The 50,471-nt window shown below is 39.0% G+C and overlaps 1 protein-coding gene across 1 annotated transcript; it reads left to right on the top strand.

Moving 5' to 3' along the window:
* The first annotated feature begins 4,262 nt into the window (after positions 1-4,262).
* LOC139711102 (nuclear protein MDM1-like) lies at positions 4,263-46,736 on the top strand. Its single transcript, XM_071623018.1, has 15 exons — positions 4,263-4,436; positions 11,486-11,600; positions 12,271-12,508; positions 13,204-13,423; positions 14,092-14,226; positions 15,113-15,292; positions 16,828-16,970; positions 17,557-17,734; positions 19,694-19,875; positions 22,288-22,434; positions 27,068-27,228; positions 31,242-31,376; positions 33,905-34,038; positions 35,051-35,264; positions 43,524-46,736. Exons 1-15 carry the CDS (start codon positions 4,419-4,421, stop codon positions 43,841-43,843), a joined length of 2,520 nt encoding a protein of 839 aa, XP_071479119.1. The 5' UTR covers positions 4,263-4,418; the 3' UTR covers positions 43,844-46,736.
* Positions 46,737-50,471: the final 3,735 nt, after the last annotated feature.

The raw sequence follows: 50,471 nt of genomic DNA, 5'->3' as shown, positions 1-50,471 counted from the left end.
GAATGGAATGAAAAGAAAAAAATGAGTTGCAGAACCCCCCTGTTTGGAAAAAAAAAATAAAGGGGCATGTAGTGGCACTTTTTGGTCCACTTTCATGAATTGCATGAAATAATACAGATATACAAATTTGCATGAGTTAACATATGAATGGTGAGCAAGGGTCGTTCCCAACCATCTAGGGAGGGAGAGATTTAGAGCGTCTCTCCCACCTCCGTGCATGGACCTTGGTCCTCTCTTCACGAGACTGTAACCATGGTTTCCAATTTTATCATTATAGTTAACTTGGGAAAACGTGGCCGTGTCATCTCGCACCTCGCGAAGTGTAAAACTATATCTGGTATAGGTCGTATGGTATTGTAACAAAAACCGTCATTCTTGGGGAGATGAAAGGAATCAAATGAATCCGCGTCGGGGGGGGGGGGGGGGATTCCACCTCTCTGGTCACGTATAGATAAAAGTATCCTGAAAATTCTTGCAGTAATTCACACAATGTTCGAGTTGTCTACTCGCTGATATGAGTAAAACTCAAACAAACAGAAATGTAAGGTGTACCCGGTAATCATTAAAACCAGACGTAAACCAAGTTTAAGGTAAGAACATTATGGCATATCCCAAATTCACATGCTTTCAGTGGCGGGTCCAGGAGGGGCGCACATAATATATTTGAATTTTCAAACTTGAAATTCCCAAATCTCGTGCACCCTTGTGGTGAAATATTAGATTTTTGTTTCTTCCAAAAGAGCAAGAAAATATAGACTATATCAGGAAAATACGAGAGGGGAGGGTGTGGGTATCGCTGACACACGAGGGAGATTTTTACATTTTCAGACCGGAAATTCAGGAATCTATTGCACCTTTTTAGTGAAGTATTCGATTTTTGTTTCCATGACATGCAAATATAGTAGGGAATAGTGGGGAGGATTGTGTGGGCACATGAATACGACGGGAAATTTTTTCACTTTCAGACTTAAAATTCAGAGATCTCGTGCATCCCTTTGCTGGATTGATATTCGACTTTTCAAAATCTAAAATGTAAGAAGGACTATAAAGGGAAATATGGGGTAGTGTGGGAGGGGGGAATTTAAACCCCTCCCGATGCACACGAGACGTATTGGAGACCTGAAATTCAAGGAGATGGTGAACACTTCATGTGAAATATTAAATTTTTGTTTCTTTCAATAAAAAGGTTAGAAATACATTTATGGATATGTGCTGGGGAATTAAGAGTGTTGGGAGAGGGAGGGGCAGCCCCTTCCCACAAGAGGGAGATTTTGCATTTTCAGAAATGAAAATCAGAGAAATTGTGCACTCTTTGATTACATATTAGATATTTGTTTATCTAAAAAAAAAAAAAGGCATGAAAATATACATTAGTATTCAATGAAGATGTGCGGGGGAGGGCGTGTGTTATCCCCTTCCTCAAGAAAGAGATTTTTGCATTTTCAGACTGGATATTGAGAGGTCTGGTGCACGTCCACGCACCTTCAGAGAAATGAGAGAAAGTGTGCGTGGAAGGGGGACGAGAAAGATTTTGCATTTTAGACCTGAAATTCCGGGATATGGACAATTGCATACTGTTGGTAAAATATTCGAGTTTCGTTTCTATAAAAAGAGAAAATGTCTATTCCAAGAAATGTGCACTGTTTTTATGAAATGTTACCCTATTAAGCCCATTGCACATTGTGCTCCCTATTATGATGTATATCACCGTCATATTATTTTGGCACATGGGTATAGATCAACTCATTGGCCCGAATTCACGAAGGTGGTGAAACCATGGTTTAAACCATTGACAAAAACCATAGAGCGCCAAGTGTCGCATGGAATATTTCGTTACGAAATCAGTCATTTCGTTGATGAAATTATTATTTTGTAACGAAATGACAAAATTTTGAAACCAAATGAACATTTCGTCCACGAAACGGTCATTTTGTCGACGAAATGACCAAATTCGTATAACGAAATATTCCGTGCGACACTTGGCGCTCCATGGTTTTTGTCCATGGTTTAAACCATGGTTTCATTTGTACCACTTTCGTGAATTCGGGCCATATACTCTATACATGACCCTACATTTGAAATTTCTCAAGGTCACCCATTGAGGCGGTATTTACCAAAATATAAAGAAATATACAGAAAATATGCTAAAATCATGTTTTTCTTCTCCGCAATATATATATATGAAGAGTTTGTTTGCAAAACCCGATAAGTCCATATTTGCCAAATGGAGATATTTGCGATTAAAGGTCAAGAAAAATAAGGAGAATAATAAGAAAAATGTTGCTTCTTTTGACCATAACTTCAAAAATGTACCTTTATTATACGTAGTGACCAATATATCATTTAAAAGGTATTATTTTGTACTTTATGACAGAGACCGTATACTTCAAAATCTTAAAAAATGGACTTATCGGTTTTTGCGAACAAACTCTTATATGTTTTTATTTTACATCAATCATTTTCATATTTTGCTACAAAGGAATAGGAAGGCAACCGTGACTATATTGTTATGGTTGAAGTTTCTCAAGGTCAGCAAGTGATGGGGGCACTATTCATTACAATATAAAGAAATATATGAGACCTTTTGCTTGGGATAGGTACATATTATTGGTATCACAATTAATATTTCCGTAGTATTGAAATTTTGAGTTTGCAGATTGATAATATGATAAATGAATGATATTACAGCAATGCTTGTGTGAAAATGACACAAAATAAAAGGATAGTCTTTGGAAAATGCTGTATTTTCGATCATTTCTATTCACTATGTCTATTGTTCAATGCCTATGTCATATAGAAAAAAAAAGAAACATTAAGAAGACCATTTCACGGTAATTCATGACCATTATTCAACATGGTCCTTCAGTAAATTAGAGCCAAGAAAACCCCAATTTCGTCCATTATTTTATTGTTACCGGAAATTGGAGCAGAAAAAATGCAAAATCTGACAGGCGTGGTTGTCAGTTTAAGGTTGCCATGGCAAACCAGCAATATTGGACATGGCTAAATTACATATCAAAATTTTTTCAATAAAATTTTAGGAAAAGTCAGCAAATTTGGTTGAAATCGGGAAGGACGGTGTATAGGAGTGGCAATTAATAGGGACACAATGTGCCCCCGGTCTACATAGGCCTAAAGGATAAAAGATTTGTTAATGCCAAATGGGGGGGGGGGGGGGTCAATTTCTGGCGTCGTCGTCGTTGTTGTTGTTGTTGTTGTTGTTGTTGTTGTTGTTGTTGTTGTTGTTGTTGTTTTGTTGTTGTTGTTGTTGTTGTTGTTGTGTTAGTGCGTAGGACCTCAATTTGTAGATCATGCAAATGCATGGCATATTTTACATTTTCAACATCTGAACCATGCCTTGAGTCGATATTTCTATTTTCGAGTGAGTGAAGCGAGTGACCGGGCTTGAGAAAATGAATACATATCCTTAAAGATAGCATATCTCTGTCACTGGCGGGAGTGCGAACGTCATGTAATATGCCGATCACATTTCTTCTTCTTCTTCCTCATCCATCTTTTTTTTCTATATGTTTCGCTTGTACAGGGCACTCCTCCTCCAAGAACTGGAGGATGCATCCTCCCCCCCCCCCCCCGGATTTACACCCATGATAAGGTCTACGAGGTTGGATTGTTGGAATAACTCCTGTCCTATCACTTTTATTAGTTATTTCACATTTCTGTATAAAGATACATAGATACATTTTGTATGTTATACAAGACTAAATTTGAAACCACATGGCATAACCAGGGCCTGGATTAACACACGATTTGAATTGGCCCTTTTTTTTTTCTTTTTTTTTTTTTGGTTTAATTTGGGACTTATCTGTCCTGTATGGTATCTGCGTCATATTCCTGCACACTAATGATCTATACTAGTAGTCCTACTACTATTAAGCTTGGACATGAGAATTTCTAATACACCCTCTTCCACTCTTCTTTCATTCGCAACAGAGGGCCTCTTCTCCTCGACAGAATGTGATAGCTCCTCTAAAAATTCTCATCTTTAATTGTTTTATTCGATATAATACTGGTAGCCGCTTCTTCTGTCCATACGTTGGTATACAATCGTAGCTCCCCCACCCCCTTTCCCAGCGATCCTGACCGACCCTAAACACACCCCTAATATTTTCTAGGGTCCTGTTTGGATTAGGATCGTGTAAACCGTTGATTACGCATGCGCAATGATCTAGGACGCCAAACACAAACCGTAAATGCCCGATGCAGAGAGGGGTCGAGGTGCTGCGATCTCGTTTTTTCGTAGATCAACTTGTTGCCTGGATCGGCTCCGCTTGCATGCGCTAAATGCCTAACCTGTGTGTGTCGGCTGATCGATTGTATGCTTTGTCTACCAAACACTTTTTGAAGTCTGCAACTGCTCCAGCTCCCGTAATATGGGTTTCTAGAAAGCAGCTGTAACGATGCCTGTCAGAGCCAAGGTAAGAAGCTGTACAATGATGAAAATTTTCCTGGTTGGCTTAAATTAAAGAGACAAAACTCGCAGAAGAGGGTATTCGTAGTTTGACGTGCGGATGGATGGAATGCGTGTGTGATTGCAATGCAGTGACCAATATACTGGTATTTAAATGTGAAGCTAGTGACTACAGACTACACTCAGTAGGCGTTTTCACATCAGCCCGATAAAAATCCAAGCTCGAGATATTTGTTAATTCCCCCTTTCAGAAAATAGCGCGCTATTTCGAAACATCGGGCTGATGTGAAAACGCCTAGATCCTGTGTACTAAGTAACGTCAGATATTCGAGTTCCCCTTTAGCGAAGAGCTTTAAATTTTTGAATGCGACTCGCAAGGAAGCAGCGTGGACAACATGTTACGAGGATCTAGAACTGCTAAGTGTAGAAGGCCTAACTGTTGAGAGCCCTACCCTAGTAACATTACAGTATAGCTTATTGATCTGTTAAACGTGTTCTGTGACAATGTGCTCGTGTCTTTTATTTTGCAGATTCGGATCCATGTCAGGAGATCAGGGTCACGACACATAACGGTTAACGTTAGATTTCTATCGTAGTATGAAGGCACCCCTGATGAGTCAGTTTTATAGTCAAATTTCAAATTAGCCTGCAAATGTGCCGAATGTTTAAACACTTTTAGTTTGCCTAGGGAGGTCCTACCCAACAGTCATCGACCACTTTTGTAGAATCTAACATTACCTTGTAATTTTATCCTAGAAAATATCCCTCTAACTGTTAACTCAGTTTCACCATAATTTCATTTCACTCAAGGCAGAATACAGTACCGGTATATCGCAGATTCATATCCTGGGCCCTGTCTAACTCTTATAAAACTTGTGATAGAAACCAATCACAAATCTCTTGAAAGCTGCCATCAATCGCAACCTGTGATTGATTGATTGCAGTTCTCCGTCTTAATTTCAATCATAACTTTTTTATAAGATGGATTTGCATTCAATCGTAAAGTTGTGATTGATTTAAATCAATCACAAGTCTTTATAAGATGGGACCCTGAGCTCTGAAGTTTGATTGTTGACTAGTAGTAGTAGAACCGTATGCGCGGAATTCTTTGCGACAATTCTCGGATTACATTTTTTACTGTGCGCCGGTGCAAACTCATTCAGAGCTACCAAGTCTCACGCATTCTGCGTGAGACTCAAGCATTTAGGGGCCGTCTCACGATCTCACGCATGGCACCCATTTTTCACACGCATCGGGTGAAGTCTGCAACTTTGGCCTATAATAATGAGCATAGCTCCAAAGATTAAAGTGATAGTTGCAATTGAAGGTTGTCTTTCAAAATAAGTAAAAAATGGTCACTCAAGTATGCACCTGATGGCTAAAAATTGAAAAAGCTCCCTACCGTGGAAGGCCAAAGGGGGGAAAAACCCCTCCCACACCCTCGCTCGCTGGCACATTCGCGCGCCGAGATGCCGAGCGATGCCGAGTCATGAAAATCTCACTCATAAAAATTTTTTGAACTTGGCATCCCTGCTCATTTTAATCAACCGCCTGCAAGTAAAAAGCCCAAGTGAATGGCAAAGACATGTGTAGTCATGTTTACATCAATCATGTGCATACTAACTATCACATGGAGACTTTCTTCAATTCCGTTTCCTCAGGTTATTTACCTAATTATTAGTATTACTAGATTAGGCTACACCTCACATCCAACTGGACCCCATGGAAGACCAGCTTAACGTAGCTGAATATGGGCTATCCAGCCTTCTTCTCGGATGGAAATGAACAAACAAACAAACAAACCTGTTTCCTCCTGATCCTGGACCTCACAGACACATTTTTCTAACTTCTGCCCAGTGACAGGGCTATGTTAGGAAATGTATGTATGTACACTATACTTACTTTTAATCCAGAGCGATGGTGTACATGTATTTCAGTCAGAGACTGTTCATCGATCAGCATTGTTTGCATCCTCAGCTGCTCTTGATCTAAATATATAGCGTAGGCTAATCTCATCCAGAAATGTATCTTAGACTTTAAAGTTATATTCTAAAAATCCATGGGACGTACACACGTGGCAGGGAGGGATGAAAACTGCTTGAGACCAAGGACTTAATGTAGTAGTACACAGATTTTCTTCTAATGCTCGTCCAACTTATTCTTATTCACAGAGCACGCTGAGACCTCATCTTCTGGAAGAGTATAACAATGTCAATACACCCGACGGTGGCCTGTGCTTATTGAAGAAGAATGAGAATAATTCCACATATCGACCACTCTGTTGGCAAAGAATAAGATAAAAAGTGATACATTGTAATAATGAATACTTTTTTTTTACCATCATACTCAAGATAACTGAATAGCCCTGTATCTGTATAGCTGTGGCATATTATAAATGATCTAGGTTGAGTACTGACTACTGGTACAGAAGTAGAGGTACAAGTATCTAGAGCACTTGGTTGACAAGATAGTAGTCCTGGCTAACAGTACAGTCCAGGAAACCTGCTCATGAGGGAGGCTCCTGCTCTCAAGGATCCCTCCTCATGATCATCCGGGGACATGCTCATGAGGCCCTCTGGGCGAGATGCTCTTGAGGGCCCTTGTTCACTTCTCATCCATCCGACATCCTGACATAAAAATTGTCAGAAGTTCACACAGTGATTTTTTGTTACACGCATGTCCACTCTCCATGTTGGAAAGAAGAAAAAATTTTGTCTACGCTTTTTGACAAAAATCGAGTTTTAATCAACCGATGTGCAGTGACGCACCGAAACATGGGCACTAGCTGGTTCGCTCAATGCAGGGCTGCCGCACATATTGACCTGATCCGACTCGAAATTTTTGGTGCTTTTTTCTGTGGCTCTCACCTCTCCACACATAAATCAAATCAGCCCCATGAAACTGAAGTCTGACATCATTTTACAAATGCACGTAAAGAGAAAAATAAAATCAGAGCTGACCTCATCTTGTGTGTACATGTATATTCCAAATTACTGATATTCCACACTGTCAGAGTAGGAGGGTACTCAAATTTGTCAGCAAACTATTTAAATCACTTTGTAGGTATTGCAGGTTCTATTTCTTTATGAATTCTTCTGCCATCCACCAGCCTTTGGGCGCCTTTTGTGCAAGCGTCCCGTGGCATCCAGCGCATTCCACATAATGCATGATAAATGCTCAACTAGTGAACTACATTTTGTAGCTTTTTAGAAGTCCTGAGTTCAAATGTCATCTTGTACATCAAATGTCAACACTTACAATTGTAATCAAAACTTAGTTTGTGTAGCAGTGATGTAAAAATGCATAGCAAATTAGGATGCGATACCTGGAGATGCATTCTCAAGATTTGCTTATGAAGTGTGGATATGAAAATCTCGCTAAACATGTGATCAGCATTACTCTACAATCCAAGAAATTTAGTGATTATTTCAGAATTATTATGATAATTTGAGAAAGTGTAAATAATTCGCCCAGCGGGGTATACAATGTAAACTCTGGCGCAAAAAATCTCAAGATTTTTTGTCCTGTCATTCAAAACATGCTTGATTGAACAGCGCGCGAACACAAGGGCAAGGGTCACCATTTTAGGTAAATTTCGGGCATGTGCACTGTGGTCAATAAATCATCACAAACGACAATTAGCGGGATATTTCTGTCCATCTGAATTGGTGCCAAGAATCTCGAGATTTGGATTGTGATCATTATCCCATTGTTCTGTCTGTCTTTGGTGTGAATGCAACTAATGAGACTGACTTTAACCAATGTTGAATGTCATGTCTGACCTTGTCCTGTCATCAGAGCATGAGTGAATTTGTCAACATGCAGTTCATAGTGAGCAAAAACAGCAGAGATTCTTCAGATATTGGCTTCTTTTTTTTTTCTGCCAAAATACTTTACTTCTGTCTCTGTAGTTTCAAAGAAAGAGTGAGTAGTGATGTACTGTACAGTGAACATAATAGGCATTATGCAGTTTACATGATATGAGATAGTATTTTGGGAATATGAAACTGCATTAGCACCAGGATTTCTTTGAAGTCTATCACCCAACAAGGTTATTCTACTTTGTAGATACAGGATCTATTGACCTTGATTTAGCCATGACTTATGATATAAACTAAGCAGGTTTGTTTTTCAGTGTGCAAATTTATCTTGCCAGTAATCATGTTGGTACTGCAGATGTACAAGCGTACATGTTCCCAATCCATTTTAAAGGAAACTAAGGCCCAAAAAAATGAGTGTGGATTGAGTGAAAGCATCAATATTAGTAGAACACATCAGTGAAAGTTTGAGGAAAATCGGACAAACCATTCAAAAGTTATGCATTTTAAAGATTTGATGCTGTTACTGCTGGATAAGGAGACAACTACACTTTATGATGTAATTATGGACAACAATCCTTAAGGATACATGTACGGAGGATTCCACAAAACATAATTTTTTGTTGAAAGAACACATTTCATTAACTTGTTACTGACCTAGATGTTAAGGATGATATTTCCCCCCTGCTTTCACATGGGGTAAGTCATGTGCTCTTTCATAGTTGTCTCCCTATCCAGCGATGACAGCACTGAAACATTTAAATAAAAATTCATAACTTTTGAATGGATTATCTGATTTTCCTCAAACTTTCACTGATGTGTTCTATTATTGTTGCTTTTCTATCGCCATCTATATTTGGCCTTTGGTTTTCTTTAGATAGTTATGGACTATCCAGCCTTTGAAGTATTTTGTTGAGCACTGTTAAACTGTAAACAGCATTTGAAATCCACTAAAACATTGAAGTATGCAACTGGGTGCTAGTCAGTGGTGGCTATGCCAAGGTCTCTGTACAATGCAGAATGACATTTGCTGTAGGTGCTGATGTACTAGTTGAATAGCAATTCTTCAGAAGAACCCTGATTTTTTTTTCTCTAGGCCTAGGCGTTGCTCTCAAATGCTCACAGATCCAACTGTTTATACAGTGTATGTCACATACTTTGTAGTTTTGCACTTTGGGACATGTAAGACAATTTAGGGAGTGGTTGAATCACAAAGGAATTACAACGATGGACAATATACACTTGTAAGTAAGACATGTACTTGCAGTATGTATCATCCATTTCTTTGAGAAAACTTAAATTGTTTTCCCACTTTGGAAACAATGCATGTACATTGCATTGTATTAATTACAGAAAGCAAGATTTTCAGGAATTTTTGATTTCACGAACACCAGCTGATCAAACTAAATTTGCCAAAATGAATTTAACACTTTGAATTATGCCGTGAGTATGATATTGACACTTTTGTTCACTTCAAAGCAACTTTCTTTAAGACAAGGAATGGTGCTGAAACCACCTTTAGAATTGTATGCGTTTATCAACAGAGTGTCAGTTGTAACTGAAAAGAATAACAATACGTCAGCAAATCTGTGCCAAAAATAGTCCCACTGGCAGGATCTCTATGATCAGTGGATCTTTATAGGCAATTATGTGTGTGAGAGAACATGAGCAAATAGAATTGATGTGTACTGAGGTAAAAGTCTGTTGTAGCTTATCTTTTAGCCCGACATTATTACTAGTACTCTTCCGTAAATCTAACACTTGAAGTCTCAGGGGAGCTCTTATGGCATGTTTGTTGTATCAACATACAATCTAGATGATGCTGAGTATGTTAGTCTTATGTTCTGGCATTTTACAATCATTCATGCTTATCTGAATGGCTGGGAAGCATGTACATTGTACAATGTACAATGTACACATATCTGTAAATACCACACATTATAGATATTGAACATAGTTTGCATGTATCCCTCATACTACCAACCCCACCCCAAATTATGACATACAAGTGTACAAATGTACATGATACCCTTTCCTTATCTTTCTGTATGGTATTTGTGTGCTGTAATATTCCATGCAAAATTGTACAGGAACTTGCAGATTATGCAATCAATGTGTGTCCTTCACAGCACATACATTGTATATTCACCCAGATAATGTAATTGTAGCACAAGATACTGGAAAATCATTCATATTTTACAGTATATATGAAAGTGCTTTAGCTTTGTGATATTTACAGTAGTTGAAGTACACTGGAATTCCCCAGAACCATTACGAAAGTGTTATAATGTTTTATAGATCAGTGCCCATAGTTTATGGCTGTACAAGACAAAAGAGTATCAAATTTCAAGTTGGCTTGCCATCATCATCAATGGCCTCATATTCACATACATGGGTGCGATGTGCATTCTTGATATCCTCGTATCGTGAATCTAACTTTTGATATAATGACAGTACAACTGTATATTTCAGATTACAGGGGGAGTTGAAGTCGCGAGTGTCATTTTTAGATAATGTCTGTGAATTTGTTCCTTTCATAAATATAATAGTTGAAATGTGCAATATCCCGGCATTATAAAAGGAGGAAAATCAATATGTATAAATATATGTACCATGTCCCCTGCTGTGAACATGAGATAAAGGAATAAGAGTACAAACTTGTATCTTATTCTTATTGTAGTATTAAAAGTGCACTGACAGTGAGCATTCTACAAGTTAAAGGAAACTTCTGAATGATTTTCAGACTTTTATATTTGAATAACTATAAATTGGTTTTATATACTGAGTACAAAATGTCAAAATTTGTAGTGATTGGGATGAGGAATAGGAGTGTGTTCAAACTTTATGACAAATCACAGTGAACAAGGATGATGACTTGGCAGCTTTCCCGTACCCTAAGAATGCATGAATGGGGACTCAAAAAGCTGAACAAAAGATGAAAGCATGCATAAATTCTACACAGGCAAACTTGTTAAGCAAGTGGTATCATAATGGATTACATTGCTGCATTTCTGAAGTATTTGAGCCTCCTATATCACCGTTCTTGTTCAGTGTGATTTATTTGGGATTTTCCAGAGTGTTGGTTTGTCTGCTCAAGGACCACAATAAATTCCGCAAATCTATACAAGGAGAGCTCTGTTGATTTTAATATGTATTAGATGATGTGAAATTATAAAATTTGTAAGGACTTCCCTTACTTCATGTACATTGCCATCACATTGATTTGTATTGTCTACAGCATTCTTCAGAGTATCATAAAAAGTTTCGGTGGAATGACTCCGTCAAGTCCTCATCATTCACTCCAACCAAGGAGCAGCAGGCCCTTAAAGCTGGGCTCTCGTCCGTGGACTTTGGTAAGTATTTCCATCAATCACATGAGCTTGAAGCCAATTAAAGATAGTTTCTATAATTAACTGATGGACCAGTTTGCCCACTACACCAATCAACATCAACCAGAAAATCTGTGTCACTTTCATACACTACATGACTGTGCTGAACATGTTATCATTCTTTAGACCTGGATTTTACCTACAATGCTATACACATGTACATGTATGTACAGTGTTTCCTTGCCTTACATTTCACCCCTCTTTGTCATGCCTGTGTCACCTATTCCTCCTGATCACTGAAAGTCTACTGACCCTGTTGGCCCATTCAAAGCCAATTATTTCATGCAACCCCAATGCAAGGAAGCATTGTATGACTCGGTCGGGACTCGTCTGAACCTTCACACCATTTATACACATCAAAACAAAATATTGTCTTCAGTGTTACAGTTGACCCAAAGCTTTGCTCATTCAGTAATCTTTTACCTTGTCTGAAGTGGCACACTTATACTGTACATGATGTGTAATATGCTATATCTGTTTATAGGATTGTGAAGGAAAAAGAAACTTTGACAAACATATTTTGACATGATTTGCCAGAGTTTGACTTCAGTTTTGACAGGAGATGAGCAGAGTCCTCTGACGCTTGTCTTTCATTGCCTTCTTTCTATTAACAAAAAAAAAAATGTCTTTTCAGCGGAGACCTATGCTATAACCAGGGAGCCAGCCCTGCAGAGACGCAGAAAGCCCATCCCCGTGGACAACAAGATGACCTATACGACAAAGCAGTATATGGCAGCCATAGAATCTGATGCATCTCTCGAGAGCGATGATATTGGGAAGCCAAGCAGAAAGCCAGGGACGTCCCTCGCCAAAACATATGTGCGGAGAGACAGCAGCGTCTTGAAACGAGATAGCGGCGCTACAAAAAGCAGGTTAGAATAAGCCACACATGAATAATATTGATCATTCAAAATCACAAAAATAGAATTTCAGGATTATTTTGTTCTTTTTCTGTCCACTGCTTCTATATAGTGTGAATTGAGGTGTTTCCCTCTAATAGAAACTGTGGTGTGTAAATAGTATGGTTGAGTGCTCAAGGTAATTTCTATCCCAGCTCTATTGCCTGCATAGTCTGATACCAAGGAAGAACATATCCACTGATTTTACTACAGCATTAGTTGAAATTGTCTCAAAGAAATAGCGGTAGGTTCTGTTAGAGAAAGGAGGGGAAGGAGACAAAATTAAGCGGAGAAAATAAAATATACCCAAGCAAGTGGGTTATACGCGTTAGCAGGTGTTTGTACAACACATGTAACATTTCTTTGTGTGTGTTTGTGTGTGTCAGAACAAAATAGAAAGTAATAAGGTACAGTTTACACCTTGTGCATGTTAGATTAAGTTGGTAGCTTTTCTGCTAATGTTTGTCTATTTGATATTAAAAGGTTGACTTCTTTAAGGCTCAATGAACATGTACACCATATTGTAGTTGAATGTAATGCAGTCATGAATTGGCAGCTGAAGTCCTTTCGATATCATATGAGTACTACAGCATGTGGAGTTCAACAGATTTTCTTTCATTTGAGATATTTTGTTGTTTTCATGTTTCATTTTTGTCACGACCACTCAGAGAGGCCACAGAGAAGGAAGTAAAGACCCAGAAGAATAATGCCATAGCAGCAAAAACTCGCGTCATCACTAATGCCAGGGCACCGCCCCCTCCAGCCACAAAGAGAAAGGACCCGCCCACGCCTGTGAAAACAGCCAAAGGCCCTGTGACTACAAAGACTGAGAGGCCTAGCAGGGCAGGTGGCGATACTCATAAAGCCAATGGCAAGGCACCACCAGAGGTGAATAAGATTTTTTTTTCCATTTTTTTTTGAATGGCAAACACCATTTTTTCATGCTGCTGGATTTCAATTTCAATTGCTGCACATCAATAGATGATATGTGGGCACATGTCTTTCAGGACAATCTTATTCCATGTTCGTTTGCAATAGGATGCCACATTAGATTTATTGATAAAGTTATTTCATTGGATTGATATCTATATGTCATGAACTTATGAAGTTTTGTTTTGTTTTGTTTCATTTGTTTGTTTGTTTGTTTGTTGATTGGTTTTTGTTACCCACAATAGCTTGTTCGCTGGGTAATTTTGTGTCAAAGCATAAGAAGCATTCAAGAACAACATAGTACTAGCTGACATCAGGCAGTAAGTCAAGCATATGCTCTAGCAGCATGAAGAAAAGTGTTACATGCCTTTAGAACCATTTATGGATAATTTCAACTTGTGAAAGTGTTCACACATTTCATGGTCTTTGATATGAATGCAATGAGATTGCGAAAGGACTGCCACAGACAGACAGACAATCGTAAAGCAATTCTTTGGGTGCCTTTCAGGGCAGAGGCATAAAAATGAACACATGTTAATGTTTTGTTTTCACTTGGTCATGAAAAGTCTGTGATTAACAGTAACATTTACCAAATTTTTGCCTGTCTCCTCGTAATGTGACTGAAGACCGATGAGGCCCTTCAGTACAGGGCTGGTATAAGGGCCCGACCAGGGGGACCAAGATACTCGTCTGAGTACCAGAGGCAGTTTGCATGGAAGCAGCCATCGGCCAAAGAATCCCCGCTCATGGCTGCAGAACAGGTTAGTCCCTGGCCAAGGAGCAAATGCCCGTGTTCTTCATTAAGTGGCAAAATAACTGATGACCAACAGTATTCCACTTAACCCATTATTTCAAGTGTCAGTAGACAGACAACTTCATGTGTTCAAGAAAAACAATAGCAGCTCAAAACAATAGGACTACTATATCACAACTTCACTGGTTAAAGGAGATCTAGACAGACCTTGATGCATGAATTTTCCGATCACTGGGAAAAAAAAAATAAGCAGAACCATAAGTTATAGGGATTGTATAGTTTTGGTTGAGACCTAATTTCAGGTTTCTAAAATTTTTTGGTGAGATAATGAGAAACCTCTATGAAATATGAAAGAGCATGTAATTCCATGAGGAATTCAACATTTATTTGATGAAAATTGGTTTTGAAATGACTGAGATATCCAAAACAGAGTGATTCTAATAAAGTGTGGGACCCACATTTTATTACGATCGCTTTGTTTTACTTTAATCTTGGATGTTTCAGTCATTCCAAACCCGATTTTCATCAAATAAACTTTGAATTCCTCTTAAAATGGTATGTTCTGTACTATTTCATAGGTTTTTCCTTGGTATCTCGCAAAAAGTTAAAAGCCCAATTCTCATCTCCACCAATACTGTACCATACTTTTAAGTACCTAGTAAAGCTTAGCTTTTAGAGCATTTGAAGGCTCGATGTGTACTGAGAAGAGATTGAATGTGGTTGGAATGGGTACCGACACCTTCTGTGTTACCATGCCTAAACCTGCATGTGTTCTAAATTCTTTTATGCATACAATTAAACAGATGCCTGTGGGATTATGCACTTCTTCAGTAGTCAAATTATGCTTAAAACTGGCATCAGTGATAACAAATTTGTTGTTTTCATTGTGGCAGATGGTTCATAACTCCAATGCCAACTTAGCTCCCTATGTCCCCGACAAGATCCCACGGCACAGCGAGTACCAGCGACAGTTCAAGCAGCAGCAGCAGCAGCCGGGGCATTCATCTGCCCAAGACCAGCTTATGCAAAATGCCCAGCAGGAAATCAAGGCCAAATACAGAGTCAAAACAAAGGTGTGTGTGATGTACGACTCACTAACAGCCCGTGATATATCAAACTTCAGAGCTGTCAATCCTTTAGTGTCTTTGCACTCAAGTCTGCCCAAAGCTGTATGTTTGGAGTTTGTCAGTCAGTTGATCTGTCTGCGGTCTCTATACTGATTTATCCAGAATGTCTCTTTTTTCCCCCCAAATATGCAGGAGTAATGCGCAGAACAGTCAGTCAGATTTTAAAGGTCCTGTTTACCTTTGGGAGCAGTGATTTAAAAAATTTTCAAGATATCACATTTGATGTATATGTGTAGGCCTGTTGTATCACAAAACATCCTACCATATAAAATTTTCGCAATAAAGCCTAAAATATACAGAGATATCAGTATTTCTCTCAATAAACCATAACTGTAGACGGTTTAGTCTGGAAACATTTTTATTATAACTATTGTTCACATTTTGTGTATTTGACAATACTTGACATCGATAATACGGCTTCAAATTTTTACAGTGGTTTCTATTCCTAACTCACATTTTATAACTATTTTAAAGCACCAATGCTTGGTTGTTGTTTCATCTGCAATTGGTAAATTAAGCCTTTTAAGAAACCTGAATTCAGGGTAACATAAGATGGAGTAACCCTTTTATAAGTAAACATCAAAGATCAACAGCTCATTCAGAAATTAAGTTTTTGTGCAAAGCTTTTGTGCAGAAATTCTTGATTTAGCCCAGATTATTATGTTCATAGATTCAGAATGCATCTTGGTTGTAATCAATGGAAACATTGATTACAGTCAAACTTTTTGATTAGTTGAATTGCATGTAGATAAAAGGCACAACATTATTGAAATATTAGATTGGATACTGAATGAATGAAGAAATATCAATATCAGAGGGTGCAATTTGAGGGATGCATTGTGACTGTTCATTCATGAGCATGATGTTATCCATTTTTGTGAAATATCACAGGACAATTGACCTTAATGGTCAGAAATTTGGCAGTAAATCTGATAAAATCATTTATAGTCATAGACAGCTGGCCACATAAAAGTGACGTATTAGATATACTTCAAATACTGTAAAACATGATATATTCGTGGCACGAAATTTTCGCGAATTGCAGCCGACGGCCCTTTTTGTGACGAGAAATTTTCGCGAATTGCCCTTGCGTTCAATGCATATAGTGTAGAGAAGAAATTTCGCAAATCTTAGCCCTTTCTTGTTTGTATTCAAATGTACCAGCAGTGATTTCAGAGAAGTAATGTCTTGATCATTCATGACATTTAATTATTTACCCTTACCACATTTTTGATACATTTAGATATATAACAGTGACCTAGAGTATGATTTATGTTGAGGCATAATAGCATGCTGTCATTATCAAAATAGATAATTGAATTGATCAAGACCTTGCGGTTACTCTCGAATTCATGTATTTGTATGTAATGACAAAAGGTAGGCAAGATTGGTGACTACTTTTGATTTGTAGTACAAAAGTTGAGCATATGGTCATTAATATGTTTGTTTGTTTCTTTGTTTGTTATTGTTATATATTGCAGAATAAGAAAAGTAAGAGAGTAGGAATAGCCCCAGACAGAATGCCCCCAGCTGGTGTGGTGTCCGTCATATCCCATGATGACCCAAGGCTCCTGAAACAGTCCCAGAATCCTCAAAGACCGTTCTTTCCACATGCAGCCACCAGGTCAGTAGCACTCTCTGAATGTCATACCAGCACCATTTCCTTACATCTCAGTATTGTGTCTCTGGCAGGATTAGTCGAGAGGTAAAGGGTTCCAAAAATGGTGTGAAAAATTAATTTTAAGAAAAAAAAATATATCACAAATCATTCTTACAAGTGTTTAGTGCACTGTTTCTCAAAATGATTAATATTGATTCAAATCAACTTCCATGGAACTACTCTGGTTCCATTGGTAACCACTCTGTTACCATGGTGATATACCAGATAAAGATGTGAATATTGAGGTGCATACTTCAGATTCTGCCATGTACGTCTACCAGTACATCACATGCACATTATTGCTGTATTTTCATGGGATGCCATAGCTGTATTAAAGATGTCATATGTCATCATTACATTGTTGACGTTCCAGTCATTTTGATACTTGCACCACCAGGACCAATAGTGCGATATTTGTACTGTGTACAACTGTACAAGAACCTCGAAAAAGTGGCGAACTTGCTCTGAATAAATCCTGTGTGTATTTATTAGAATATTGATGAATTGGCAAACTGTTTACGGGTTCTGGCTGTGTTTCAAATATGTGCAGGAAGTGGAGGACTGAATACAAGTCAAACTTCAAGACTCCACAGCTGTTCAGCTACGAGAATGGGGTATGGAAAGGAGCGGACCCCCCACACGTCCAGCCCAGGGATGACGCGTCGGATGCGGGCAAGCCACTACAGAGGTCAAAGTCTGTTGGAGACATACCATCATGGTTTGCAGAGGTGAGGAACAGTCATGGTATTTTCATTCCTGTACTTCTTAGCTCTATGTGTATATTCTTTTGGCAACACCTGATCAAACTGTGTCAGTGGTGATCTGCACATGATATCAAGTTGTAGAACTTTGAAGTGAGGGCCTTTTGAGATCAGCAAATGTGAATCATTATTCAGAAACCTGGAATAAGCTTTAGATAGCACACCACTTCTGCCGAATAATTCATTTAGTCAGGTAAACCAATGAAATTGCTAGTAAGATTTGCCCAGTTACATCTGCCATCAATGCAGAAACTATTATACATTTAAGCCTCTTCAAATGGAGCTCTGTTGATTGTTGGGTGGTAGAAGGCTTAACAGTGCACCACGTATTCTTTCTAGGGTATGTGTGTGGCCCTGAAAAGGGCTTACCCAAACCCGACGTTTCCGCAAGCATGTTCTCGCCATTCTCAAGGGAATGGACTTGTCTTTTCAGGCCACACACATACCCTAGAAAGAATACGTGGTTCACCATTAAGCCTTCTACCACCCAACGTTCTACCGCCACGGAACCCTTCAGAGATTTCCTCTGTTGATTGGTTGTGATTTTCACCACCAAACGCTTGTAGTGAAATCCAGTAATTCAGATGTGTAAGTCAAAAACTCAAACAGGTCTCCAGTGGTCCTTGGGCTTACTTCTCTTTGGTGGTTTGACTTGTCTATTAAACATGACATCCCTTGCTCACTTTCCTTCCAATTACTACAGTGAGAGGGCCTTTGACAAAGACTAAAATCCACTACATTCAGAACAATACTCATCCAAGTACTAGAATATAACCGTGTGCATCATAGTCATAGTAATTTGACTCAGATTTATGTGACTGGGTCTTGACTCATATTAATCCAGGAGTTTTTTCTCGATTGAGACGATATATTTCTTTACCAGTTACTTTTGAAATGTAGTCCTTTTCAGTTGACTTGAATAGAAAAGTTTATTCTGCAATGTTTATGTAGTGCATTGGTTTCCTCTCCCTTGAGTGCATGGCTGGCATTGTATCACTTGGCACTGGACCAATTGTGTTGTTAGCCAAGTAACTTAGAACTACATTGTAAGAGTTGACAATCTACATATTAATCATGCCAAATGTTTTGGTTTTCATTTTCATCAAGTTAGCTATGTAGATACCAGACGTCAGACAGCAATATGGCATTTGGTTGTGAATTAATCAGATTGATCATGAGAAGACTTGTTTCATTGTCAATACTTCTGCACTTGAGTATCAAGTAAACTAAAGTACAGGGTACTTTTATTACTTTACTTTACCCATCAGCGTAATATGTTGATGGGTAAATTGATTTCAGAGTTAAACATCAATAGTTTGTGTACATTACAAACTGGGGGAAGCCATAAAGTCATGCTTATATGTCTCTGATACATCAAATCAAGAAATACATGTGAATTATCTCTGTCTCTTTTGCATGGTATACAAAAGTGCAATTATCAGGTAGTGATTTCTAACACACATTTCCCATGGCCCCTGCCCAAGTATAATCGAGACTCACCCTCAACGGGTTAAAGGTAAGAGGCAATAGCAGGTGCTTCAGTTTATTGGTTTGATCACCACTCCCTGCTGATGCCTAATACATGTAGTCATGTTATATGTGTGTATGCCTTTTCCCATTTCAAAATGGCAAACTTTCTTTCCCCAGGGGAAAAAACAGGATAGTCCCACATGCCTCAAAGGCATGTTTCCAGTCATTAAAAACAATAACAAAAACAAAACAAAAAACGGTATACAAACCCATTGAAATGGTCTAGAAATGAAGACCGAACCCTTCGGGTAACACACAATCATCATGAATACCCTAAGCAGTATTAGAACAGATGACTGGATGAGAAAAGAGATGGATATATATAATATCATGTAGAAACAAGAAGTCAATTCACTTGGAACCTCCCCGCCCTTCCCAATCCTTTCTCTCCCCCAGGTTATGGAACTCCGTGAGAGGGCCAAGGAATACCAAAAACGGTCCCGTGGCACCCACTTCTCCAGGGAGCATTTGGCCCAGCTCATAGCGGCCCAGGCCAAGTTGTGGGAGGAAACGGCCAACGGTCAGCAGAGCGCGTCCAGCTCAGTGTCCGGTCGGACATCAGGATCTGAGAAGAAAGAGTGAGTTTTACGAGGACAATCAAAATTTGGGAAATGGCATGTGTACCCTATGTCTATGTACTTGATTTCTCGTAGTAAATTTAGTTTCTACCCAGGGTAAACTTTTCAGTGCAAGTAAAACTCTTTGAGCGAGCTTTGCCGTTGTGGGGCCGCTGTGGCATAGTTGATAAGACTCCCGACTCCCAGTCGGAGGGCCCGAGTTCAATTGCCGGTTTCCCGCCCAGTGCTTATGTCCTTGGACAAGATGTTTATACCCACCAGGTCCCTCTCAACCGAGGTGTATAAATGTGTATCTGGCAATGCTAGGGTAATAATAGTAGCAGGGCCTTCTGGTAGAGCAGTGGCAACACTGAAGAGGCTGCCCTGGATAAAGAAGACGTTGTTGTTGTTTACCACAGCACTGCCAGGTACCCATATTTGCAACATAGTCAAGAGGAACAGAATAGGTAGATCACCCTGTCCAAGGATGTATTAAGGGGGCTGGATTCAAACTCGTGGTCCCCTTTTTTCTTTCCCATTTTTTCTCATTGTATGAATGCCAAGACTATGGGATGGCCAACAACAGCTCGTCACTATCATATACCTAATGACAGTATGTCGTGCCGGATTGAATGACTTTGCTGTGCACCTGTCATATGTAATAATGCACCTCTGTGAGGAAGTAAGAGAACCCTCTCAGGAGTACCACATCAGCATCGAAATTAACTTGCACTTCAGTAGCTTAGAGATCAAAGATTAACTGAACTGTGTATACCTGTGTCATGTATTCATTGCAAGACTGTCTGAACCCACATTGTTTTGAAATGAGAGGCAATCATCATGAAAGATAATTTCAGAGCACTCTGCATTCAAGCACAGTGCTTTTGTAGCTTCTTCTGCATCTTCAGTGACAGTCACTCTACTTCAGAGTGTTCTGTGTGCTGGTCTGCATGTGTGCCTTGAACAAATGAATAACTGTGATGAGGAGAAAACTTCAAAGCTTTGAGCTTCTTTAGAAACCTCAGCAAAGTTGCTCACTCTCAGCAAGAATTACCAGTACAATGTTTATAGATGTTTGATCAGGGTCAGAATATATTTTATAACTCTGTTGATGCACAGCAAAGTTTCCAAGATTCCAGGTAAAGAAGAGGCCAGCCTTCACAAGTTACTCCCAAATATCTGCCTCATATAATATCTTTAATCTGATTCACTGAATATAAACACCATACAGACTTCTGAAGAAAATATTTCTTATTTCCAAAATTTGTATACAGTAAACCTTGGATAAGTCGACGTTGAGTGAGTCGAAAATCACTTAACTCGAAGCAAAATAAAAAGTCCTGATTTTTCCCTATGTATTTTCTCTAAGAAATATGTGGATAAGCCGAAGTACGAAAGTCGAATTTCGGCTGTGTCGAAGTAAAACATTCGGTCCCTTTTATACAAAATACACGTTTACATCACTTGAGCCGAAGAAGATTTGTCTGGCATTCTCATTACATTTAGAGAACAAAAAAATTGGCATGTCGCAGAACCCCGTCCCTGACCTGCTGCAGGTATTTTAAAGCAAGCACACTCATCGTACCGCTCCGCACGCATGTCGAATACATAACATATACACATGTATTCACACAGCACATCGATCCATACTTTATCCATACACACAGCACATCCATACTTTATCCATGTCAAGCCAGAACTCCTTGGTCAACCAATCGCTGCTTCAATATTTTAGTGACAGGCCAAGTGGGCGGAGCTTGTTTGTGCGTGCCCGGCTGGCTGTATAGTTTTGTTCAATGGAGGTGGGATGGGCCTGGGAGAGTGTTTGTCTCAGGGTAGGTTGACAGAGATGAAAGCACGCAGCTGAGAGAATCTGCCAGCAATGGCTACCTATGTTGCACCATAGACATAGCACATGCACATTGCCACATTAGCGCAGACATTCTCAGAACTACGTTTAACTACTAGTATTGATACAAATTTCATGTTCAATTTAGAACAAAATAAGAACATTATCTTCAAGAACAGACAAATTTGAATGCAAACACACACGCACGCACACACACACACACACAAATGCATGCAAATGTACTATAATACATATGTACATAACTGTGAGTCGAAAAAAATAGACTCTCGCGAGAGTCGAAGTTCACTTAAGTCGACGCATTTTTTTCAGTCCCGAGAGCTTCGACTCATGCGAGGTTTACTGTATTTGATATCCTACAAGAACACGCACAAACACATTTTTGCTGTTGAGTGGCTGCTTTGATTAAAAATATTCCAGTGACGGAATGTCATTGTGCTTTTAAAGTAAATGTACTCTCTGTGAACATGTATTCTGCACTTAAGGAAATCAGCTACTGTCAAGAAATATTCATTTCTCTCTCTGCCTTGTTTCTTTACATTAAAACACACACATCAACATTGTAGTGAACAGAAAGAAAAACTTGAGAGAGATGTCCCAGTTGAGCAGAAAGCACCACCAGTCAAGAAGCTCCTCTACAAACCCAGTGACCAAAGCTCACCAGAGGGCGACAACCGCAATCATATTTCAGCCCCACAGAATAGGAGGTCAAGGTAAGAATATATCACATGCTCATCATGGAGTGGGTGACTTCAAGTTCATTGCTAGTGTTGGCACTGATGATATATCCGCATCAACTGCCTTAATCGAGCTGTAACATCAATTGTATTGGACAAGTGATATGAAAGGAGAATCAAAATGCCATAAATTTGTAAAAATCTCGAAAATAGCGTTTACACAGAACTAACGTCAGCATGAGCACCAAACTTGGGCTGCGTTTATCTAAAAATTTTCTGAGGCAGAATCACGATCCTAATATGCGTTTGAGGCATTTTCAGGGGTTAGATAAACGCAACTGTGGTTTCAAACGCGTTTCGGAACGCCGTTTTGAAACACCTCTCAAAGGGTGTTTTGAAATGCGTTTGAGACCAGGATCGCTGTTCTGTGAGTAGATAAACGCAATGCCGTTTTGAAACGCGTTTATATCTCAAGGTCAAATCCCAGCTGTTTCCGGTTGTGCTCTCTGCCCATTATTTGTGTGTGACTGATGAGGCAGGTTTGATGGTATGAAGTTGACCTTTACTTCCCGGGTCAGATGGCGCAAAGCAGCTGCGCAGTGACACCACTGGAATCGGGATTGTATGATGGTTAGATAAACGCGGCTCCTCAAGAATCACGTTTCAAACCACATTTACAAACACCGTTACAAACGCGTTTGGAAACGTGATTCTCTCTCTCAAGTAAGATAAACGCAGCCTTGAACTCACCCAGTGAGTGCCTCATTGTTTATCGTTTAATCAGTGTTTGCCTGTTTGCAAGAACCGTCCTTTTCGTATGCCTATTCCTACCTATACATACATATATATATATATATATATATACACTGTATATATATATAATATGTATGTTCTGCTCATCATCTTCTTATTCCCAATGCCAGTTTACACCATGTTGAAGCTGACCTTTATATGAAGAGTAAAATCAGACAGACACAATGGTATAGGTTACATCAAAATCAGATGTGAAATAAGAAAGTTATGGATCTTACAAGTTTCACATGCTTTTCCACCAGATACTGTAAGTGTATCAGCAATTGTGGTAGCAGATAACATTTTAAATTACTACATGAACACAAATTATTTCATGTCGATATTTGCACAATGGCATCGCCGAAAGGGAGCCTACTTTTTGGAGAATACATCAACATGTTTTTACGACTGGAGCAGGTAAACATTCCACAATGCGAGTCTAAAGGTCACTTTTCTGCATGCATGCTGAGCATGGGACCAGATTACCAGTCATGTGTGAGTGTGTTTCATGCATGACTGCATACAAATGTCCAAGCCACTCAAATTGAAATTGTGTGCTATACTAATAGATGTTAAAGGGACGCAGTCCTCACGAAATTAAAAAAAAATATGTTGTTGTTGGTACCTCCAATGAACTACTTTCATCAGAAATAAACTTTCAAATCACCAAATAAGCTCGTACATTTTGGTTAAAAAAGTGTGACTCTGCAAATGAACAAGTCTTGGCGGAGAGTCATACGTCATCGATGCACAACTCTTTCCAGCGGTGTTCTGCTTGTCATCCCTAATTATTTATAAATACATGTTTACTATTTATTTTTATATTGATTGTATATATAAATAAGCTTGAAATATTTTGTTTGAAATAATAAAGCCACATATTGTCACATTTTATGAAAAAATCAGATATGATCATTTGAACACTTAAATTGGTTTTCTGAGGCACAGCTGTCAACTTGAGAGTAGGGCATCAATGACGTTGCACCTTTTGGCAGGCTCTTACATGATCGCTTGCAGGAATTATTTTTTAGAAATCGCGTACGGAGACAATTTTTGATGTCCATGCGTATAAATTGGTGAAAGGTTATATTTTTTACTCTTCTTAATTATCAGTACAGTGAAAATCTCAGGACTGCTTCCCTTTAAGATTTTAATTATTGGAATGTTCTATCAAAATCAGCTATGCTTGTGACATGGATTGTGAAGTCATGACAAGATTCTGTGTGACATTTGAACAACACTCGTGCATGACTCGGTTTAGAGGAAGGTCCTCTTGCATTAACAGGAGTTTTTTTAGTCTTGTTCTGTCTATTGACATCTGTTTGGAAATCATTGGTGCACCTGTAACTACATCACAGCATGTAGTGGTATACGAATAATTTATGAGTTGTGAGTGCATAGGGCACGAATATCGCACGAGGCGCGAGATAAGCCACTGGTCTATTCAACAAGGCGCGTAGCGCCGCGTTGAATAGACCAGTGGCGAATCTCGCGCCGAGTGCGGTATTACGTGCCCCAATGCACGAACAAAATCATAAATTATTCGTTTTATACAACACCTTGTCCACAATCACAGTACTAAATTAGTGACCGCTAACTCAGGAAGGCCCAAAAATAAATGTAACAATTAGGCCGAGTATTGTAAACCACCCTGTGTACTGCTTTCAAACACTCGTCATGATTCAACCACACAGTCACAGGAATCACAAACTCCGCAGGGTCTATACCCATTCTACGCTAACGTTAGATCGAGTTAGGCCTGACTGTTAAGCCTACCTGAGATGTCGGTAGATCTAGTAGTAGGTCTAGACTTTCTCTATTTCCGAAAATGATTTTGTATAAAAACACAGAAAAATAATCAAATTACGGTTTCTCAACTTGAAATGAAGTCTTGATTTTGGGATCACTGTGGTCCACGTAGCAGATCAGAGTCAAAACTAAAAACACAGCAGTAGGTAACTAGGTAGGCCGCAATACATGCAACTAGCTAGGTAAAGTAGCTGCGCGTACACGTTAACGTTGCAGTACTCCGCCGCGACTGGTCTGTTTACCGGCAGCGCATCGCAGCGCAGCCGGCCAGCACGTACAATGTAGTTTGCTGGCGCTTTGCTGCTGTGAGCCACAGAACTCTGTGAGCGGCCATGCATTAGTAGCCCCCCACGAAGCCGTGCTATAGTACCTTCGAGCCATGCAATAGGCCTATGCCAGGGGCCTATTGTATGGCTGTCACTCTCAATGAGTTTGGTAGGTATTTTCTATTGAATGTCATGTGACATGTTCTTGGCCAATCACAATTCGACATCATTCTGAGGTGTTGTATAATAGGGAATATCAGTTACCCCAGGTGTGACTTGGAATGAGGAAACAGGCGAGATCATGTGCTTTTTTCCGGGGGGGAGCAATTTAAAGGAATAATATTCATTAATATTCATTGATGTAAAGCTTTCTTCTATGAGAATTGTAATATTCATTTATCATTCCTGAGATCTGGTTAGCAACGAGAAAACTCATCTTCAAACATTAGTTCAAAAAAGAAGGATTGCACATGCACCTTGTATATTATGATACATTCTTTGTATGAGTTGGATGAAGGTCTTTGTTTGTAGACAGTTGATTGGGTTTAAGTGTATTATATTCAATGATCTTATCAGTATTCCTTATTGCTTCGGCCTTTTTTATTTACCTTTTTGGGGAGGTGGGAGTTAAGGTGTGCTTTATGCGATTGCCCTTATCATTCGCTTATAATGAGGTTTGATTAAATGCAGTAATGAAAATTTTCTTCAAAGTTAAGAATCCCGCACCAACAGTGATAGGCACTTTAGTTTCTCTTTTAGCCGAATTGGAATATACAATGTGAACAAAGATTGTCATATCATATGTAAATGTGCCAAAAAATAGATTTAAAAATCAAGCAAACCAAAAAACAAACAAACAAACAAACAGTTCAGCAAAAGTAATATTAACCTCCATTTGTCTTCATTACTGACCTGGAGTACAGCCAGGGTATTAAACTATTATTTCGTTGTCATTGAATAAGGCAGGCATATTCTGTGCCAAGATTAGATCCTTGATCTCAATGAATAAAACTTAAAAATATGACAGCGAGCCTGCCAAAATATGTAATTATGCTGGCTATGTCTGTACTCTGAATAAATGTCATCACTGTCTCTTTAATATGGAATGGGATATGTTGGGTGATGGTGGGGGACCTGTTTATTTGTTCTGGTACTACATGTAGGAGCACCTGGTTTCAGTTTCAGTTTCAATGTGTCCTTTGATCACACAAGCACTATATGATATATCTTGAAGAAGTATTTTGAAGTGCTTTTGATACCAGATCCTGCTTAAATCCAAAACTTCTACTTCTAGAAAGTGTGCTATGATAATATTTATGACAGGTAATGAACACCTTTCAGGGTGGTGAGGTGGCTCAGTCGGTAGCGCATCTGCCTCATGATCGTAAATACCCGGGTTCGAACCTGAGTCTGGACTGAGCAATGTTGTGTGTAGACATACCGTCCTCTCTAGCAAGAGGCAAAACACTCTGTCCCTCAGATAGGACATAAAATGGAGTTCCCATGTGTGAGAGAGTCACAGCTCATGCACGTAAAAGATCCCGCTTCATTCATTCATCGCAAAGAGCAGGGTGTTTAACCTTTATATTCACATGCTACTAATGTGTCTGTATTTGGATATCTTGTCAGGAAATATCCACCTTTAGTTTTTATCTTGTTACATGATTTCATGTCAGTGGTACTTGGGTAATGCTTTATTCATTTATCTATTGTCAGCTTGCTATTTCTTCTTTCCATACATCACTGTGTGCAGACCTGTGTTGAGAACTATCATCTCTTATTTATTGATTCTGTACTTACAGTAGTAGCAGCATCATGACTCAGGAGTCTACTCGCAGCCTGTCATCCTCCCTGAGCTCTGGTTTAGATAGTAGTGATGGGACTGGGCGTCCCCCTACGCCCACGCTGAAGGCAGAGACATCAAAAGCAAGACATCACTTAGACAGGACCACCCCAGCCAGAGGTGAAACAAATAATAACAATAATAGTAGTTGCAATTTACTTCTTGCCAGATCCATTAAATGCAATGCTCAAGGCACAATCAAGGTTGAAAGGATGAAATAAGATACAGAAACAGGAAAAGTACAAAAATCTTGAAACAAGTAAGTTTTCATCTCATTTTGAGACAACTCTGTCATTTCTATTAAGTAAGATGGCAATGAATTCTGAGGTGAAAGCCTAGCATATGCAAAGGCCCCACTCCCCCAAGACTTAACTACACGCAGGGACCATAAGTGAGCTCATTGACTTCATGGATAGAAGTGAATCATCTCACTAAACACTCCGTGTTCTGGAAACAGTCGCTAATAGTCGCCACGTGTGTTTCGCAAACACTTTCGCAAACATTCGCTCAAGTGTTGCTGATTGTCGGTAAGCATCGCTAAAAGTCGCTAACTGTCAATAATGGCAGAAGCGAACCCTGATTTTTCGTAAAACATTTGTCAGAAAAGTTGGCAAATGTCAAATCGCTACGTTCGCAAACGTTCGCCGCTCAGTGAGATACCTACTTTAGTGTGCCAGAACATTTAAGTTTTGACAATCCATCACTTGTTTGTCCAGCCAGCCATTCAAAGTATTTCTGTGAATACGTTGGTTCAAAAAGTTTTATTCACATGCTCAAGTATAAGAAACCTTTTTTCATGCCTCTGCCACAAAGTGATGCCAAGGCATTGTTTTTGGGCTATCCATCTTTCCGTCTGTAATCAATTTTTTTGAACAGACATTTGTAGTTTTTAGCTCACCTGAGCCAAAGGCTCAAGTGAGCTATTGCGATCGCCCTTCGTCCGGCGTCCGTCGTGCGTCGTGCGTCGTCCGTCGTCCGTCGTCCGTCGTCCGTCGTCCGTCGTCCGTCGTGCGTCGTCCGTCGTGCGTCGTGCGTAAACTTTTTACATTTTCATCTTCTTCTTGAAAACCCCAAGACCGATTTTCATCAAACTTGGCAGGTAGCATCCCTAGGGGGTTAGGAACTCAATTTGTTAAAATGGGCACCATGCCCCACCCAGGGGGCCCCCAGGGGGGCCCAAACCCCCCAAAATTAAGGAATCTGTAAAAATCTTCTTCTCTAGAACCAGAAGTGATAGAGCTAAGTTAATACTATGAGTTAGTACATTGATGACTGTAGTTTCAAGTTTGTTCATGGCAGAATCAGGGGTGCCCCCCTTGGGACCCAGGGGAGGGGGGTGGAGAAGGGTTCTAATGGGGCCTAAATTGTACATTTTCATCGTCTTCTTGAGAACCCCATGACCCATTTTCACCAAACTTGGCAGGTAGCATCCCTATGGGGTTAGGAAATCAATTTGTGAAAATGGGCACCATGCCCCACCCAGGGGGCCCCCAGGGGGGCCCAAACCCCCCAAAATTAAGGAATCTGTAAAAATCTTCTTCTCTAGAACCAGAAGTGATAGAGCTAAGTTAATACTATGAGTTAGTACATTGATGACTGTAGTTTCAAGTTTGTTCATGGCAGAATCAGGGGTGCCCCCCTTGGGACCCAGGGGAGGGAGGGGTGAGGAGGGGTCCTAATGGGGCCTAAATTGTACATTTTTATCTTCTTCTTGAAAACCCCAAGACCGATTTTCATCAAACTTGGCAGGTAGCATCCCTAGGGGGTTAGGAACTCAATTTGTTAAAATGGGCACCATGCCCCACCCAGGGGGCCCCCAGGGGGGCCCAAACCCCCCAAAATTAAGGAATCTGTAAAAATCTTCTTCTCTAGAACCAGAAGTGATAGAGCTAAGTTAATACTATGAGTTAGTACATTGATGACTGTAGTTTCAAGTTTGTTCATGGCAGAATCAGGGGTGCCCCCCTTGGGACCCAGGGGAGGGGGGTGGGGAAGGGTTCTAATGGGGCCTAAATTGTACATTTTCATCGTCTTCTTGAGAACCCCATGACCCATTTTCACCAAACTTGGCAGGTAGCATCCCTATGGGGTTAGGAAATCAATTTGTGAAAATGGGCACCATGCCCCACCCAGGGGGCCCCCAGGGGGGCCCAAACCCCCCAAAATTAAGGAATCTGTAAAAATCTTCTTCTCTAGAACCAGAAGTGATAGAGCTAAGTTAATACTATGAGTTAGTACATTGATGACTGTAGTTTCAAGTTTGTTCATGGCAGAATCAGGGGTGCCCCCCTTGGGACCCAGGGGAGGGAGGGGTGAGGAGGGGTCCTAATGGGGCCTAAATTGTACATTTTTATCTTCTTCTTGAAAACCCCAAGACCGATTTTCATCAAACTTGGCAGGTAGCATCCCTAGGGGGTTAGGAACTCAATTTGTTAAAATGGGCACCATGCCCCACCCAGGGGGCCCCCAGGGGGGCCCAAACCCCCCAAAATTAAGGAATCTGTAAAAATCTTCTTCTCTAGAACCAGAAGTGATAGAGCTAAGTTAATACTATGAGTTAGTACATTGATGACTGTAGTTTCAAGTTTGTTCATGGCAGAATCAGGGGTGCCCCCCTTGGGACCCAGGGGAGGGAGGGGTGAGGAGGGGTCCTAATGGGGCCTAAATTGTACATTTTTATCTTCTTCTTGAAAACCCCAAGACCGATTTTCATCAAACTTGGCAGGTAGCATCCCTAGGGGGTTAGGAACTCAATTTGTTAAAATGGGCACCATGCCCCACCCAGGGGGCCCCCAGGGGGGCCCAAACCCCCCAAAATTAAGGAATCTGTAAAAATCTTCTTCTCTAGAACCAGAAGTGATAGAGCTAAGTTAATACTATGAGTTAGTACATTGATGACTGTAGTTTCAAGTTTGTTCATGGCAGAATCAGGGGTGCCCCCCTTGGGACCCAGGGGAGGGGGGTGGGGAAGGGTTCTAATGGGGCCTAAATTGTACATTTTCATCGTCTTCTTGAGAACCCCATGACCCATTTTCACCAAACTTGGCAGGTAGCATCCCTAGGGGGTTAGGAAATCAATTTGTGAAAATGGGCACCATGCCCCACCCAGGGGGCCCCCAGGGGGCCCAAACCCCCCAAAATTAAGGAATATCCGCAAAAATCTTCTTCTCTAGAACCAGAAGTGATAGAGCTAAGTTAATACTATGAGTTAGTACATTGATGACTGTAGTTTCAAGTTTGTTCATGGCAGAATCAGGGGTGCCCCCCTTGGGACCCAGGGGAGGAAGGGGTGAGGAGGGGTCCTAATGGGGCCTAAATTGTACATTTTTATCTTCTTCTTGAGAACCCCATGACCTATTTTCACCAAACTTGGCAGGTAGCATCCCTAGGGGGTTAGGATCTCAATTTGTTAAAATGGGCACCATGCCCCACCCAGGGGGCCCCCAGGGGTCCCAAATCCCCCAAATGAAGGAATCTTTATAAATCTTCTCTAGAATCAGAAGTTATATATAGAGCTGAGATAATACTATGAGTGATACATTAATGACTGTAGTTTCATGTTTGTTCATAGGAGATCCAGGGGTGCCCCTCTTGGGTAGGGGGGGGGGTGGTGGTTGGAAGGGTCCAAATGGGGGCCTGAATTGTACATTTTCATCTTCTTCCTGAAAACCTCATGATGGATTTTTGTCAAACTTGGCAGGTAGCATCCCTAGGGGGTCAGGATCTCAATTTATCAAAATGGGCACCATGCCCCACCCAGAGGGCCCCAGGGGGCCCCCAATCCCCCCAAATTAAGGAATCTTAAAAAAATTGGGCCCTTATTGTACATTTTCATCTTCTACTTGAGAATGCCTGGTCAAATTTTGGTAGAGCTGTGAATAATTTAGATTAATGACTGCGTGAAAGGTGAACTTGCGATACTCAGGTGAGCGCTAGACCCGCGGGTCTCTTGTTAATTTTCTTGTCTGTAGCATGTTGCAGAAGTGGTGCAACAGTTGAAGAGTATGAAACAATGTTTCATCTAGTGAAATTATAACTGAGTACAGAAGTCAAGATGTCGGCTGCCAAAACAAGATGGTGCAACACACCAACCTTCATGTGAGTTTTGTCCTTGTCACACCCATCCAATGTAGAGGGAGCCCTGTTAACTTCCCCAGCAGCCGTCAGGAAGGCATGGCATGCCGGCACATCCCCCCAAACACAGAGGCAGGCCAGGGATTCAAAGCCCAACAGCAAGACCTATGTATCCAGGCCAGCCACAACCAAGGGTAAGTGTTGCTTTCAATAGAACTACACCTTTATTTTTGTAGTTTAATAGCAAGATTGAGGTTTGCAAGAATAATTAATGTTATTACTTTTTTAAGATCCATACCAAAGAGCATGTCATCGATAATGAGAGTGCATTGTATGAAAAGAAGCAGACCCTGTATGTTCATGCACATTTCCACTAAGTGCACTTTACAACAGCCTGCTGCATGCCAATGTGAGGCACAAGAACAATAGTTAATCGATTTATTGATTGGCGGTTAGCGGGCTCTTTCTGTCCAAGGGAATGCTGGCAAAAAAATCAAGAGATTTGGAGTGCAATTGCTACTGTATTTCTGGGCATGTGAATGCTTGCGAAAAATCCCAAGATTAGGAGCGTGATCATCAATCCGCTATTTTGTTCAGATGAATGCAGCTAAAGACACTGATGATAACATTGGCAAAGTTGGGGAGATTGAGGAAGATGGAAAAGGTGACAGAGATGGGCTTGGCCACACTCCTGAAGCGGCAGGCCCACCTGAGGCCTATCCACTCCAACCAGCACCCTATGCCCGGTCAAAAATCTCCTCTGTATTCCTAGTTCTGAACAAAATAATAAATCCAATATCTTTGGTAAAATTTGATAATCATTGTAAATGACTATATAAAGACAAATGAAACAATGTTCATGTACCATAGCTGAGACTGTGAAGAAGATATTCTGTTGACTTCCTAAATCACTGCTTGCAACATCACCTCGCTGCAGTATATCTATGCAGAATCATCGTATCAGTTCTGCAGCTGAGCACTGGATGTATAGAACAGAACACAATACAATACAATACAATACAATACAATACAATACAATACAATACAATACAATACAATACAATACAATACAATTAATATTTAAAATCCTTAGAGTGCTTACAGAATGTATACAAAAATGAAAACATTTACCTACAGAATCCTGTATATTAGATTTAAATAAAAAGATATTTTGATCAACTTTGAAGCTATCAGTTGGACGCCACACAATGTGTCCACATAGGCAATTTTATATACACATACATGCATACACATGTCTACATGTACACTTACACATATACCTGTGCAGAGCTAGAGATCGCATTTAAGATAAGTGTGTTTTGAGAATGACATCCTAATTTCAGTGCCAGGAATGTTGCCCTCAGATTGGGTTTTGGTTTTCAGTAAGAGGAGTCAAAGTACCGTCTCTCCTACTTTATAGAGAAATTTTCATATCTTAACACATGACTTCATATTTCTACAGGGCTAAGCTTTCCCAGAAAATATAGTGTGCCTTTTCATCGTTTTAAGCCAGTTTTTCTTGTTACATTGTATCACCACTTTAATGCTGTTTATTGCAGCAGTTAGGCACTTATCACATCTGTCGCCCAGCCCATAAAGGTGTTACAACTTCCTTCTCTCCAGGTATCCCATCCTGTTGTGATTTAGTCTGATAAGCAGCTTCCAAGGACAAACTGAATGCCCATTTCCTCTCCAGATAAAATTCGTACTGATGCCATTATGTATTACCTGGATATACGTTGAAAGCAAAATAAATATTTTTCCGTATTTTACAAGCATTTTTATGCCCTTTAGGTCATATCTTGATTTTTGAGTGTTCATGCAACTACATGTATATACATGTGTGTAAACATGCTGAGATTTCACATGTTGCCTCCACGAAGAAATGAAGAAACAAACTGGTAATGCATTTTTGGCCAATAAAGCATGAGTTTATTCGACTCAAATTTTTGCCATCCTGGCCTTTGTCAAGATTCCTGAAGGAGGAGTAGGTCAACTCATGTTCATGATTTCAGGTGTATTCCACACACATCGCAACCCTACATCCCATAAGTAATGTTTTAAGCAGAGTGATGTTGTAAGAAGTCATTTAAAGGGTGTGTACAGTTCTGGTCGAGGTGAGGATTTAGCTTTCAACGTTTTGCAAGATATTCAAAAACCACTCTATGAGATGTCAAAGAGCATGCAATTCTAAGGGGTATCAAAAGTTTATTTGATGAAAATCGGTTTTGAAATGGCTGAGATATCCAAAAATAAGGTGAAACAAAGAGATCCTAATAAAAGGCGTGGCCTGTAGTCTTTTATTATTATCACTTTTTTGGATATCTCAGCCATTTGAAAACCGATTTTCATCAAATAAACGTTGAATCCTTCTTAAAATTATATGCTCTGTCATATTTCATAAGAGGTTTCTCATTATCTCACTTAGGAATGTAAAAAACATGAATCCCCCACCTCAACCAGTACTGTAAAGCCCCTTTGATTTATTTTGTCTGTAATCGCAGCCCTGATGGAGGTCCACTGAAAGACCAAAAGCTCAGCCATTAAACCTCCTGAAATCTAGCTATGCCTACCGTTCCTTCCTACTTCTCATTATACATATGTATATCCTGAGAATATACATTTAATGTTATGATACCCTATTTTTCACTTAATCAAACTGTTTGTTTACAGCAAAGGAATGTGTAGTCATCATTTCTGTGTGTTTTGACATCCAATGTAGCAATAATTCCTGGTGGCATCACAAATGGCTTTGAGTATGACAGCGATGATGAGGATGATGACGATGGCGATCTTGATAGAACGTTAACGGATGGACGGATGACTCCCCCTCGTAGTGCTGCACACCAGAATCAGGTAAATACCATTAAGCTGTGTGCTGTGTTTCTACTCTGTCAGAGGAGTTGCACAGACTTGTATTTCATGAGAGGAATGCTCGAAAAGATTCTAAGATTAGTACTAAAATCTGAAAGAAATAGTTTTCTTCTTTTCTCTGGTCTTAGAATTCTTGTCTAAGCTGTTGCTTTAGACTCATGAGGAATAATCAAATCATGAGTACAATTGAATTAAAGGGTATGTACAGATAACATAATGGTACTAATATACAACCATACCTCCCTTATTCTTTTCTTTCATATTCTTCTGCTATTGCCATGTGAGCATGTCCACATCCCATTGAGATTCTTTTGCATTGATCATTTCAGAGTTCATGAATTAAGGATAAAGTTTTATACATATATACATATTTACTCATTTCTTCTTTTAATCTCTTGCCCTCTACATTTATGGGAATCATCACTGCTGCGGTCAAAAGTCAAAAGTGGAATTTTGATGTATCACTGGTTGCTCAGTAACTCAAGAAACATTTGTTTACTACATTGTAGTTCTGTGAGTTAGACACCTAACAATCATGTAGTAAAGCATTTTAAAGGCATTGTTTACCATTTGCAGATGAAACAAAAACCCAGCTTTAGTGCTTCAAAATAGTTCTAAAATGTGTGTTTGGGATAGAAACAACTAATGTAAAAACTTTAATCAGTATAATCAGTATTAAGTATTGTTAAATATACAAAATGAGAACAATAGTAATAATGATGATAATGTTTCTAGACTAAACTATCTACAGTTATGGTTTAGTGGGAAAATAGTGATATCTCCTTATATTTTAAGCTTTATTACAAAATTCTTATATTGTAGGATGTTTTGTGATTCAACTTACATACACACATATGCATCAAACGTGATATCTCAAACATTTTTTAAATCACTGCTCCCAATGGTTAACAATAGCTTTAAGTGGGGGCATGTCGGGTATTTGTTGATGGCAACTCACCCTTATCGCCCCATGCTGTCTGTGTGTGTGTTTTAGATCTCAAAGCGCACTCAGCTGTCACCATCAGCCGGGGTCAGGACCAGTGACCCCCACCTCCTCGACGAGTCGCTCTCCCCCGTGGGGTTCCAGCGTCACTCTGAGCACTTCTTTGAGACCAGCCCGGCCATGCCCCGCCTCCCCAACAAGATTGAGCCCCCAGAGCAGTGGGCAGCCCCTAGGCAGGCCTTGAAGACGGCACCACCGGGCAGGGGTGAGTGAAAACCGCTTTGCCATGTCGTTGTTGTTGTTGTGTGTGTGTTTGCTTGTTTGTTTGTTTGTGTATTTGTTTGTGTGTGTGTGTGCTTGTTTGTTTGTTTGTTTGTTTTTTACCAGAGCAGCAGTCTGTAGTAGTGTATGTCCACCCAAACATTACAATCGGACATTCTGCAATAATAACTTTAAAACCTAAACCAAGTGGATAATGGCAGTATCCATTGTTACATGCTAAAGATAGTTGGACGGAAGCCAATTTGGAAGTTTCTTCTGTATATTAATACTAAATGTGGCAGGTTTGCTCCCTCAAATGAAGAAAATGAACTTTTGGATGTTTTGTAAAAAACACGTACAGTATAAGATACTTCCATTGATGATACCCAGAATCACCCTTTGTAGTCTGTATTCACAAAATAAAGAGTTCAGCGTCAAGTAACTGCTGACTGTTTTCAAAGCTTCTGTAAGGTTTTCATGCTCTCTTTCACTTACTGCAGAGATTGAACAAGGGAGAAATCCAATTTGAGACAAGAAGTAAGGTCTGCATAAACTGTAAAGAAAACACTTCTTTTCATTGTCTTTATGCTTCCAAACTAAGCTAAGACCATGATATCATAGGGAGATTTACTTTTCATATCAAGAAGAATCAACAGGGCTTAAATCTACTAGTATGATAGATTGAAAACTAAGTGATTATACTCAGGAATAAAAAAAAATGTTGTGTGAGCTGATGTATGCTTGAAGCATTTCATCTTGTTCAGTGCTGGTTAAGACAGGACCTTTCTTGGAGGCCACATGCTTGTTGTCAGTGAAGGCCAGTGGGAATGGCCAGAATCCATGTTCCTCATTAAACAACTTATGCATTTTTGATTTTTTTTTCTTGCTCTGCTTTCTGTGTTCACTAGTGTGATTGCTACAGGGGGTTTTCCAACAAGGAAGTTTTGGCCATTTCCTATCTGTGGGTAAAACAGTCCAGGCTGTGAAAGAAGTTTAAATTGCTTTTGGTATTGTTGAAGCTACTTGTGGGGCTATTTTGAGCCTCCTCATTTGGTTTCATTTCAGAATCTCATTCAGATTCCTGTTCGGATTCACATTGTGGTCATCTGAGCTTTTGAAGTTTATTTCCTATTTGTTCAGATGAGATACAGTGAACAGCAATCGCATAGAAAACAGGAAGACTGCATATATGATTCAGCAAGCCTCAATTTAGGGTACCACATTGTGTAGTGCCGCCTTGTGCTCTCATGGTAGCCAAATGTTAGCATTCGGAGATATATATTCCAATGCAAATTATGCATCCCTGTTATGACATGATGAACATAATCACAGAAATGATAATAATTTTTTGATGGTATTTTCGAAAGATGTTATCCTAATTGTGGTCAATAATTCAGAAAGAGGTCATTATAATCCGCTAACTTGGCCCAAGATTACATATTATACGTAGTCTGGACTGATTTTTCAACAATGCCCAGTGCAATGGCACTGGTGCTGTTACTGTAGAGTACTGGTACTGAGCTGCACATGCATGCTCTGCCTTTGTTGCTACATGTATTGTAAGGGTATGGCATGAACTATTTTAAAGGGGAAATCCAGTCCAAATGTAAGTTTGTCGGATAAGAAAGAGTAAAATATTACGAGTTTAACTGTAAAATTTTGATTGAAATCAGGTGGAAAATAAGGAAGTGATGACATTTTGAAGTTTCACTAATTTTTCAGGAAACAGTTCTTTTACGGTCAATATGAATATGCAAATGGCAAAGTCAGGATGTCATCCCCTCACAACTTTCCATATATGTGTAGTTTGTACATAAAATTGTTGAAATTTCCTGTTCTTCATTCAAACGGGTGCCCAAGACTCAAATCCTGGTATATCTAGCTGATCACTATTCCAAAGTTATTCAACCAAGAATAACATCAGTTTTTGTCCCCGCCGAACGAGTTTTAGCAGGGGACTATGAAACGGGCTCCGTACGTGTGTGCGTCCGTCTGTCTGTCTGTGTGTGTGTCCGTGTGTGATCAAAATGTTCAATTTGCTACTTCTCTGTCATTTATGAGCCAATTTTGATTCTGTTTGCTTTATATGATAGCACTACATGGGAGCTTTGCAACTTCTACACAGAATTTCAGTTGTGACCTTTGACCTTGACCTTTGACCTATATTGTACATTTTGCTACAAAATGCTACTCCTTCGCCATTTCTAACCCGATTTCGATTCCGTTTGCTTTATGTGATGGCACTAGGTGAGGGCTTCAAAACTTTGACACAGAATTTTGACCTTTGACTTCTTTGACCTTTGACCTTGATTTTTGATCTATATTGTACATTTTGCTACAAAATGCTGCTCCTTCGCCATTTCTAACCCGATTTCGATTCCATTTGCTTTATGTGATGGCACTAGGTGAAGGCTTCAAAACTTCTACACAGGATTTTGACCTTTGACTTCTTAGACCTTTGACCTTGATTTTTGACCGATATTGTACATTTTGCTACAAAATGCTACTCCTTCACCATTTCTAACCCGATTTCGATTGCGTTTGCTTTATGTGATGGCACTAGGTGAGGGCTTCAAAACTTGTAGGCAGAATTTTGACCTTTGACTTCTTTGACCTTTGACCTTGATTTTGACTTATATTGTACATTGGCTACAAAATGCTACTCCTTCGCCATTTCTAACCGACTTCAATTCCGTTTACTTTATGTGATGGCTCTAGGTGAGAGCTTCAAAACTTTTAGGCAGAATTTTGACCTTTGACTTCTTTGACCTTTGACCTTGATTTTTGACCTATTGTACATTTTGCTACAAAATGCTACTCCTTCGCCATTTCTAACCCAATTTCGATTCCGTTTGCTTTATGTGGTGGCACTAGGTGAGGGCTTCAAAACTTCTACACAGAATTTTGACCTTTGACTTCTTTGACCTTTGACCTTGATTTTTTACCTATATTGTACATTGGCTACAAAATGCTGCTCCTTCGCCATTTCTAACCCGATTTTGATTCCGTTTGCTTTATGTGATGGCACTAGGTGAGGGCTTCAAAACTTCTACACAGAATTTTGACCTTTGACTTCTTTGACCTTGGACCTTGATTTTTGACTTATATTGTACATTGGCTACAAAATGCTACTCCTTCGCCATTTCTAACCCGATTTTGATTCCGTTTGCTTTATGTGATGGCACTAGGTGAGGGCTTCAAAACTTCTACACAGAATTTTGACCTTTGACTTCTTTGACCTTTGACTTGGATTTTTGACCTATATTGTACATTTTGCTACAAAATGCTACTTCCGGCGGGGACATATATTACGCACCACGTAATTTCTACTTTTCCTTGTTATACTTCAATGACAGAAATATTGAATTTTCGTCATATTTTTTTAACACGATCAATGGAAAATTGTGAGGTTATGACATGGTTAGCTCACTTATCTGCTTATTCATATCCACTCTACAAGAACTGTTTTGCAGAAATTAGCAAACTTCAAAATGTCATAATGATAACTCCCTTATCTTTCATCCAATTTCAGTCAATCTTTTACAGCTGAAATCATGAGATTTTACTCTTTTTTTATAAGACTAACTTTTATTTTGACTAGATTTCCCTTTTAACCCTATGTAGCCCCAGTTGGCTTCAACATCCATCCCCCCCTTCCCATTTGCCACCTTTCATGATGATTTTTTAATACAGAATGTTTTTTTCTAAAATTTCATGACTATTTACTTTCACATCTTGCACCCATTTTTGACCCTATCTGTGAAAATTTAGGGTATGCTTGCTGAAGTATAGCACATTTTCATGACCACTGTCACTGAAAATGGCAGTTTCCTGTGATCTTTGTGTGTACAATGTACAGGTTTTGCAAGAAGTGTAAAATCAATGCTTTTCCTAGGTTTTCTCAGATAACATTGTTTTTTGCTTATCATCAACTATTCTAGGTAAAGATAAACAATGAAAAACTAAACTAAAAAAGAAATACATCACATATTAAAAACAAAGAAATGCATAAGAAATTAAGAAAACAATAAAATACGCAAGAAATTCCTTGTGATACCACAATTTTTTTGACTTTACTTCGTTAGCTATATTGAAGAAAATATTTAGAGAAAAAAAATAGCCCATTTAAAGCTTTACAAAGCTTAAAATCTAATGCACAAAAACATGCATAAATTAGCATAATTAGCATGATATAGAGAAAACATCTATGTGTTTGGAAAATTTAATGATTCATTCTTTGAGAGTACATGATGGGCAAATTGCGTGCCGATTTTCGCCACGATGGCGCTATCAACAGCAGAGATCTTAGGCCCCCCCCCCCAGTTTGTTAAGTTACCATTCTTGCTCATATATCAGTATTACTAAATAGACATCAAAAGCATGTTTGCCTAACACATAACACATACCAGGTGCTGTATGAATGAGAGAGGGTGCAAAATGTTATGAATCTTGTCTCTAAAACAGATGAGTTCAAAATGTGACATTTTGTTTACGGTTCCTCTTACTCTTTGTTTATGTTGTTATTTTAATGAACATGCTGTATTAACCCTAAAAGGGCCGGGCTTTTTTGGCTATGCTCAGACCGGGGGGGGGGGATGGATTCCGCCCTGAGATCTCGGCCATCGGTGATGCGATCGCGATGAAATTTTGCATGCTCGAGACCCACGTCATAATCTACAAGATTGTGTCATGAGATTTTTTGAAACAATCAATTTCTAATTTTGATTAATTACTGTAAAACGAGAAATGTTCGCGTGCATTTTAATTTCGCGAATTTCGCGAGCCCCAAGATTCGCGAAATTAAAATGCACGCGAAATTTCTTATCTACATTATATGCATTGAATGCAAGATGCAATTCGCGAAAATTTCTTGCCGCGAAAAAGGCCGTCGGCTCCAATTCGCGAAAATTTCGTGCCGCGAATATATCATGTTTTACAGTAATTATGTACCGGTATGCAAATTAAGCTCAATATATCATATTTTAGCCTAGTTAAAAGCGTTGAGAGTCTAATTTTTGATCTGTAAATCTGTCTGAGCATATTCAACAATTATACATCACAAAAACTTCCAAAACTCATTTCAATTCGTATGTATTTTATTGTTTTCAGAATTTCTTATGTATTTCCTTGTTTTCCAACTTATGTTTTTTCTTTGTTTTTTCATTGGAAATTGTCACTGATCACTTTTCTACCATAATTAGTGCAAAATTAATCAATGAAAGTGATTGATTGTAAAAATAATCAGGTTTTTATGACTTTCATGACAGAGCATTGTTTTCCATAGGAAATGTACACAAAATCACAAAATTGTGTCCATTTTGGGGCAAAAAATGTTTCAAAAATGGGCTTGGCTTCGCAAAAGTATGTGCAGACGTTGCAAATTTGGTCTCAAAAGTTGCGCGAGACTTGAACAAACAAATTCAAGAAGCCTCGTGACGAGGCCTTCTCGCGTTACAGAATTATAGCGCGAAACGTCGAGGGGGGCGGGTTCCCCCCCCCCCCCCCCCCCCGGCCCTTTTAGGGTTAAGGGATACGAAAACTCTGAAAAAAGCATTAATAACAGATTGGTACATGTATGTAATACACATCCCTGAGTATAATATGTGGATACACTATGCAGTGAAATATGTACCCTACATAACATGTTTATTAGACATTGCTTGAGTGGTTGCATAAAGTTAGTGGCTTCTCTGTAGACAACTGGCTGTCTAGACACTTTCTCTGATCTGGCGACTCTTTGATATTCACGCAGAGACTGAAACTACTTTGGTACTTTTCGTAGTCCATATAAGTGCAAGCTACTCTGCTCTGATCTTATGACGGTCAAAAACTGAATAGCTTCTTACACTTAGCATCCCCCATGCACACTTTAGGAATGCTCAAATTCAGGGAACATTGAACCTCAAGAGCAAAACTTTTCCAGTACTTTTCATAGTTGACAAAATTATGAGTACAATCCACCCTGCTCTTATCTTCTAGCTGCCAAAAACTGAAGTGGTGCTTTAATACACTTACAGCATCCCACATGCACACTTAAAGGACAAGTTCACCTTCATAAACATAAGGATTGAGAAAATGCAACAATATTAGTAGAACACATCAGTGAAAGTTTGAGGAAAATTGGACAATCGATGCAAAAGTTATGAATTTTTTAAATTTTTGTGTTGGAACCGCTGGATGAGGAGACTACTACAGCTTGTGAGTCATATGCGTACAACAGTATAAAGGAAATATAAAAGAAAATTCAACATATTTTCACTTTTTTCGCATAATAAAAGAGCAATTGACTTGCCTCTTTCTATAGGAAGGGGGAATGATATTACCCATAACATTTATCGGTAACGAGTCAGGGGAATGTGTACTTTTTTCAAAAGATGGAATTTTGTGAAATTCTCTTTATATTTTCCTTATATTGTTGTACGCATGTGACATCTAAGTTATTCATACACTGCAGTAGTCTTCTCATCCAGCGGGTACTGCAAAAAAAACTTCCAAAATTCATAACTTTTGAACGGATTGTCTGATTTACCTCAAACTTTCAATGATGTGTTCTACTAATATTGCTACATTCTCTCAATCCTTATGTTTATGAAGGTGAACTTGTCCTTTAAGGAATTTCACTTTCAGGGAAAATATAACCGCAAAAGCTGCTTCGTGCTTGTTACGAACCGTGTTTGGATGTCCCTGTTTTACTTTTTAGGTTCAGTTCAATTCATTTTCCAGGCAAATGATTCCACTTGCATTTGTATTTTTAAAAAAAAATCAAGTTATGATTTCCACATAAATCTTGATAAATGTTACCACAGAAAGAGACTAATAGGCGCATCCAGACAACATTCTAAGAATCATCATAACAAAAGTGTGCTTTTCCTCAATTAAGTAGGTAAGGCTAACATTTTCCAAGCAGTTAAGTTCATTCTTAAACCCATGAAACACATCACACATGAAACTGAAAAGGTTTGAAGTTGAAGGTCCACATGACCAAATGATGTACATATTGTAGCAGACTCACACTGGTTGTAGCTGAGCATGCACAGTGATGACCTGAGTGACTTGAATGATCAGTAATACAGACCTACTTGTAAATAAGTCATGGTAAATTATCCAGGCACCCTGTCTTCTCTATCGGCTAGTGATGTAAAGTAATATGAGTGCTCACAAACAAATCTTTTGCAATGTTTGGTGATGGAAATCTAAGAAAGAGTTCCTTTGGAGTCAACACAGACATCAAACAAAATTATACAGTACAAATTATGTATTTGGTATATATTTAACAAGTCTGATTTATCTTGAATTATGACTTCCCAACAATTTTGTGGTGGTTAGATTAGGTGATTTTAGAGTATGGCCATGGACAAATAAATTGTTATCATTACTCATTCTTAGGAAGAAGTGTAACATCCATTTACACAGTAGGCATGCCAAGACTTTGGTCTACGTAACTGTATTATCACACACCCTGTTCATGTACTGTGTATTGCGTACCAGAGCATGTACAAGTGTACATTATGTACATCACTTCATGTTGGAATCAGAGGTTATATAAAGATTTTGGTGTGTTGTTTAATTTGCAAATAACACCTAACTCGCCAAGCTTACAAAAAATTAAACCCCTTGAAATGTATAGTACATGCAATAGCAGAATTTTTGACTAGCTGAATGTGAGGAGATACTGATATGCATATGTCCCACATACTGAATATGAAATGGTTATGCTACATAGTTTTACTCTTGTTAAAAATAAAACAAAACAAAAAAGTAAAGAAATGAGCATCAGCATTTCAGCTTATAATATAAAAACCAGAAAATGATAGACTTAACTTGCCCACTAATTATGATGATATGTGAGATTTTGACAGAACTTCCTTGCACATCAAACTGTTTTTCTGTTGTGATACTACACATTAGTGACTTTTGTGGAATGAAGGGGTTTTAGCCACTAAGTTATGGTACGGGACCTGATTTTATTTTTTTTGCATTTTTGTTGTTGATATGAGAGAGTTCTGAAGTGATGATATGTGGTCTTATTTGCTTATGTGTTGCAGCCAATGTCATCATTTTTATTATACAAATGAATATTACATTTATTAACAGTATTGATGAACTTTTTTGTTCTGTTTGATATCACTCTTTTTACGGAAGTCAACTTGAACTTAGACTGGCACTATGCTTTAGAGACAAAAGACAATGCCAGGATCCTAAAGTAAGATGTCACTCTGGAAACAGAGCGAAATAGTGTATGTTGATTTTTGTTTTCCCATAGGACCACTTGAGAGACCCCACTCAGGAAGCATTGCAGGGCGCCCTCAGACGGCCATCCCCGAGTCCAGGCGGCAGGCCACTCTGCGGGAGCACCGCACAAACTCCTTCATGTCCCCCCGCGCCGATGGAACAACGTCGACCCCAGCTGACGACGACAATTACTCGGACCTGGGCGTGGCTCCGCTTCGGGGCCGGAGAGACAGCGACGAGCTCTCTACCTCCACGCTGTCCAACGCCTCCAGCATCTCGCTGGCATCGGAGGTCCTGGAGAGGGCCAAGAAAAGGCGGGATGAGTTTTGGGGCAAGGAAAAGAGAGAGTGAGGTCCCTGGTGGTGCCACCATCTATTGTGTAACAACTGTGCTTGTGCCCAAAATGAATGCTATCTAGTAGTGTATTAACGGGGGGAAAAAGTTCAGTAAAGTTATAAAATTGTTCCTTGCATCTTCATGTGGGCACTTGTGGTCCATATAAAACGTTAGATTCAGTCATAAACAACCATCCTGTGTGTTAGGAAAGCTAATCAAAGTCAGACGGAGCATTCAAAGCGATGCAGAACATATGATGGACTAAAAAATAAGAAGTGGAGGATGGGGTATCAAAGTTTGAGATATGGCACCTTTGTAATCATACATGTACCAGGATAATATCTGGTCTTAGTCTCTAGGTAGGTAGTTCATGGTGTTACATGTACATGCTCTTGTAGGCTTTTTGTACTTGCTCAGAAGGCAGGGTTGAAGGTAGCTCGTCGTCAGATGTGGCAGATAGAGAAGCAATACGAAAAGCACAGTAATTTGTTGTCTTTTCATAATCAGGTGCCTCAATGACGTACATCATGAAAAGGCTTCTAAAGAATGGGTTCTAGGGAACACTCGCTCACATTGTGTCTAGAAGAATGTGAACATTTGCCACTGCTTGAGGATGGAATATGACTTGCCAGGTTTAAGCATGAATAATATTTCTAATTCATGTGGCATTTGGATGACTATCATATAAACAGTTAACTTTGAAGCAGTTGAGATATTGAAATACATTCCTTATAACAATTTACCTCATTAATTTCCCTTTGGGGCCAAGTTAGATGTCTTTTTTTTTTCTAAATAATTAAGTGAGATTATTTTCCAGTATAAATGTGTGTACAAAGTGTACAGTATTTGTTTGAAGTGTACACCACGTGTCTGCAGATATGTACATATCACTTGTGCAGTTATATTATTTATAGATAGCCTTTGAATTTTTATTTTTCAAATCTTGTATATATTTTGTAAATGTTGTATGAATTTTCTAGTGCTCGTGTACAATATCTTCAGTAAAGCTATAGCATTGATAGCAAGTAAAGACACAATGTAGTCTTGGGGTAGATTTTATGAGGATGATGATTGGTCACCATAGCAACAAACTAAATGTCAAAAGATGAATTTGCTGTGTCATGTCAGAGAGAGTCCAATTGTAGCAACTGACAGTAACAGGCCAGTTTTTGATGTATTCAAATTCATGGATATTTTCGCACGTTGGCCTATCAATGCTGATATGTTCCTAAGTGCATTCAGTACATAAAATCCATGTTGCATACATTAGTTGTTGCTATTTCAGGCACACCTCGAACAAATTTTGAACTGGTTGTTAGGAGCAACGCCTGCGATGAAGATACGCATGACGTCTGAATAAACTAGTGTCCTGGTTTGTCGCAAAGGCCTTTATGAAATGAGGTCCCCTAGACCCCTAGCTAGGTGTGAGCTATGTGTAATCTCTTCCTTTCATATTCAACTGAATATAAGGGACTTAGTCAGTTCTATAGATAACTTTGCTATATTATATGACAAAACTTCCTTCCTCTTCTTGTCGCGGTCTTTCTGATCTGTCATCTCATAGCCTATGCGGTGAAATAGTCATTTTCAAGCAGCTGCTGGCTCTATTGCAGGAAGATACATTAAGTGGCTTTCTGGACTATGTGGTTCTTAAAGGACAAGTCCACCTTCATATACATGTGGATTGAGTGAAGGCAAGAATATTAGTAGAACACATCAGCGAAAGTTTTGGGGGAAATCGGACAATCCGTTCAAAAGTTATGAATTCTTAAAGTATCTGCGCAGTCACTGCTGGATGAGAAGACTACAACAGTGTGTGATGTCACATGCATACAACAATACAAGGAAAATAAAAAGAGAATTTCACAAAACTTTACTTTTTGAATAAAGTGCATATTTCTTCGACTTGTTACTGACATATGTTAAGGGTAATATTATTTCCCCTGCCTTCGGAAAGAGAGAAGTCGAGTGTTCTTTCGTTATGCGAGAAAAATGGAAATATGTTGAATTTTCTTTATTCTTTCTTTATATCGTTGTACACATGTTACATCACAAGCTACATGGGTATAGTAGTCTTCTCATCCAGCCGTGACTGAGCAGAAACTTCAAAATTCATTACTTTTGAACAGATCGTTGAATTTTCCTCAAACTCTCACTAATGTGTTCTACCAATATTGCTGTATTCACTCAACCCACATTTCTAGGTGAACTTGCCATCTTTGCTGCTGCTGCTGTAGCAAGTTCCTGCAGCAGCCGTAGTCTGCAACAGTGTGCTAAGCTGTCTAAAGCAGTCTAGTTGCAGTACCACTGCTATAAAATCCATGTTACATACATTAGTTGTTGCTATATCAGATACACTTCAAGCAACTTTTGAACTGGTTGTGAGGAGCAACTTCTGCTACAGAGATACGCATAACATTGTAGCCAGACTGCAAGAGGGGAAGTAACAAGTATGTTACTTCCCCTGGAGCAAAAGAGAGATAAAGATGGAGATATAGGCTTCTTTGACTTTTTGCTGTATGTGGAGTTTGATGAAATACCCCTGAAATGAAGGGGAACTATCATGTGCATTTTGTAGACTGAGCTCACAAATGGTTTTGCATTGATTTGCTTTTGGCCAGCTGGAAAATTGGAGTTTGTCCTAGATTTTTGACAACGTTGCGACAAGTCACTATGCATAGCGTAACCAGTGCTTGTATCTGATCTTTTGAGTCCAGTGATTCCCGTTACCACTTTGCTTGAACCATTTCAGCCGTCTGATTGTAATGGCAGGACCTCCAGAGGGACCAGCACTTATAAAAGAAAGGGTACTATTGGTAGAGGAAACCATCTTTTCCTTAAAGACAACAAAGACGACAATGATGATGGTGATGATGATGATGGTGATAATCATGATGATGGTGATGATGGTGATGATGGTGATAATTATGATAAGATTTGCATTATTGTTGTCATTGTTATTATTATTATTATTATTATTATTATTATTATTATTATTATTATTATTATTATTATTATTATTATATTATTATTATTATTATTATTATTATTATTATTATTATTATTATTATTATTATCATCATCATCATCATCATCATCACCATCAACATCATCATCATCATCATCATATTCATCATCATCATCATCATCATTTTCATCATCATCATCATCATTTTCATTCTTAGTAGGAGTAGGAGCAATAGTTGTTGTTGTTGTTGTCATTGTCCTCATTATCATCATCATCTTGCAGCTAAATAACAGACATTCCACACAGGACTTTCTCCAAGAGAATAGGTATCATTTCAACGTTGGACCAATGATTGCAGGAAGTATGTTTGTCCTAATAATAGCTGGTAACAGGACGGAGACATAAAATGGGAACAAACAAAACATCCGCTTCCTGGTATATTAATGTCGATTTCCATGTTTTCACCTTCAGACTTCCAATCTTTTTTTTTTCTTTTTTTCTTTTCTTTTTTTTTACCCAAGGGCTGTCCACAGTTTCAGAGAATGTCATCAAAGGCTTTTTTATGTTGTCTAGAAAGTTTATTTTGCTTAAATTGCATGAATTGTGCATATAAACTTAAACGTGCAGGCTATGTCTGTAGTTATGAATTAACACATTTCATGATGCAACGGGAAGAAGGCATATATTGATGAGACATCTGTTGAAATTTGGACTTCGTGTGGGGAATCTAGTTTGTGTAACAGCTGTGCCAACATCAACAACTCTTGAAGAGTGACACAAAACTGGACACATGTTTGTTTTCTTTCTTTCAAAAGTTGTAGCTATTTTGAGATACCTATAGTTGTGGATTGTACTGTTACCACTCAGTTCAAGTTAACATTTTGTTCTTATTCTCTTGGGGAAATGTGTTTTGCTCCTTACCTACTGAACTCTGTGTTTGTGGCTTGGCACGCTTTTCGAGAGAAATAGATGTTGTTAGTGTGTATTGTGTTGGCTACGTGTGAATTCGATATCTTCACCATGGAAGCGTTTATTCTGTGCAAACAAAACAGAACCGTTGCAGACACACGCACACAACATAATTTTCCCTATTGGGGGGGAAAAATAGCATATGGAAAGAGTTTGTGTGCATGCTTGGGAAATGCATCCGCGAGGAAATTCAGGGAATGTTGCCTCTGAAACTGAAATTCACAAGGAAATAGGATATGTTGTTTTCCTGGACGCGGAAGATCAGAGCAACGTAGCATACTGTGCGATGGAAGGTTGTCTAGCAAGAAGAGAAAAAAGGTGTCTTTTGTAAAAAAAGACATGATATATCACCAACAAGACAGCGTATGCTTGTCGCCATTAAAGCACTGAACCAAAAATGAATGCCCCTTACGCCAAGATAGAGGTGAACTTGCTCCCATTACTATGATAGCTTCATTTCTATGTTGTTACCGCTTCAACCCAGGAATTACTTGAGCAACTTGGATGAAGACGCTTTGAGGAATTTGTCCACAAATATATCCCCCTCCTGAAAAGAACAACATGCAAACAAACTGACATTAACATGGATTTGCTTGATTGTAGCAATGGTAGTTGCAGGCAGTCGCCTGTTAACAGTATTGTTGCTCGTTGCTCGAAGCTTAAAGCTAGTCCTGTAGGGTTTGTGTGTGTGTGTGTTTGGATGTCCTGTGAGGCGAAACTGAGAAATGATGTCTTTCTGAAATTCATCACTAGTGTTGTCAGTTAAGAGATCTTTACTGTGAAATCTTCATTACCAATGCAATTGACTTTACCGAACTTGTTTTCAAGAAGTTAAATAAATCGTAACAATGAATTTTTAGCACATATTTGATCACCAGATAAGCGCCAGAATTAATGATTGGCAAAGTTATGAACTTTGATATTTAAAGCAATGCAATTTTTATGGTATTTGTGGGTAAAGTTGCAATTGTTCAGGTGAGGATTCCAGTTTTTATGCCCAATTTTTCAGGTGTTGATCATCGTAGTAGATCTTAATTGCAAATCAGTTCTCTTTCAGCTTTTTGGGAAAGTGCAGACATTTAAAGCAAAAAGTGGTGTCAAATATGAAATGTAGCAGATATACCTGTGAAAATCTCCCCATCAGCCAGTGCGGATAAATATCTTTCATCAACTTGTTCTTCAGTTTGTAATGTGTTTTATGATGTAATTTTTTTCTTTGTTTTTGCATGCATGGATATGTAATTTCTTGTGAGAACTCTACCACAATCCAAAATGAGAAATTGTAACTGTTTTTCTTAGGATCATTGTTTACCTGAAATTACAGACAGTAATGGGAACTTCTCCTGCTTAGTTTTGAAAGAGTTAAAAGAAAAGCAACAGCAGACACTAAAAAGAATGGATTTATCCCTGGTTTTGGCATCATGCTGTACATTTTGTCCATTTGTCAGTGCCCTCTGCGAGAAAGGTTATTGCTGAGCTGACCTCCTGTATGTGGCAACTGTTCATCTTTTCCAGCTGGACTATGTTGTGATATACATATTGAATTGTCATCAGGAAGCTACATTGTACTTACAACCAAGTTCCTATGCAGGGATGCCAATTACATTGTATTAGTTTTGTTTTGTTTTGTTCTTGGTTTTTTGTTTTTTTTTTTTGGGGGGGGGGGTTGGCAGTATTTCGTATTGCTTTTTGCTCTCAATACCGCAGGTTTCATGAAAAATACTGTTTTACATAATTTAGATTTGCATTCCTACACTTTTCTATGGCATGAAGGGTAAAGATGCTGTTTTTGCACCAAAAAAAAAAAAAAATGCTTTTCAGCCTTCAGAATACTGCGATTCTGTGTATATACAAGGTTGGGATCTCTGCAGTACATTTTTTTTTTTCTAGTAAGGAGTCATTTAAACATTTGATACCAACATTAAAGCTGTGTCTTTGCTTTCGAACCTTGCTTCCGAGATAGAAAGAAAACTGTCTGTTAGGCTTCCTGAAGTTGTTGTTGCTGGCAAGTAAATGATATACTTGCTTGTGTTTTGCTTTGGTTTTGGCTTTCTAACATTGAACAGAAAGCAGATGTGTCACTGGGGGCTTGTCAGATTTCTGATCAAATCACTGCCATTTTTCTACTGAAACTGAAACGTTCATGCACATTCTGATCTTTCCAACAGTCACTGTTAGATTTTTCTTTTTCTTTTATAAGTATCATCACTCAATTCAAGCAGAAATTTATTTTGAGATGTATTTATTTCTAAAGCTAGGAGCCCATGGAGAAAGATGTTATTCTAATACATCTGATCCTTCATGTTTGAGATTCATCAGAACATTTTCCACGCAGATAACTGTACTGATATTTTGTCGAACACGTTTTAAATTGGTCACTCAAGCTGTAATGGAGAAAACGGCAAACAAAAATGAATCGTAAATGTATGTATGTACATCCTAAGAAGCAGAATTCATTCCTTTGGTGGTTGCTATTTTAAGACGACTTGGAAGAGTGTGTGGACTTGCCTCTTTTCTTCTGTTTTCAGCAACAACAACAACAAAAATCAGTCTCATTCTCAAATAAAGCCGAGTGATTGAAGAAAATTCATGGTCAGTCTTTTTGTGGGTCTAGTTATTTGTTTGTATACATGTCATCCTGTCTGCTGTTATTTGTAGAAAACATCTGTTTTGTAAATGGAACATGGCATGACTGCATCACAACCC

This window comes from Diadema antillarum, unplaced genomic scaffold, assembly GCF_040938485.1.
Source record: "Diadema antillarum isolate AM-2024a unplaced genomic scaffold, OU_Dant_1.0 seq00001609_RagTag, whole genome shotgun sequence".
Taxonomy (NCBI): Eukaryota; Metazoa; Echinodermata; class Echinoidea; order Diadematoida; family Diadematidae; genus Diadema; species Diadema antillarum.
This window is presented reverse-complemented; position numbering and strand designations above follow the sequence as displayed.

What these genes read in the sequence shown, in the direction of transcription:
- LOC139711102 (XM_071623018.1), top strand. An exon ending in ATGGCAAGGCACCACCAGAG is followed by an intron (nt 13,424 to 14,091) that starts GTGAATAAGATT and finishes ATGTGACTGAAG; the next exon opens with ACCGATGAGGCCCTTCAGTA. An exon ending in CAGGACCACCCCAGCCAGAG is followed by an intron (nt 27,229 to 31,241) that starts GTGAAACAAATA and finishes CATCCAATGTAG; the next exon opens with AGGGAGCCCTGTTAACTTCC.